Here is a 72089-nt window from a genome sequence, read left to right as displayed (position 1 = left end):
CCAACATAATGCTGCTACATAAAAATGATTATTTTTCTTTTCATTCCCTCCCTCACCAAAGAGCCTCCTCAAAGATCTCCTTGACTCCCCACCCAATTCATCTTATCACTCCTTTTAAATTTCCTTTTTTGTTGTTGTTGTTTTTTTGGTGAGGAAGATTGGCCCTGAGCTAACATCTGTTGCCAATTTTCCTCCTTTTGCTTGAGGAATATTGTTGCTGAGCTAACATCTGTGCCAGTCTTCCTCTATTTTGTATGTGGGACGCCACCGCAGCATGGATAGATGAACAGTGTGTAGGTCTGCACCCAGGATCTAAACCCACAAACCCCAGTCCAGCAAAGCGGAGCGTGTGAACTTAACCATACGTCACCTGGCCGGCCCCCTAAATTTCCTTAAGTAGAATTTAACATATTCTCTATTCAAGCCTTTCTCCCTTCTATCACCTAAACCCAAACCTCTGGCTTTGTTTTTAAAGCTGTGCAGGATATTCTGCTCTCTACCCTTCCCACCCCGTTGTGTCCCCAGGAAAGCTGACTGCACTACCGCAATGGGCTCTCTTGCCCCCTGGCTTCATCCAGTAGGAGGCCCCAGTGGCAGATGGAAGGGTGGGAGGAGAGTGGGGTTTGGTTTCTATTTTCCCAGCTCCCTTCCTGCCTAACCCCAGGTTGGTGGTGGCTGCTGTTCCTCTACTGAAGGCCACAGTTTATGTGGGACAGCCCTCTCTCCATACAGGCACCTTTCCGGGTTTTAATGCCCCCACCTCCCCTGGCCCTTCCGGACTTGAGCTTCTCTTCCTAGTCAGGTGGGAGCCATGGGAGGGAGACCAGGGTGCTTCACCATCCCTTGCTGAAGTGTATTAACTTTGCCCACACCCTTGTAAAGAGTAGCATCATTAACTCTCCTCAATTATCCCAATGAATTATGCCTTCTGTTTTCTTCCAGAATTTGATACTAAAGCTCTCCATAATGACACCTACACTCTAACTCTGTCCCCTGTGGCTGTCCAGAACATCCCCTCTCCAGTTTTCTCTCCCCTCTGCTCTCCTATTTCTTCCTCATCTATATACGTCTTGTCCTCTAGCTTGAAAGGATCCACCTAGATCCCTCAACTCCTTTCTTCACAAAACCTTACCTAAGTATTCTGGCCCTGGTTAATCTCTTTTCAAAAATCTTAGAATCATCTTTCTTTGAATCATACATGCAATCCATCAGTAAGCCCTGAGGAGCTCACCTTCAAAATGTATCTAGAATCTAAGCACTTCTCACCTGGATGAGCACAATCTCCTAAATGTCTTCCTGCTTCCAGCTTCATCCTGTTACCACCTATTCTCCACAGGCAGTCAGAGGGATCCTGTAAAACTGAACTCAGATTTGTCCTCCTCTCTCAGAACCCTCCAGTGGCTCCTATCTGATCCAGAGGAGAAGCCCAAGTCCTACAGGGCCCCCATGAGCTGGCCTCTCTTGTGCTTCTCTGACCTCTTGTCCCACCATTTTCCCCCTCCTCTCACTTGGCTCCAGCCACATTGGCTGCCTTGATGGTCCCTGGATATGCCAGGCATGCTGCTGCCTCAGGGCCTTTGTACTTGCTGTTCCTTCTGCCATGAAGGCTCCTCCCCTAGAAAACCTCATGGCTCAGTCCCTCACCTCCTTCAAGTCTTGGGTCCCATGTTACATTATCAGTGAGATCTTCCATGACTACCCTAAATAAAAGTAAAACCCACCCTCGCTCTGTACCCCCATTTCCCTTTTCTCTTTCCTGCTTCCTTTTTCTCCACAGCCCTTTTGACCTTCTGACCTGCTGTAAAATTTGCTCGTCATTTTTGTTTATTACCTATCTGCTCCCACTCTATGAAGGCAGGCAGAGATTTCTGATACATCTCTAGAGCTACGACGAAGCCTGACATATGGTAGGTACACAATAAATATTTATCGGATGTTTAATGAAAAATTCCTCAACCAGAGAGTCCTTCAAATATGAGATAGTTTCTCTCAACATTCACTCATAAATCTTTTGGATGGGATGGTGGTTTAATCCGAGGACAGCTCACAAAAACCTGTTGGCCCCGTGTGTGTTACAGTGCTACTGTGAATACAAAGCCAGCAGAGATAGAGTTTGGAAGGCCAGGAATGCTTCTCCCGCTCTGGCCCTTTCCCCCCTGGGAAAGGGCCTCCTGGCTTCTCTCAAAGGCTGGAGGAAAGTAGTCAGAGTCTCGAGAGAGGAAGGGCCAGTGGAAAGAGAGGGTGTTCAGGAGCAGGAATGGAGCCTGCTTTAGGGGGAGGCCCAGAGCGCTCTAGGATGGGACATCTTGTCATGCCTGTCCCATGGATGCACCATGGCCTCTGCCCCCTCCCTGGCCACACAGCACCCCTGTGCCGTCCGAGGCCAGCCAGCTTCACCCGACTGCCAGCAGCCTCCATCCTGAGCCCCACACACACCCTTGGCTTCCCCCAGCCTCACCCTCATGCAAGCCCAGCCTTCTCTGGTGTCCTTAGGGCTTCACTGATGGCAAAGATGAGGAGAGAAAACCAGCCCTGCCTGTGAAGTGAGCCTTTGGAGCTGCTGGGCGGGAGGGGAAACCCACAAGCCCAAGAGGAAGTCTGTAAAGACAAACGGACAAAGGATGGAGAGAAATTCTAAGTGGGGGATGGGGACGAAGGGAGCACTCCAAGGTCCCTGGGTCACCTGGCTGGGGAGTATCCCCCTTGTGACTGTTCACGAGATGGCAAAGCATAAGCTGGGTGCCTACAGCAAGGCCTTCCCCTCTTATGGGGTCACACTGGGTACCTGACTGCAGTAAGAACTCCCCTGTTTGCAGCCTGGAAAAAACTTCCTGTTCCTGTTTTTGACTTATGGGCAAGTCTGGCCTAGAGCAGGGTAAAGACACCCACAGTCTAACACAAAATAATCTTAATTTTAAAAAAAGTAAAGCCACCTAGCTTTCCTTAACCAGCCACTTCCTCCCTCAACGTCTCCAAGGAAAGTATACGCATGGAGAACATGGGCTGCGACGGGTACTTTATTAACCCTGAGCCCATCCCCTGGTGATCTAGGCTAGATGGCGTGGAGAGTTATTTGTTCAGACCAGGCGGTCTTGGAAGACCCAGACAAAGCAGCTCAGAAGTGCCAAAGCAGAGCGGGGAACCAAGGTCTCAGTAGCCAGAGTGTGCACCCAAGGCTTGGAGAGGCCCATCCCTGCCAAGGCCAGGACTTCTGGAGCCGCCACTTCTATGTCCAGCAGATCTTTCCAGATACGCGAGAGCAAAAGACTTGATCAACCCTTTTCCCCACAGGACCCAGCCTGTACTCTGGAAGAACTGGGCTTTGCATGGAGTTAGACATGGACTGGTTTATTTCCAATAGGCCTTTAAGACAGCAGAGGCCAGCGTGTTGACCAGCCAGTGTATTCATGCTACTTCTACAGAGGAGATAACAAAATTAACACAATCATAGTTAGTGCAAGAATTATCACAAAGTGGATATGTTCACTGCAAATTTTGTGAGTCGATTCGTTTTCCATAACAACAACAGCTAAAAGATACAATTTCCTACAACAAGCCTGTAAGTCAGGCTATGCCGAAATCTAACCTTCCAAAAGTTACACATTCCAGAGAATTGAATTTTAAAGCCTTTGCAGAGAACAGAATATGACAGGAGAACATCTTACTCTTTTCAGTAAATCATTCAGCAACTCAACTTCATGATGACAAGATATATAAAATATACAGATTTACCTTGAACCAAATCTTGGTTCCACATGGCTAATGCTTTCTAATTAATAACTTTGAAATTACTAGGATATAAGCTCGTCAGCTTTCTCTTTTATCTTTATAAAAAAGAGTAATGAGGGCCTGCCTCGTGGCCCAGTGGTTAAGTTCAGCACGCTCTGCTTCTGCAGCCTGGGTTCAGTTCCCAGGCACGGACCTACACCACTCATCAGCCATGCTGTGGCAGCAACACACATACAAAGTACAGGGAGATTGGCACAGATGTTAGCTCAGGGCAAATCTTCTTCAGCAAAATACATATCTATATAAAAATAAATAAAAAATAAAAAAGATAATGACCAGCCCACTACTTTGAATTCTCTACAATCTTACAACTTTTCAAGGATTCTAATTGCATAGTTGTCTCATTAAGATGGGGATGGATTGACCTGTAGGTATAATGTTTCCTCAATGGCAAAAAACACAGATGTAAACTCTGCCAGTTATATAAAGCAGGAGACATAACCTGTCTGCCTGTTCCCAGTCAAGCATAGCTTTCCAGAGCCTCCTACGTTCTCCACGAGAACCCACAACTGCAGAATATACCACCGACAACCAGCAGATTCCATCAGGTGGAAGAAGCTCTTTTTCTACCATTCTCTTGGGTTTTTTAACTTCCTGACCCTCTTTCCCACCTGACACTTCTAGAGGCTTTATTGTCCTGCCACCAGGTACAAAACACCCCAGTACTTTTCTGAATGCCTCCTATAATGCAGCCGTCTTGGTGCAGCCACTTTAACACACCATTTTGACCCAAGGGACATTATGTCACAGCCAAAAACAAAATAGACCAATACGATTGACCATTTTAAAAATCAACCGAGTCATATACGAAGTATGTCTATTCATCTGATCCCTCAGCCTCATTCCAATACTGAACTTCACCTCGTTGCCAATTCCTGGGGCATAGGGGTGGGGAATAACAGGGAGGCTGGGGACAAGGTTCAGGCTCAGGAACGGGCGGGATGCGGATGGAGCAGGATTGTGTTTCTGCAGTACCTGCTAAAGCTGCATATATGCATATCTCGTGACCCAGCAGTTCCACTTCTCAGGCACACCAACAGAAATGCGTATATGTGTTCATCAGAAGACATGTGCGAGTATGTTCATAGCAGAACTACTTATAATAGCCCCAAACTAGAAACAACCAAATGCCCATCAACTATAGAATAGACAGATAAATTGGAGTTTATTCATAATGATGGTAAACTATACAGAAGTGGGAATGAATGTACAACATAAATGACTCCCATAAACGTAGGGATTGAACCAAAGAAGTCAGACATGAAAGAGTACATACTGTATGTGCAGTTCATTTCTTTTTTTTTTTTTTTCGTGGGGAGGAGCAGCGCTGAGCTAAATAATCTGCCAATCCTCCACTTTTTTTTGCTGAGGAAGACTGGCCCTGGGCTAACATCCATGCCCATCTTCCTCTACTTTATATGGGACGCCGCCACAGCATGGCTCAACAAGCGGTGCATCAGTGCGCGCCCGGGATCCGAACTGGCAAACCCCAGGGCGCAGCAGCGAAGTGCATGCACTTAACTGCTTGCGCCACTGGGCCGGCCCCTGTATGTGCAGTTCAAAACCAGGCAAAACTAGCCCATGGCATTAGACGTTAGAATAGTGGTTACACTTGGTGGGGATAGTGACTGGAGGGACACTTCTGGAGTTCTGGGAATGTTCTGTTTCTTAATCTGGATGTATTTACTTGGTGAAAAATTCATTGAGCCATATGCTTATGACTTATGCACTTTTCTATATTTATATGTTATACTTCAATAAAAAGTTTACATTAAAAGAAAAGAGACAAAAGGAAAAATTCCATGGTGCCTGTGGTAGTCAGAATAATGGCTCCCTAAAGATGTCCATATGCTAACCCCCACAATTTGTGAATATATTATGTTGTAGGACAAAAGGGACTTTGCAGATGTGATTTAGTTAAGGATCTCGAGTTGAGAAGACTGTCCTGGATTATCCCTGTGGGCCCAATGTAATCACAAGGGTCCTTATAAGAGGAAAGCGAGAGTCAGTGTCCGAGGAGATATGGGGAGGGAAGCAGAGGTTGGAGATGCACTTAGATGTTGGAGGAAGGAGCAACAAGCCAAGGAATGTGGGTGGCCTCTAGAAGCTGGAAAAGGCAAGGAAACAGATTCTTTCCTAGAACCTCCAGAGGGAGAACAGCCCTGCCAACGGGGCTTGATTTTGACCCACTGAAACCAATTTTGGACTCTGACTTCCACAACTGTAACAGAGTAAATTTGTGTTAAGACACTAAATTTGTGGTAATCTGTTACAGCAGCAATAGAAACTAATGCAGTGCCAGAAGCAACTTTTAAGATCCTAATAGGGGCCAACCAGGCGTAGTGGTTAAGTTCGCACGCTCCGCTTCAGTGGCCCGGGGTTCACAGGTTCGAATCCCAGGTGTAGACCAACGCACGGCTCATCAAGCCATGCTATGGTGGCATCCCACATACAAAATAGAGGAAGATGGGCAAGGATGTTAGCTCAGGTCCACTCTTCCTCCGCAAAAGAGGAAGATTGACAACTGATGTTAGCTCAGGGCCAACCTTCCTCACTAAAAAAAAAAAAAAAAATCCTAATTATCTATTCCAGTAATTTAATTAATAATTTGCCAAGTTACATGAAACTATTTCATTCATAATTCAAAAATTCGAGACTCTGGAAAAGATACCTCTCTCTTCCCTCTTAGCTTTATTAGATAATTCTCAAAAGTAGGATCAGATGAGACTCCAAGCTGCTTAAATATGAATTATCAGAGTTATTTCCATCTGACCACCTAAATTTTTTTTAAGCTCCGGCTTTTATCAATAATCAGGGTTCAACCACAGAAAGCAGATCACTGGGTCTATGACAAGGATTTGACCTTCTGCAATCGTGGAAGCTGGTTAAACAGTCTCTGTAAGGCTATTGTCTTCCTTTCTGGTGCTGGAGCCTGAAGTCCACAAGGCGGGCAGTTGGGAAGAGAAGATGGATGTAAAGAGAGGGGAGAATGAGGACAGACTGGAACCCACCGAGACTAGAGACATATGGGAGCCAGTGTTGGTGCCTCACCGCCTGCTTCCAACTTTGAGGATGTGGGTGTCCTTCGAGAGAAGGTGGCACCCTTTGTCAAAGAGCTAAATCACACCTGGTCCGGGAGTGGGAGAAGCCTCAGGAGAATCCCAGGAGAGGTAGAGTGGCTCCAGAGAGGCCAGGCCAGCAGGTAAACGATGATGCTCATGACCTCCAACAGCACTTGGATGCCGTGCCTGGGCCTGCTGAGTGTAAGAAACGATACAGCTCTGGCTCCACTCCTGCCTTCCCAATCCGGTGTAAAATGTCTTTCGTAGCCCATTCTAACTGAAACATACAGGGAGGAGAATTCTAGGAAATGCAATTCAGCTCACCAAGATGGCCTATTACAAAGCTACCACATGGCTGTACTCCTATTAGGTGGCGTACCTTGGAGAAAATTTCTTCACTTCATCTGAAAAATGCAAACGATAATAATTACGCATGGATTTTCATAAGAATTAAATGCAATAATATATGTTCTAGGCACCATGCCTAGAAAATAAGACAAATTTTTGTTGAATTAGTTCATTGATCCCATTACTAAGACGCTCAAAGAATGTGCTTTTGGTTTATTTATTTTTTTTTTTTTAAAGATTTTATTTATTCATTTTTTCCCCCCAAAGCCCCAGCAGATAGTTGTATGTCATAGGTTCACATCCTTCTAGTTGCTGTACGTGGGACTCGGCCTCGCGCTGGACGGAGAAGTGGTGCCTTGGGGCGCGCCCGGGATCCGAACCCGGGCCGCCAGCATCAGAGCACACGCACTTAACCGCTAAGCCACAGAGCCGGCCCTGCTTTTGGTTTAAATGTGTCACTCATAAAGATAAGTAGCTCTTTGAAATGGTAAAAGAGAATTATTACATAACTGCAAATTTAAGATTAGTGGTAACATCATAAGTCTTTTATTCCATTTCTGTAGAACAAAAAACCCGATGCCACGAATATGGATACTTAAATTTCATCTCCCCTTATATCGACTGCTTATTTTAAAAAGCAGATTACAAAACAGAATTCAATGTTCGGTTCCTTTTTTGTGGAAAAAAAAAAGTATTTTATACAAATGGCTCTGTGGTCAGACGACATGGATTTGTCTCTGGACTCCACCTCATGCCAGCAGAGTGGGCCAGTTACGTGAACATGGCGACTGTTGTTGGTAAAAGAGGAGAGTAGTAGTTCTTACCTGCCTCACAGGGTCGTCGTATTGACTTAGAAAATGTGGGTACCTGCTTAAAAGAGCACCTGGATCATAGCAAGGGCACAATAAATGTGCTCATCGTCGTCATCATCGTTACTGTGTGGGAAACAGCCTGGAAGCATATCAGACCTAAACGCTAACCTTTGTAGGAGAATGTCGATGGTTTTTTCTTCTTTGTGCTTTTCTTTGTCTTCAAAGTCATGTACAATAAACTCATACGTTCTTTTTGAAACAACTCCCCCCCCATAAAACCCTTTGTCTTTTTTCGCAAACCCTTTCTTTTGACCCCATTCACATGATCCCCATTCTACCTTCGCTCCTCCACGTGTGAATAAATATTCAGAGTTAGATCCTTTCCGTGTTCCCAAGCCCAGGCATGCGTCTCACCCTCTCTATATAGTTTGCTAACATTATCCCCTATTTTGGACTCCTCTTTCTCCTCCCTTCTAGAAGAGTGACCACTTCTGTCCTAACTCCTAACTGTTGGGTAAAGGGTAAACGCATCTTCCGAATAGTTGTCCTGTAAAATTCAAACATGATTAGCATAAGGAGAACATTTTCTTCCAGCCAGTAGGTCAGGCCTACCCTGCCAAAATCAACCCTGCCTTTTCAACATCTGATTCAAAGGGCAAATATTTCTCCATGGCTACCCGGTGATCTAAATTTAGACGCCTCAGCAAAAGTATCCAGATTTTAAAAATATTTATTTCACGGTTCCAAATAAAGGCAATGCCAAGTTTAGCAACGTCAAAGCACAAGTATAACTGTGTTTTATGAACTGAGTGATGTTCTTTTTCTGTTGTGTTGCTTTATCCTCCCCTCAAATTTTTATCTTGAACATTCTCAAGCCTATAGAAAAGTTGAAAGAATGGTACACAGAAATCTTATATATCCTTCATGTGGTTTATCAATTGTTAACTTTTTGCCACATTTGCTTGTTTTTATTTATTTTACTGAACCATTTGAAATTAAGTTGCACACATCATGACTTTTCGCCTCAAATAATTCTATATGTACCCACTAAGAATGAGGACGTTGTCCTACCTGATCACAATACCATGACCACACCCAAGAAAATGAACAATAATCTTTCAAGGTTATCTACTACCAAGGGATTACTATGCAGAATATGTAGAGAACCAAAACTCAACCGCAAAAAACAACCTGATTCAAAAATGAGCACAGAACTGTAATAGACATATCTCCAAAGAGGATATTCAGATGGCGAATACGCACATGAAAAGATGATCAGCATCACCTATCATTAGGGAAATGCAGATCAAAACTACAAATAAGATACTACCTCACACCCATTAGGATGGCTACTATGAAAAAAACAGAAAATAACAAGTGTTAGCAAGGATGTGGAGAAATTGGAACCCTAGATCACTATTCATAGGAATGTAAAATAGTACAGCCACTATGGAAAACAGTATGGGAGTTCTTCAAAAAAATTAAAAATAGGGGCCAGCCCGGTGGCGCAAGTGGTTAAGTGCGCGTGCTCCACTGCAGCGACCCGGGGTTCGCCGGTTCGGATCCCGGACGCACACCGACGCACGGCTTGGCAAGCCATGCTGTGGCGGCGTCCCGTATAAAGTGGAGGAAGATAGGCACGGACGTTAGCCCAGGGCCAGTCTTCCTCAGCAAAAAGAGGAGGATTGGCAGATGTTAGATCAGGGCTGATCTTCCTCACAAAAAAAAAAAAAAAAAAAAGATTAAAAATAGAATCACCATATGATCCGGCAATTCCACTGCTGGGTATATACCCAAAAGAATTGAAAGCAGGGACGTAAACAGATATTTGTATACTCATGTTCATAGCAGCATTATGCACAATAGTCAAAATATAAAAGCAACTCGAGTGTCCATCTACAGATGAATGGATAAACGAAATGTGGTACATACATACAATGAAATATTAGTCAGCCTTAAAAAGGAAGGAAATTCTGACACGTGCTCCAACATGGATGAATCTTGAGGACATTATGCTAAGTGAAATAAGCCAGTTACAAAAAAGACGAATATTGTATGATTCCACTTATATGAGGTACGTAGAGTCGCTGAAATCATCAAGACAGAAAGCAGAACATAATGGTGGTTGCCGAGGGCTGGAAGGAGGGAAAATGGGGAGTTAGTGTTTAACGGGTACAGAGTTTCAGTTTTCCAGGGTGAAAAGAGCTATGGAGGTGGATTGTGCTGGTCGTTGCACAACACTGTGACTGTACTCACTACCACTGAACTGCACACTTAAAAATGGCCAATATAGTAAAATTTATGTTATGTGTATTTTACCACAATAAAAAAAAAAATCCCAGTGGGTTTTTTTGTAGAAATTGACAAATTCACTCCAAAATTTATATATAAAAGCAAAGGAACTAAAATAACAAAAACAATTTGGGGGGGAAAAAAACAAAGTTGGAGGGTTTACATACCTGATCTTAAGACTTCCTATAGTAAATTGCAGTAATTGAGACAGTGTAGTATTGGTGAAAGGATAGACACGTAGATCAAGAAACAGACTAGAAAGTCCAGAAACAGACTTATATAAATATGGCCAATTGATTTTCAACAACAATGTAAAGGAAATTCAATGGAGAAAGGATAGTCTTTAAAAATGGTGCTGCAACAATTGGACATCCATATGCTAAACTACCTCACACCATAAATAAAAACTAACACAAAATGGAGAATAGATCTAAATGTAAAACCTAAAATGATAAAATTTCTAGGAAAAAATCTTTATTCTAGGAAAATCTTGTTCTTCAGTTAGGCAGATTTCATAGATATCAAAAAATTTAAAATAACATGATCCATAAAATAAAAACTCGATAAATCAAACTTTTTGTTAGTTATTTATTGCTGCATAACAAATTATCCCAGAACTAGGTGACTTAAAACAATCCACATTTATTATCTCACAATGTCTGTGGATCAGAAACCCAGGTATGGCTTAGCTGGATCTTCTGTTTCAGAGTCTCTCTCAAGGTTGCAATCAAAGTGTTGGCCAGGGCTGGAGTCTCATCTGAAGGCACAACTGGGGAAGAAGCCATTCCAGGCTCATGTGGTTTTGGGCATAATTCAAGTCCCAGAGGGCTTGTGGTCTGAGGGCTATGGTTCCTAGCTAGCTGTTGGCCAGAGGCTGTCCTCAGTTCTTTGACACATGGGTTTCTCCAACATGGCTGCTTGCTTCATCAAATTGTGAAAGCCAAGAAGGCAACAGCATCTACCAGCAAGATGGAAATTACAATCTTATGTAACATAATCACAAAGTGATACCCCATCACTTTTGCTGTATTCTATTGGTTAGAAGCAAGTACAGATCTTGTCTACTTTCAAGGAGAGGGGATTACACAAGGGCATGAATACCTAGAGACTAGGATCACTGAGGGCCATCTTAAAGTTGCCCTCCTCAGACTTCATAAAAATTCAAAAGCCCTGCTCTTTGAAAGACACTGTTAACCAAATGAAAAGATAAGCCACACACTAAGAGGAAATACTTGTGACACACATGTCTGATACAGGACTTGTAATCTGAATATATAAAGAACTCTTGAAACTCACTAGTAAGTAAACAACTAATTTAAAAAATAGACAAAAGAGTGAGTAGATACTTCACCAAGAATGGCAAAGAAGTGCATAAAAAGATGTTTGACATCACTAATCGTTGGGAAAATTAAAACTAAAACCACAAGGGGATACGACTACACACATATTAGTATGGCTGAAATTTAAAAAAATACTAATTATAACAGATGCTGGCAAGGATGTAAAGCAACTAGAATTCTCATATATTGATGGCTGAAATGCAAAATGGTACAGCCACTTTAAAAAACAGTTTGGCAGTTTTTTATAAAGTTAAACACGCACTTACATTATGTGTGGGAAAGGGTTAAGTCAGCAGGCCTTGGCTGCTCAAACCCTACACATTTCCAGGTCTTCAGGACTGGCCCTTAGTCCAGCTCCTGGGAGATGACCTCTAAGCCCTTGGAGTATCCTGCCTGATAAGAGTGTCTTTGTATGCTTGAGGGCTTGATAGTTTATGCTATCTACACAGCAGTTAGTTTATGCTAATGATGTGATTTATGGTGAACACTCCTTTTTGTGTGCCTGAGCATTTGGGCCACGTTGTAACAACTTGACCTCTCAGGTGGCTGAGGTCTGAGAAGCTGAGTTCAGTCACGTGAGTGCTGCCTGCCTATGTGACTGACTCCCAATAAAAATCCTGGACATCAAGGCTCAAGTGAGCTTCCTGGGTTGGCAACACTTTGCACATGTTGTCACACATCTTTGCTGGGAGAATTAGTGGCTGTCTGTGCGAGTCCACTGAGAGAGCTTGTGCCTGGTTTCCCCCAGACTCCACTCTGTGCACCTTTTCCCTTTGCTGATTTTAATCTGTATCTTTCACTGCAATAAAATAAACCATGAATACAGCAGCTTTTCTGAGTCCTTCTACTGAATCATCAAGCCTGAGGGTCTTGGGGACCCCCAACACACAGCAGGACCCAGCTATTTCACTCCTAGGTGGAAAAACATGAAAATATATCTTCTCAGAGAAACCTATATGTGAATATTTATAAGGGCCTTAGTGATGAAATCATCAAAAACCAGAGACAACCAACCCAAATTTCCCTCAACTCGTGAATGGATAAACAAATTGTGGTACAACCATGGAATGCAAATACTACTCTGGAATAAAAAGAAATGAACTGATGATACACTCAACAACCTGGCTTAATCTCAAAAGCATTATGCTAAGTGAAAGAAGCCAGACTCAACAGGCTACATACTTAACGATTCCAAACATATGACTTTTTGCAAAGGCAAAACTATAAGGACAGAGAACAGATTAGTGGTTGACAGAGGCTGGGGGTGGGAGGAGAGGTTGAGTACAAAGTGGCATGAGGGAAACTTTTGGGGGTGATTGTAATATTCTATATCTTTTTTTCCTGCTGAGGAGGATTCACCCTGAGCTAACATCTGTTACTAATCTTCCTCTTTTTTTTTTTTTTTGCTTGAGGAATATCAGCCCTGAGCTAACATCTGTTCCAGTCTTCCTCTATTTTGTATGTAGGTCGCCACCACAGCATGGCTGACGAGTGGTGTAGGTTAAGGCCCAGGATCCGAACCTGCAAACCTGGGCTGCCAAAGCGGAGCGTGCCAAACTTAACCACTACACCACGGGGCCAGCCTCAAAATATTCTATATCTTGATTGTCATTACATGACTGTGTGTGTTTGTCAAAACTCATCAAACTGTTCACTAAAAAGAGTGAACATTTACTATATGTAAATGATACAATAAACATGATTTTTAAAAAATAGCAATGAGTTGGAAATTTCAGGAAATCAAATAACCTAGACGTTAGTCAATGGATTTTTTCCCCTGCCTCTGGGCTGTACCAAATACCTTATTGCATAACATGTTATAGCACTGATTTCAGTCCTCTGCTTGTGAGATTTTTTCTTTTTCGTATATTTTAGCAGATCTACCCCTTCCCCAAACTTTTTAACTTTTAAATTTGATTCATATAAAAGAATCAAATAGGGGCCGGCCCCACGGCTTAGTGGTTAAGTGCGTGCGATCCGCTACTGGTGGCCCGGGTTCGGATCCTGGGTGTGCACCAACGCACCACTTCTCCGGCCATGCTGAGGCCGAGTCCCACATACAGCAACTAGAAGGATATGCAACTATGACGTACAACTATCTACTGGGGCTTTGGGGAAAAAATTAAAAAATTAAAAAAAAAAAGAATATATGTACTGTAGATGTTATGAAGCCCAATATTTAAATGAACTGCCTTGAACCCACCATCCAACTAAAGAATTAGAACATTATGGACATTGTTGAAGTTACACTCCCAATTTTATTCCCCTGTTGGCTCCCAGAGGCATCCATTGGCCTGAACTGTATGTTTATCAGACATTTGCTTTGCCTTTTATACATAGTTTTACTAGGTATATAGAATTCCTTCAGTAACATGCTGTTTAGTTTCCTTGGTTTTGAGCTTTGTAAAAATGAGATCATACTATATGTAGATCGTATCAGCTGGGATCTCTCCAGAAAATAAATGTCCACTCTTATGGTTCAAATGAAAAGACTGTATTGAAGGAGCTACAAGTTGTGGCCGAAGTTGAGGGAACTGACAAAGGACATCGGGGTTCCCAGAGACTGGCTGCAGTGGAAAGCCATTACCCGCCTAGGGCCCATGGAGCAAGGGACAAACCTGTACCAGATCCAGTGAGAGCCGGGTCACTGGATGATGAGCCGGAGCTGGAGACAGTATCGCAGCCGCTGCCAGACTTCTTCACTAAAAGAAATACTCCAGCTTCTCTCTCCTCTTGCCCTGGTGCCTCTCTTTGGAGGAATCTAGTTGGAACCCAGCTGCAAAAAAGGCTCCAATGTTGCAGTCCATCGGATTCAGCCTCTTGGGACACAGGGCAGAGCAAAGAAGGACAGAGGGTGATCTGGGTGGGCGGGTGGAAGCAAATAGAGGAAAACCCATCTATCTTTTGTCAGTATTTTTTCACTCAATACAGTATTGTTTCTTAGGTTCATCCTTGTGTACGGCTGTGGTTCATTCATTTTTAAGTACTGTTTAATATGCCATTGGGTGGATACACCATCATTTATTAATCCATTCTCTTGTGGATGGATGTCTGGGTGGTTTTTAGTTTTTTACTGTTATGAGCAATGAATGCTGCTGTGAAGATTTCTGGGATAACGGGAGGAGGGCTTTGCTTGCAACCAAAAGTCTCATCAAAGGTGGGAAGAATACTGGGCTCTTTATATCCTTTCCTGGAGCAGAGGTGACCCAATCAGGTCTCCCCACCTCATTCAGAGTGGGATTCATTAGCAGGGCAACTGTTTTTGTTTTTCATTGTGGTAAAGTATACATAACACAAAATTTACCATTTTAACCATTTTTAGTATACAATTCAGTGACATTAAGTGCATCCACAGGGCAACTGATTATTTAAAAGTCGTGAAATTGAACAGCTAACTTGCATAATTTTTAAGCCAAGATTCCTTCCACAAATTTTACATACATAATATGTTTCATTGTCACAATTTCTTGATTTATTTATGAGAAAAGTACACCCAGTTCTGGTGGAATTTACTTGAGAATGAGAGTACAAGTGTTGGGGTTTAAAAACAATCTCTTTTAATAGATTTTATTTTTTTAGAGCAGTTTTAGGTCCACAGCAAAATTGAGGGCAAGGTACAGAGATTTCCCATATCCCCCTGTACCCACACATGCACAGCCTCCCCCATTATCAACATCCCCACCAGATGGTACATTTGTTACAACTGATGAACCCACGGTGACACATCATCATCACCCAAAGTCAATAATTTATCTTAGGGTTCACTCTTGGTGTTGTACAATATATAGGTTTAGACAAATGTATAATGACGTGTATCCATCATTATAGTTCATGCAGAGTGTTTTCACTATCCTAAAAATCCTCTGTGCTCTGCCTGTTCATCCCTCTCTCCCCCCGAAGAGTAAAAGTTTTCATTTTCATGTTTTTTTCCTAAGAGGACCCCAAAACATTAAAGGGGTGGTGAATGTAAAGGAGGTCTTAGGCCTATGGAGCAGGATTTGATGAAGTTAATTTAGCCAATCTGCTATGGAGAGACATTGGGCTCTATCGATTTCTGCCATTATAAACATTTCTGTCATTAACATCTTTGTCTTTCCCTCCCTGTGGTCTCTTGTGTTTCTTTAAGGTAAGTACTGAAAAATGGCATTAGAAATACTACATTTTAATTTAATAAGTACTGCTGAATTCCTCAGTCAATTCTTAAAACCTCTAGAGTGCTTAGATCAGCAGCATAATATAATATCGCAGTCATTTTCCAGAGCCCTGGAGATCTAAAAGCATGTTTGGGCAGGTGTTCCTAAAATATGTAATTTAGGTCATGACTCTCCCAAGCCTGTTGTAACTGGTACGCAAATCTTTCATTTAATTCACTCAACAAGTATTTATTGAATATCTATTATGTGCTGGTGCGGTCCTAAGCTCTGAGGATGAAGAGATGTGAAAAGCAGACAAGTTCCCCTCTTCTAGTCAGGAGGTACACTCAGGATGTTCTGAACAGTACCTGACCTGTACTAAGAACTCAACACGTGTGTGTTCATACTGGGCGTGCCTTGAACAAGATAACCTTTCTTGGTTTACTAGTTGAAACAAATAGTTTTCCTATTAATAAGAGCCAAGTTTTTACCTTTCTAAAAATATATCATCTCCAATTTAGTCCATAATTAGAGAAATTCAGGAAGTCAACGTTGTACCATGTTTATCTGAGAGAAATGAAAACATGTCCACAAAAAACCCTTTGTACCAGAGTATTCACTGCAGCTTTACTCATAATAGCCCAAAAATGGAAACAGCCCAACTGTCCATCAACAGGAAAACAGGTCAACAAATTGTGGTATATTCATACATTGGATTCCTACTCAGCAGTAAAAAGGAATGAACAATGGATGCATATAATAACATGGATGAATCTCAAAAACATTATTCTGAGTGAAAGAAGCTTGACAGGCCGGCCCAGTGGCGCAGCGGTTAACTGTATGTGCTCCACTTCGGCTGCCTGGGGTTCGCAGGTTCGGATCCCGGGCATGCACTGACACACTGCTTGTCACACCATGCTGTGGCGGTGTCCCATATAAAGTAGAGGAAGATGGGCACAGATGTTAGCTCAGGGCCAGTCTTCCTCAGCAAAAAAAGAGGAGGATCGGCACTGGATGTTAGCTTAGGGCTAATCTTCCTCACAAAAAAAAAAAAGAGAAAGAAAGAAAAAGCAAGAAGCTTGGGACAAGGGTACATACCACATGATTCCACTTATATGAAGTCCTGGAATAGGCACAACTAATCTATGGTGTACTGGGTAGGGGTAAGGATGGAGTGAGAAGGGGCTTGAGGGACCTCTGAGGTGATGGTGGTTTTCTATATTTTGATAGGGGTTTGGGTTACACAGGTGTAGCTCATCAATCAGTACAGTTGAGATTTGTATATTTCCTCAGATGCAAATTTTACCTCAAAAGAAAAAAATAGAACCATAAACAAATATTGAACGCTAATTAATAATGTGCATGCTGAAGTATTAGGGGAAAGTGTACTGATGTCTGCAACTTCCTCTGAAATAAATGAGGAAAGTAAGATGAACTGATGCATGGATGGAGGAATGGGTAGCTGGACAGAAAGATATAGAACAAAGCAAGTTTAGTGAAAACATAAATTGTAGAATCTAGTGAGTACACGGGTGTTCTCTATAAAATGTTTCACCTTTTCTATATATTTGAAACGTTCATAATAAAACATTGGAACAAAAACTGTACCACACGGCTGGCCCAGTGGTGTAGTGGTTAAGTTCGCACGCTCTGCTTCGGCAGCCCGGGGTTTGCTGGTTCGGATCCCTGGTGTGGACATATGCACTGCTTATCAATTTTGTGGCAGGCGTCCCACATATAAAATGGAGGAAGATGGGCACAGATGTTAGCTTAGGGCCAATCTTCCTCACAAAAAGAGGAGGATTGGCAGCAGGTATTAGCTCAGGGCTAATCTTCCTCACGAAAAAAACACAACAACAAAAAACTGTACCACAAATGGGGAAACTTAACTAATCTTTTATTGGAAGGTTAAAGTTTAGCCAGACAAAACTGAGTTCAAATTCTAGCTGTGCGACTTTCTAGCTAGTTGCTTAATCTGTGTCCGCAGCAGTTTTCTCATATAATATGGAGACGATTCTTCTTTTGTAAGGTTTTGTGAGAATCAAATTAAATAATATACTTGAAGTATATTAAAGACATAGTAGATGAACAAGAAATGGGAGGTTTTATATTATTATTAGTGACCATAATGTAAGACTTCAAAGAAGATAGCCCTCAGTGTGGACTAGAAAAATCTAAGGAGGCTTCCTAGAGGAGAGGTAATTTTAAAAGAGGAGAATTCAGACTGAGCCAATTGAAGGCATTCCTAATAGGAGAAAAAGCCTGAGGAAAGACCCAGAAACAAGAATGAGTACATGTAAGCAAGTTTGGTGAGGAGAGAAGACCGTGTATTTTGTCTTTTTCAAGATAAAATAAAAACATCTGCATATGTGAATCTCCAGATATAGAAAGACTGTTGTTGAATAATTTACTATGCCCCCGGTGAGCCCTATGAGGGGCAGGGTCTTTAAATCCTAAAGTGAAGACAATTTTCAATTTTGTTGTTTGAGAATAGAGTTTTACTGTCTACTGCTTTACAACTTGAAATAAAATTTCATTCTCTTTATCCTCTTTGCCAAAAGATGCGCTGGTCAATTGGACGCGGCAGGAACTGAAGCTTCCAATGAGTCTTTTCTCTATTGGGGCAAAAACTCCTCCAGGCCAATCTCACCCTAAATGATTGAAGAAGCTTGAGAGGAACAGAGCACTGAGAGGCAGGACCACTCAACACACCCCGAATCTGAGTACTTCTCCCCTGTCACCCCCCACTTTCGCCCTCCAAGGTGCATACCACCTCCTCTCAGAGCGACTATTGCCGTGGCCTCCTGCGCTGCCTCTGGCTTCCACCCTGGTCCTGTGTGGTAGGCAGAATCGTGGCCCCCAAAGGTGTCCACGTTCTAATCCCCAGGAAGCTGTGAATGAGTTACTTTATATGGCAAAATGGGTTTTGCACATGGGATTAAGTTAAGGACTGTGAGGTGGGGAGTCCCCCAAACCAGTCATGAACTAAGTAAAAAGGTAACCCAATCCAAAAATATCTCCCCTACGTCATGCAGCTGCTGATTTAAAAAGAAAAAATTATCTTTGGAGATTCAAATGCCTCGCCTCATCCTCAGCCATGGGAAGCCCCTTCACACCTTTTTGTCAGTCTAAACGGAGGTTGTAGTCCTCTGTGAAAGGGACTTGTTCTTGGAGAGATTTGGGGAAGGGTGAAGGAGGCGTGTAAGAGATAGGAATGGATTCTTTTCAAGTTGCCTACATCTCCTCGCATGCCTCCCAACTCATCCTTGACAACATTTTTGTGGAACCTTGAAGATTTCTTTCCAGAACGTTTCATCCAAAGGGAACTGTGACAGAGCAGACGGTTGAGACATCCATCCGCAAATGCAGACGGCACACTGCGGTTTCATTACAAACCGTTTTGAAGTATACTTTCCTCTTAGCTGCCAAGGCATGGGTCATCAGGGGTTGACTGCAAGATTTTTTTCAGAGACTCTCTCAACTTATTAATAAATGGTTAGTGCTGCTGGAACATGTAACTTCACGTCACCTGTTACTCAGTTCAGTGTTCTGACCCAGGAAGCCTGCTCTCCTCAACCCTCACTGCTTGGACTCTTGGCCAGTTCCGGGTGGGTGATGGTGGGGTGGGTGATGGTGGGGTGGGGAGGGGGGCCTGAAATTACCCCGGAAAGGTCCACAGCTCCGGTTTTGGTCAGGACCCCCAGACCCACTGAGGGGTGAGTCCAATTCGTCCTCAAAGGGGAAACTCAGTCTCTTGACCTTTTCTTTTGAGAATCTTAAGTTCAGCTCCAAACTGAAAAAAACTGGTTGTGACTTGGATTTTGTTTTCTTTCCTTGGTTTCAAAAAATTTTTACAAAATTATTATACACCTATTTTAACAAATTCAAATCATATAGACATATATAAATTTAAAAGTTAAATTTCCTTTCTAACCAATGCTCCCCTCATCTTCGAGTCCCACTACCTTGGGGTAGCCAGGTTAACAGCTTACAAGTGCCCTTATAATACAATAAATATATTTATGACAGGGCAATTATGTTATGTATATTGTTTTGCAACTGGCATTACCTAACCATGTATTCTGCACCTTCATCTATGGCAACACATACTGGTTTATCGTCTTCTTTTCAGTCATGTGCTATTCATAATATGGATCCGTGATGTTGCACTATAATGTATTTTGGATATTTGGACACTATTACAAATTATATTACATGGAATGTTCTTGTACATATATCCTCATGCAATTGTAATTTTCTTATGAGGAGATTCTTAGAAAATAAATTAGTAGGTCAAAGGATGTATTAATCAGGTTCTCCAGAGAAAAAGAATAGGATGTATAATATATAGAGAGAGATTCATTTTAAGGAATTGGCTCATGTGATTTATGGAGGCTGGCAAGTCCAAAATCTGCAGTTCAAGCCCAAAGGCCATCTGCTCCAGAATTCCCTCTTGCTCAGGGGAGGTCAGTCTTTTTGTTCTATCCAGGTCTTCAACTGATTGAATGAGGCCCACCCACATAATGGAAGGCAAGCTCTTTACTCTTACATCTACCTTATTTAAATGTTAATCCCATCCAAAAACACCCTCATAAAAACATCTAGAATAATGTTTGACAACATATATGAGCACCATAGACTAGCCCATATTTGCATATAAAATTAACCATCACAAAGGATATGTTCATTTAAAATTTTGAAAAGTACTACCAACTTGTCCTCTAAAAAGGTCATTCCAATTTACACTTCCACCCAGTAAGTGTATAGGCATGCCCTTTAGCTCACATCATTACCAAAATGAAATATTATTATTCTTTTAAATTTTTACCAACCTAATAGGCAAAAATGGTCTCTCTGTTGTTTTCATTTGCACTCATCCCTAATACAGTTAAAACTATTTTTTACAGAAATAACAAATGTTGACAAAGACGTGGGGAAACTGAGACCCTGGTGCATTGCTGGTGGTAATGTAAAATGGTGCAGCCCACTGTGGAAAATGGTAGGAAAATTCCTCAAAAAATTAAACACAGCATTACCACATAATCCAGCAATTCCGCTGCTGGGTATATACGCAAAAGTATTGAAAGCAGGAATGCGAACAGATATTTGTATACTCGTGTTCATAGCAGCATTACTCACACTAGTCAAAAGATAAAAGCAACTCCAAGTATCCATCCATAGATGAATGGATAAACAAAATATGGTCTATCCATACAATGGAATATTATTCAGCCTTAAAAAGGAAAGGGAGGCTGGCCCGGTGGCATAGTGGTTAAGTTAGCATGCTCCACTTCAGCAGCCTAGGGATCATGGGTTTGGATCTCAAGCGCAGACCTACACACCACTCATCAAGCCATGCTGTGGTGGTGTCCCACATACGAAAAAAAAAAAGAAAAATAGAGGAAGATTGGCACAGATGTTAGCTCAGTGACAATCTTCCTCACCAAGAAAAAAAAAAAAAGGAAGAAATTTTGACACATGCCACAACGTGGATGAACCTTGAAGACATTATGCTAAGTAAAATAAGCCAGTCATAAAAGGACAAATTCTATATGATTTTACTTACGTGAGGCACTTAGAATAGTCAAATGCATAGACACAGAAAGTAGAATGGTGGTTCCAGGGGCTGGGAGGATGGAGGAATGGGGAGTTAGTGTTTAATGGGTATGGACTTTCAGTTGGAGAAGATGAAAAAGTTCTGGAGATGGATGGTGATAGTTGCACAACAATGTGAATGTGCTTACTGCCACAGAACTGTCCATTTAAAAATGATTGAAATAGTAAATTTTATGTTTTACCACAATAAAAAAACAACTAGTTTTAAAATTTATATTTCTTTTGTGAATTGTCTTTTCATACCACTTGCTCCTAGAGCTACTGCGTTTTTTTTTTTCCTATTGACTGTAGGAATTCTTTCTGTACTTTGGAGTTAACCCTTTGTTATAGGTATTGCAAATATTTTCTCCCAATCTGACATTTCTCAGATATTTGTTTAAATAAAACCATGTAAAAGTTATGAAATCAAATATTGAGGGGATTCTGTATTTATTACTTGGCAGAGAAAGGAAAGCTTTCTCCACTTTGTAATTATAAAATGATTCTACACTTTCCTCTGGTATTTTTAGTTTTTCTATATTTGGATTTTTAAATCTATTGGGATTTATCTCTGTGTGGTGCAAGGTAGAGATCTAGTTTATATTTTCCTAAATGGATAGCCAATTGGACTGAAACTCTTTTTCGAATGGTCTCTTCCTCAGTGATTTGAAATGCCACCTTTATGGTATATGTATTAAATGTGTTTTCGCCTGGGCCGGCCTGGTGGCATAACGGTTAAGTTTGGTGTGCTCCACTTCTGTGGCCCGAGTTCGAAGGTTCAGATCCCAGGTGCGGCGGACCTATGCACCACTCATCAAGCCATGCTGTGGTGGCGTCCCACATACAATAGAGGAAAGACTGACACAGATGTTAGCTCAGGGCGAATCTTCCTCAAGCAAAAAGAGGAAGATTGGCAACAGATGTTAGCTCAGGGCCAATCTCCCTCACCAAAAAACAAAAAAAACAAAAACAAACAAACCGAAACAAAACAAAATGTGTTTTGGCCTATTCTGTTTCATGGATCTTTTTGTCTGTTTCTGCTCCAAAATCACATTGCCTTTATGACTGTAGTTTTATAGGACCATTTGATATCTGGTAGGGCAAGGCTCCTCTTATTCATATTCTTTTATCAAAAAACTCTTGGCCAGGAGCCGGCCCGGTGGTGTAGCAGTTAAGTGCACACGCTCTGCTTTGGTGGCCCCGGGTTCGCAGGTTCGGATCTGGGACGCGCACTGACGCACCGCTTGTCAAGCCATGCTGGGGCAGCGTCCCACATAAAGTGAAGGAAGATGGGCACGGATGTTAGCCCAGGGCCAATCTTCCTCAGCAAAAAGAGGAGGATTGGCAACGGATGTTAGCTCAGGGCTAATCTTCCTCACAAAAAAAAAAAAAAATTCTTGGCCAGTCACACAATTTTCTCGTCCTGATGATCTTTAGAATCAGCTTTTCCAATTCCTAATGGAAATTCTACTGGGATTCTGATTGGAATTGCATTACATTTTTAGATAGAAAGAACATTTATAGATCGAAAGAAAGCCCTAAAATATGACTCTCCTTAGGAACATAGTGTTTCTCATTTATCAGTTCTTCTTTTATGTCCTCCGGTCAAGTCTTATATTTTTCTTTGTGGAGAAAAATGCTCATTTTTGATGCTGACCACGACCCATTTCCAGTCCGGGAAGTTCAGAAGAGCAAGTACCCAGGATCCGTTAATCCTGATATCTAAGAACCACTTTATTCATATTAGCTCAATTAAAGTTGTTGAATGTAATATTTAGTTCACTTTGGCTTCAAAGATAAATGAAATAAGGAGAAATGAAGCAAAAAGTGAGAAATCATGCTACGACAGTTAAGACTGTCTTTAAATATACTTCTGAAAACCAAAATCAGCACTAGTAGAAATTATAATCTTGCACATTTCAATATGCTGCCACATCCTTACAGACACATCCAAGCATGCAAGACTTTCAACTTTTCCTCTCTGTGAATCATGCATAACAGATTAGTGTATTTTAAAATTTTCATACATAACCGGAATTTATCATTAGCCTTCATATACAGTTTTCAACTTGAATTTTATATGGGTAACATAAAGTGCTTTCAGAGATAAAGTTTAGTATTAACATAATTTACAGTTATGAATTAAACCTAAGATGCAGAAGTAATCTTTACAGTTAACGATGTAAGGAAACACTGAAGGACTTAACAAATACCACATTCCAGTAAGATTCCACAGCCAGATCTTAGGAGCACAAGTTCTCAACTATAATGTTCAACTTAAAGTTGGTTAGATCGAATGTATTTTCTAAGGCTTTATTCAACAACAAATTGTTGTAAAGGGGGAAAAACCCACCAGAAATCTAGTTATCGTAAGCTCTGAAAATCACTGAGGAATAGCACCATTTATTGGGCACTGTCTTGGCTCCTCAGACCCTCCGAGAAAGGCATTATTTGTCACTTCAGTTAAGCCCTATTTCCTCTCTCGCCCCTTTCATTGTGGGTCACTTTCACCTGCACCGAGAAGGCGGTGAGACGGGAGCAGCAGCTGCTGTGGGGCCGACTCCGACCAGCATTTGCACGCCGTGGAGAGGATGTCTCAAACCCCGCTGCCGTGCTGTCCCTTCTCCCCAGGGCGTTTCCATCACTGATCACATTTCCATGCCCTCAGAAAAATCTCAAAACACCCACCTACTTTTTTTTTTAATCAATGTGGAATCAGCACCTGGAAGGTAGTATGTTGATTCTAAATATGGAACTAGCCATAGTGCGTTTTTTTTTTTTTTGAGGAAGATTGGCCCTGTGCTAACATCTGTTGCCAATCCTTTTTCCTTTTTTCTCCCCAAAGCCCCAGTACATAGTTGTGTATCATAGTTGCAGAGTTGTAGCTCTTCTATATGGGACGCTGCCTCAGCATGGCTTGACGAGTCGTGAGTAGGTCCACGCCCAGGATCCGAACCAGCAAACCCCGGGCTGCCGAAGCGGAACTTGAGAACTCAACTACTATGCCACCGGGTGGCCCCGATAGTGCATTTTTTAAAAACAGCTTCTTATTAAATTGAATCTGCATCCAACTCTGACAAAATGTGTAAAACTTCAAAGACAAATTAACAATTTTTACTATTAATGTAAATATTTGCTTCCCATGCATCTTGTTCACTTTTAATTTCCTATTTATAGATATTATTTTTATTTTTATTTTTTTTTAAATTTTTTATTTATTTTTCCCCCAAAGCCCCAGTAGATAGTTGTATGTCATAGCTGCACATCCTTCTAGTTGCTGTACGTGGGACGCGGCCTCAGCATGGCCAGGCAAGCAGTGCGTCCGTGCGCGCCCAGGATCCGAACCAGGGCCGCCAGTAGCGGAGCGCGAGCACTTAACCGCTAAGCCACGGGGCCGGCCCTAGATATTATTTTTAAAATATTCATTCTTATTTGCTTCAAAATAATATGGATGTGCAGGATTGGCAATGGTTTGATGGCTATTGGGACTGGCGGACCAGCACATGGGGGTTCAATGTACTGTCCTGCTTTGGAGTATAGGTAAAATTATACCTAAAAAAACCCAAACATAATAGCAAAATTACGGCATAGCCACACGATGAACTATTAAGCAAGTATCAAAACATTTTACAAATGAAGAAAAAAGGCCAACATGTATGAAGAAAATTCACCAATATGTCTAAAGTAATTTTTAGCTTCTGGGATTAAATGATTTTACTTTATTTTTCAGGGTTTTTTCTTAACGTAATCCTACACTCTCGTGATCTAAAATCAATTTGTTACTTAGTTACTTCCCATTATCAATTTAAGACTCTTCATCAGCTATTTAAGCCTAATGTTTTGAAACTTTCAACGGTCTTGCCATTAAGTATTTTCACTGCAAACTCATAGAACTGTGGATTGTAATAGGTAGACCCCTCTTTATTACCCGTCTGTAACGATTAGTAGAAATTACCCATATTTTAGTTTCACAATGCTTTAATGGGAAAAATGCCTAAATGTCTGACAAATTATGTTCTCAAAATAAAACACTCCACAGTGCTTACAGATGCGTATATTCATTAACATAGAGTTCACAGTATGAGAAAGATTACAAAATAGGATGTATAATGACATCATTTTTGTAAAATCATATAAACGTAGAAAAGGATCTGAGAAAAATGCTTCTTTAAATAGTTGTCTAGTAAGTGAATTGTTTTTAGCTTGTCTGCATTTCCCGTTTTTCCCCCCAGTATAAACTGCTCCTGTGCTTCCATTACACACACACATTTCCTCTCCCTGCATCTGCCCAATCTCCCTAATTCCTATTTCCACTCCCGAAAATACTTTTGCATACACTTCCTTAACTCTACTACAACAGAGTATCTTTTCCCTGGGGCCCCCCTGATTATCATCAGTCTTGGTACTAGGCGCCAGGTTCTCTGCCTTCAGTCTTGATTAATCCACATTTGAAAAGTCAACTTAAACCTCTGACAAGCCGAGAATGTGGGGTTGTTAGCTGGTGGTTCTAGTTAACAAATTAAAGATTGTCTGATTTGTCTGCATGATTATTAAAAAGCTATCTTCTTGTCTTTTTAGGATGTCTGCATTGAGTCCAGCCAACCACTCTTACCACTCAGTTCTCATTGTTCACAACTAGTTCATAGGGCAGGAGATTAACTTTCTATAAGCACTGACCCAGAAAATACGCCTCAAAGTGTTTTTTTTTTAAAGTAACTGTTTTCCTTTGACAGCTGAAGAGAGCATTCTGTTGAAGGGTCATTTTATCACAAAAAGATAATGCTCAAGGCAAGTAGGATCTGGAAGTACGTCCATTCCAATTTTCTCCAGAGAAGATAATTTTTTAGGTATCAATCTGTAAGTCCAAAAACTGTTACATGATTTTTTAAGGAAAACTAACATCTCTTTATTTATTTGTGAGGAAGATCAGCCCTGAGCAAACATCCATGCTAATCCTCCTCTTTTTGCTGAGGAAGACCGGCTCTGAGCTAACATCTATTGCCAATCCTCCTTTTTATTTTTCCCAAAGCCCCAGTAGATAGTTGTATGTCATAGCTGCACATCCTTCTAGTTGCTGTATGTGGGACGCAGCCTCGGCATGGCTGGAGAAGCGGTGCGTCGCTGCGGGCCGGGATCTGAACCCGGGCCTCCAGTAGCGGAGCGCACGCACTTAACCGCTAAGCCACGGGGCCAGCCCAACACATCTCTTTAAACATGTCACTAGCAAAGAGTTCAGAACAATTGAGAAAATCTGTGACTGTAAACATTTATCACCATTCCCACAAGGGAGAGCGTTGGGTAGTGCAAACAAACGCTGCCAGATAGGTTACAGGGTAAATTTGTTAGCTTTCTTCCCATCAGTTTGTTTTTTAGATATCCCCTTTAGCTGCTACACAGACAGGTGCTTGAGAAATTCGGATACAAGAAAATCATGTAAAGTAGCCACACGCAAGAGAAAATGCTACAGTTCAACGTTTAAATTTACATATCTAAAAACAAACCTATTCTACCTATACTTGGAAATTAAAGGCAAATCTGTTTATGAGTTTCAGGCCCTCCACAGTGTAACGACCACCAAGAACCGGTGAACTTGGCTTCTAGTCCTTTCCCATTCTCCACAGGTTGCCAAAGCCCCGCTTTGGGATGTCAGTTCCTCCCAAGTCAATGTCCTCTTTGCATTTGCTTTTTCTGTAGTCTCACTTTTTAAGATGTCACACCTCACCACTCCCTCTGAACTCTGCTCAAAATGGTCATTCTTGTGGCTACAGGCCTTGTAGAGCTCTGTGGTCCCCTAGGACTCCTGTTTTCAAAGTATTCTTGCCCCCTCCTAATCAGTCCACCTCCATATAACATGTCAAATGTAGAGAGTAGGTTTCTACTTCTTTCCAACGTCTCCTCCCTTTAGCGGTAACCTTGGCAAGGTGCTTTCTCTGGCCCTGTTTTTACATTTGCCAAATCAGCACAGGTGTCCAACACCACCTCTAAAGACTATTCAGATAGCAAAATGGAAGTACAATACACATGAAAGCAAATCTCGAATACAAAAATACAAATCATACTAGATCTTGTTCTAGCTTATTCAGTACCTATAAGCTTACTTCCTATGAAGAGTGAATGATTTCGTATTTACTTTGCTGCAGAGGACACGACTGTTTCCCCATTATTAAACCAATTTAGTCAAACGAACATCTTCAAAGTACATTGCAGATGTTCAAGTATTACAAAAAAATTAAATGTTTCACTTTTTGAAATTTTAAGATAACTTTGGAAGAACAAATGTGGAAATTCTTTAAATAAAATTTAAGCCAGGACTTCAATTCATCTGCTTCAAGAAATCGTTTCATAATTGAGATTTTATTGGTTGTTTTGAGGATCAGTACACAGACATTTCAATCTGTACACAATTCTTAACATACGTACCAAAAATCTAAAAAACCATGTAGTTGTGATTCTTTTCTAAATGGTTATTCCAGTGATTTTCCAGCTTAAAATTTGGAGGCAAATTTCCCTTAACAGGATATCAAGTACCAATATCTTCAAATGTTGACACCTGTTACATCGTAAGTCCCACTAATTCACAATTTAATATCATATACACTACATATCGTAATTTTCAATCTTCTTTCACAGCACATTAACAAAGTTACTAGGAAAACTGGACTACCACGACCAAAGATGTTATAGAGTGCACAAAATTCTGACAGGGAGAGGCAAGATCAAGGAGTGGTTTTCGTTAGGAAACACTTCTACCAAAAATAACATGGGAATAGAAGTAATTAAAAATGTTCAAGACATATTAAATGCATGACCGACTCCAAATTGCCATTTAGTATGCTTTGTATTATAGGATATAAAAACTACCCCCATCTATGGAATGTTAAGCTGACACCCAAGACAATCAAAGCCTCCCATATTCAATATCCCACTATTTTCTGGTTGTACCAAAAAATAAACAACCAGCAAATGATTTCACCTCTTAAAAAAAAGCATTTACACTTAAAAAATGGGATGAGGCGGGATTCCCTCCTTCTTAAAAATGTTTCTAGAGCTACTAAAAAACTTGCATTTACAAAATAGTTGATAAAAATATTCCTCTGGATTGTACAAGAAGGGAGACAGGGACCACTGATAAGACATGGTATATGACATTAATCAGACTTGGCTTCTTTCTCTCCTGCTTCATCAGAGGCTGCACTCTGCAAATCAAAGAAAAAATAACCATCAAACATTTGATTTGTGTCATCGCTATGATCTTTGAGATCTTTAGCCTTTAACAATGTAAGCTTTACTTTATACAACTATTAGGTCTTAAAATTAGTTGATCCTCATTATTTGTAGAGTCTGTATTTGTAAATTCACCTACTTGCTAAAATTTGTAACCCCCACATCAATACTCATGGCACTTCCCAAGGTACCATGCAGACAGAGCAGCAAAAAATGTGAACGGCCCACCATGCACATTCCCAGCTGAGGTGGTTCTGCCTTCTTGTTTCAGTTCTAACACTGTGCACAAGCATCCTCGTTGCAGTCTATTTAGTGCCACACATTTCACGTTTTTTTGTTATGACGTTGACTAGACAAATGCAGTGTTGTCTAGTATTGCTAAGCGCAAGGTTGTGAAATGCCTTATAGAGAAAATACGTACGTTGGATAGCTTCATTTAGGCACGAGTTACAGTGCTGTTTCTGTTGGCCCTGAGTTCAATGCTAATGTATCAACAACATATATTAAACAGGAACACACGTAAAATAAGTTAATGTATTGATCAGTTGATGGAAATGTTGTCATCAGAATGATGTAGGAATCTAACCCTGGATTTCTCCTATGTGCAATTATTCAGGCAACCCTAGAGAACACTAACCATCAGCAACACTGAGCATCAACTGTAGTTTGATAACATGTATTAGAAGGTCAAATTCTTCCCTTATAACTGGGTTAGTAATGTCATCTTAATATCACATGATATTTAATGTGTGGTTAGAACTAGGAATTAAAAGACAATTGTGGGGCCGGCCCCGTGGCTTAGCGGTTAAGTGCGCGCACTCCGCTGCTGGCGACCCGGGTTCGGATCCCGGGCGCGCACCGACGCACCGCTTCTCCGGCCATGCTGAGGCCACGTCCCACATACAGCAACTAGAAGGATGTGCAACTATGATGTACAACTATCTACTGGAGCTTTGGGGGAAAAAATAAATAAAAAAAAAAAAAAAAAAAAAGACAATTGTGAGGGGCCGGCCCCGTGGCGTAGCGGTTAAGTGCACGAACTCCGCTGCTGGCGGCCGGGGTTCAGATCCCAGGCACGCACTGATGCACCACTTGTCAAGCCATGCTGTGGTGGTGTCCCATATAAAGTGGAGGAAGATGGGCACAGGTGTTAGCCCAGGACCAGCCGTCCTCAGCAAATTAGGAGGATTGGCATGAATGTTAGCTCAGGGCTGATCTTCCTCACAAAAAAAAAAAGGAAAAAATGAGACTATAATATTTGTTTAAACAAAGTCCCAAGGTCATGTGAAAGAAAAAAGAAAGGTTATACCATTTGCTAAATCAAATCTTTTAAAAAATCCACACCAGAATTATATTAACGAACCCTTGGTGGATCTGCTACTGATGAAATTCTAAATATATTAAAATTTCTTGTTCACTCACTTAAAAAAGAACCATTTACATATATATTTTCAAGTATGATCTAATTCATAAAATCTGTCTATTCACTTAGGGTTACTGTACAAAACTGTTCAACACTATCAACACTGTCTTATCTGCTACATTAAAGACATACAATTTATTATCTACTGTGCAGAGTCAAAATCAGCAACACACACACACTCCTGACCTCCTCGTTTTTAGTTTCTCCGTTTTCTGCAGGTAATTCTTCTTTAGTCTCCTGGTTAGTCACTTCGGCCTGTTTTCCCTTTGCTCCCCTTTTCCCTTTTGTTTGCACTTTTTTGTCTGAAGATTTATCCTATGACAGAGTAAGAGTATATTTTAAGTATAACCTTCACTTACTAACATTTTCTGACTTGCTATCGAGACAGCATCCACATAGTTGCAACGTTAATGCTATGTCACACGTCAGCCTGAGTTACGTGACACATCTGTACACGAGACACCTTAAGGTCCGCCCCCAGTGATCAGGACAACCAAGTATGCTCAGGAGAACTGTGACAGTCCTTGCCTGTCAACCCTCATTAGACTTATGACGACTGCACCTAAAGCCTGAGCCATACTACTTCTCCATCACCCACTATTCTCCAAAGTTCCACGTGACAACAAATGAGGTGAAGAACAGTTGGAGGAATCTCTTCCCACTGTAACCCCACCCACTCCCACTTCTTTTAAGCATGAACAATAATCAAAATGTCAAATAACCACTCTCCTGACGAGACGTTTCCCCTCACAATAAGACCATTCACCTGGACAAAGCACCATGTTGTATGGTCAGGTTGACTATTCTGCTACAGTTAATCCCTTGATATCATATAATGAGTAGCTAAAAGGATCAATTTTGAGTTTATCGTTTTCATTTAGGTGTTTGAAGAATCTGAAAAGCACAGGTATTAGTATGACGATAAAAGAGGTTCAAAACTCAAGCCACTTTAATGCAATATAAAACAACATTTTTGGATACCGTCCATTAATGGGAAAGCAGAAGCCTAACAAATATTTCATGTTTATACCCTGTAAATAAAGAATGTAACAACAGCTAAATAAGTTTATAGTTGTGAGCTGTACAAAGACCCCTATCAGTACTGACCGCTACCTGAATTAAACGGCGATGAAGACGTGCAGGTGATCTCACAACTTCAATGCTAAGGGGGGAAAAATCAGTGCAATGTATTCTGTACCAACGGTGGCATTCCACACACAAAGACAGTATGACCACTACTAATAATTCAATAACTTTAAGATAAGTTATGTAAATAAACATATTTGGGACAACATTGTTACACATATTGCTACTATGAAGTGTCACAATCACCTCTGTACTTAAAAACTGTTCGTTTGTAATCTGATTTCTTTAGATTTCTCACTGATTTCATAAGCACTATCACAATAACAAAAACACGTAAAATTTTAAAAGTGAAAACAATATGCAATAATAACCTGGACTGAAATAATACAAATTTAATAGCTGGAGAGCTAGATGAAACCAATCAACATGTTTTCCTGATCTATGTTTCAACCTTCAAAATATTTACTTCTAAGGAAATTATACAACTCAGAAGCACACACTTGGGTATACATGCTTTGAAAACAGTGTTTCTATCTTGTAGATGGTAATCAATACACCAAAGGCTTTACCTTCTGTTTAAGGCTTTAAAATGGATCAAGTATGAAGACAAAGGTATATTAGACAAACTCAAGGGAAAAAAAAGCACCCTCCCCTCCCCCAATCATTTTTCCTTTGGGAAAACTCAACTGACAGGTTTGTTCCTCAAGGAACAATGACCTGAAGACTTACCTGTTGGCCTCTCACTGAGGAAGAAAAATGTTGATTACACCTGATGTCCCAAACCCAACTGGAGATAAAATTTGAACCGTTTTCAAGGGAAAAAAAAAAAAAAAAAAAAATTTTAGGGCAGATCAAAACCAAGACAGAGGTACACACCAAAAAGAAGAAAAATTCCAAAAGGCAATAGCCATAATATTTCAGCCAACCTATTTATTAAGAAAAGTAAAAAATAAAAGAAGATAGATAATAGTACACTGTTCAAGCCAACATTTTGCAACAAGATCAGCTAATTTTTTGGGGCTTCATCAAGTTTCTGGAGTACTCTACTTTTTGGACAGAGAATTACTGCATTATCTCCTGCGGTGAGAAATTCTGGGGCCGGCCCTGTGCGAAGTGGTCAAGTTCTCGCCCTCTGCTTCTGCCTCCGGGGGGTTCACAGGTATAGATCTGGGACGAAGACCTAGCGCCACTTATCAAGCCATGCTGTGGTGGCGTCCCACGTATAAAATAGAGGTAGATGGGCACGCATGTTAGCCCAGGGCTAATCTTCCTCAAAAAGAAGAAAGAAAGTCTAAGCTGCTGTACCTATGCTGACATCTTCCTTGAACACTTTTTTTTAAAAAAAAGACCACAAAACAAAAATTCCTATTAAAGAAACTTAACATTTTTACGCTCAGCTCTGTACACTGTTTAAATAAATAAACGGAAAAAAACCCCCAACTTTGATTATGCAGTGCTAGGCTTCCACCTACACTTTTAGGAAAGAGATGACGGTGTTCATCATTGTTTTTGGAGGAGACTTCAAATAGCAAACTCTTAAGTTTTGAATTAACAGAAATTAATCACACCATGAATTTAGCACAAAGAACATGGAGCGCTCAACAGAGAGTAGTTTCAATGCTAGACCCCAAAACAAAGTTACAAATGATTTCCATTTATTTTGCTTTTCCAACTTAAGTTTTCACACGTACACATACCCAAGACTTTCATCCCAAAGACCTGTAACGCCAATAACGCAACCATAAATCTATTCCACAGCAACCAACACCACGCTATTTACGATTCACTCGAAATCTGTTAGGATAAACTGGTTTAGTGAACTCCTTTACACATAATTGCAAGTAAATGCTTTTAGAATAGCTGGTTACGTTCTCAGAGAACACAACTCTAGATGTACCCCCACACATAAGATATGACCCCTTACCTTGGCTTGCGGACTTGACCCGCCCAAGCTTGCACATACCCCTTTCCTCCTGGCCTCAGTCCTAGCTTTGCGGTTATTGTCAAAAGACAATGTGCAAGCATACAATGACACAACGAGCCGAGCAGCACAACCACAACGTACCCAACGCAAAGAATGGGTCTCCTTTGTAAGGTCAAGTTATTAACCTTTCTAGTCGTCTTAAGTTTCCTAAATTCTGCAGCAGCATTAACGTCTTACATTATATTCCCCTAAGCCAGGATGGCTATATCCATTATACTTCACCCAAATCACAAAAGAAACTGTTCACTTAAGTTATTAAGATATGAAACTTAAATATGTAAATAAGCAAATATGTAAAGAAGGCAGTCTCGACTTTTCAAGAGTCTTATGGCGTGACACCTAACTATTGATTGAGAGATTCAAAGTCAAGATCTTAGTCACTGAGCATGTCACACGATCTCAGTCGCTGGCCACAGCTTTTGATGAGGGATAGTCACGCGTTAAGTGGCTCTGCAGCACTGGAGGACACCTCGGCCTCTGCAGGTAAGTCTGAAACCCACCTTTCCCGCCGCCTTTTTGGGCTTCGCTTCCACTTTTGCAGGAGCGGGTTTCTGAAAGGCAAAGGCGGCACTGAGTTTCTTCCCGGGGGCCGATCGCGCGGAAAACACGGGTTACGGGGCGCGTTTACTTACAGCGGACAACCTGGCCGATCTCCTCTTGGGCTTTAGGAGAGAAAAGGAAAACGAGCGAGTGAGGGGTGCAGTCCCGAGCGGACCCACCCCGGGGAGAGGCGCGGGCTCTTACCTCCTCCCTGGCCGCGCCCTCGGCGGAGCTGACCTGCAAAAGGAAGCACACGGCCGAATGGGCGCCGCCCGCAGACAAAGTGCCCGCGCGCCCCGCGCCCGCCCGCCCGCGAGAACAATGCCCGGCCGCGTGACGTCAGCGGCTTCCCGCCGCCGCGTTCGAATCTCCCACCCGACTCCTCCGGCCGCCGAACGTTCCAGAACACAGCGCTCACACCGCCGTGCGCGCGGCCCGCCGGCCCGCCCGCCGCAGGTCCCGGGGCGCCTCCCGGGCCCAGCGCCACCACGGGCGCGGCGAGGCCTGGGCCTCGCGGGGCGCCGCGGCAGGCCGGGGCGGCGGAAGGGGCGTGTGCCGGCCGCGGGCGCCGCTCACCTTCCTCTTGGGCATCGTGGCGGCGGGGCGGGCGCGTGCCGGGTGCCTGCGGGCCGCCGCGCGCCGAGAGCCTTCGCGAAGCTGGGCTGCCTGGCCACTACCGCTCCTCCCGCCGCCCGAGCTGCTGGGACCCGCGGCGGGGGCGGTGGGAGAACCGGATGGAACCGGATTGGAAGCCCGCCCCCTCCTCCCCCCGCGTCCCCCGGCCGCGGGCCCCCCCCTCTCCGCCGGCCGGGCCGCCCCCCGCCCCCGCCCATTGGCTGCGGGGCCCACCCCGCCGCGGCCCGCGCCCGGAATAGGTGAGGCGGGCCGTCACTCGACCACTACGCCCCGCCCCCGCTCTCGACGCCCCCACCCCCTCCCGCCGTCTCGCGGGGCCCCTGACCCAGGCGAGGGGGGCGGGGCCCCAGAGGCCGCTCTCGCCTCACGGTAGTTTGTTTGAAGCCGAGCCGCAAAGTGCGGTCTGTGGGCCGATTGGCGGAGGCCCGCCACGTGACCCCACCCACAACCCTCCTGGACAGCTGGGCGTCTGCCAGCGCCCTTAAAGCCAAAAGGATTGAATCCCTGCACTCTAGGGTGACTTGGCAAGGAGCATTTATAGTTAGTCTCGTAGACTGAGAAGGGACAGACAGTGGATTGAAGTACAAGGCAATTTCTCCCACCTCAGTCGACAAGACAGGCTATTTAAGGTCCCCGCTTTCGCAGGCCTCCGAGCCGTGGGCCCTAGTGCGCAGGCGCTGGAGGGGAGGGCGTGGGAAGGAAAGCGGGCAAGGGGTGCCACTGCGCAGGCGCGGGGCTGTGCGACGGCCCTGGATTGGTGGCTGGGTAGCGGCCGTGCTTGTCTGCTGGGTTGCTCCGGGTGTGCTCCTTTTGTGTAGCTTTCTTTAGGTCTTCGGTTCTTTGAGGGGCCAAGGGTGCAGGCAGGTCTCAGGAGCCTGGTGGGTTCTTGACTCCCGTCGCCTACCGTCCCCAGGACGTGTCCATTTGCAGACCCCCGGGGCGGCGATCCCTCCTGCTCTGAAGTGAAGCGGGAAGCATGCCCGCCCAGGTCCTGCCCGTTTTTGACCAGTTGCTCACCTAAGCACCTTTTTAAAGTGGAAGAAGGCTGGGAGTCAGAGCTGGGAAGCCCGGAACCAGTGAGATCGCATGTCACCCTGTTTCTTTAACGAAGAAGAGAATTACGTTTAATTTAAAAGGCCGAATTGAGTTGAATTGCTATACAAAAAATTTTTCATTGGAAAGTCGTCAGCTGGAATTCTTGGAGAGGAAGAGACGCTGGAGTGCTTTGAGTCCAAAAGATTGGAAACAGACCAAACGTCCATCATTTGAGAGACCCGGATAAACTATGGTACTTCCACATAGTGGAATACTGAGCTCCTGCAAAAAAATGAGGCAGCTCTTTACCCAGGAAGTGAATTTTGAAAATCACTAGTCAGACTATGTAACTCTTGATTAATAATTCCAGTGCCTTCCCTTCTCACTCAAGAAAGTCTGAAGTCTTTAGAGTGGCTTATAAAGCCCTCTGCATTATAACCACTTCAACTATTTTCACCGCCGCTCACCGTTTCACCTTACCAACCTCTAACCGTTTCACCTTACCAACCTCTAACCGCCGGGGACCCCTGCCTCAGGGGCTTGTCACCTACTGTTCCCTCTGCCTGGAATGTGCTACCTAGACCAGTGCTGCCTTTTCCCTCACCACCTTCAGGCCTTTTCACAAATGTCATCGTCGCAATGAGGCCTTTCCTGACCTTTCCATTTAAAATTGCAACCCCCCATCTCCATTCTCTGCCTCATTTCCTCCATAACATCTAGTGAATATATAGTTATATTGAGTATAAAGGTATACATTCATTGTATATCTCAGGAAGAATACACAAAAAAGTGGTACCAGTGGTTGCTTCTGGGGAGAGCAATTGGGGGAAGCAGGGTAATATTAAAATTTATCCTTTTTTCCCCCTCTTATCTGCAATAAAAAAAACAAAAACCATCAGAGAGTGGCCAAGTTTGTGGCACAAACCTGTACTGAGTGCCTATCCTGTGCCAGGCATTATGATAGGCCCTGGGGTAGAGAGACTGCGGCCAGGGCAAGTATCCCAAAGACTCGGGGTGGTAGTTTAGTGAGGAGAGAACGTATACAAATTGGCCTGGGAAGGGGAAGGGGAAGCCACAGGCAGGGGCCCACACATTCCAAGGCCTGCAGACTTAGAAGGTGACAGCCCTCTAGCGCCTTCAAAGGGGCAGGGATGGAGACATACAGAATGGACAATGAGGATTAGAGAAAAGAGGCAGAAAAAAGAGGAAGGGCAGCGTGCAAAAGGCATTTGATGCCAGGCTAAAGAGTTTGGCCATTTTCCAAGGAATGGGAGACATTGCAAGGTCTTCATCAAGGGAATGACATGCTGAGATCTGAGCTTACCTCATAAAGATCTTTCTCCCATGAGAACTAAAGATGCACTAGGCCAGAAGTGACAAGCTGGTGGCATACAGATTTTTTTTTTTTTAAGTTGCTAACACAAGCACGTGGAGCAACCGGAACTCAGTAGGGAAAACTGGCAGTGTCTTTTAAAGCTCAACAGACACTTAACTCTATGACTCAGTAATTCCACTCCTAGAAATATACCCAACAAAAATGCTTACATCTGTTCACCAGAAGACATGAAGGAGAATATTTATAGCTGAACTATTTTTATAGGCCCAAACTGAGAGCAACTTTAAATGAAGCTCACAAGCACAATGTTGAGAGAAAGATGCCAAACCCAAACGATACGTACTGTGTGATTCCATTCATACGATGTACAAAGTCACGCAAAGTGAATCTAGTCTGTTAGAAGTCAGGATAGTGGTTCCTGGTTAGGGGTGGGGTGGGGAGCTGGTGACTGGAAGAGAGCAATGAGGACTTTAGGGAGCTGGTCACATTCTGTTTCCTGATCTGGGTGTTGATTGCGCTGTCGTGTTCACTTTGTGAATATTAATTGAGCTGTGCACTTATGCATACATTTCTGGATACATATCATCAATAAAATTTTAAAGATCTTTTTTTTTTTGCCAACATGTCAAAATCGGAGGATTTCACATACAAATTCATCTCTTCAACTTCTCCTGGCCTCCTTTGTGCGTGCATTCCACGGGCTGCAAGTGACCTTGTAACTTGTAAGGAGGCATCCTTTCTCCAGTTTGCCTGGGTGCCAGCCCTGCTGATTTATCTCACCTGCGTTTTCTGCCTGGCCTCTAAAGGCATTTGTTTGTGGTGCTGTGTGTAAGCGTGGCTAGTTATAGACACTACCTTTTATGTTTCTGTTTATTTTTTGCAAGAAATATTTATGTGGTTCAAAATTCCAAAGGTACAAAATGATTTCCAGAGAAGGCTCCATCCCACTTCTGTCGCGCCAGGTATCTAGTTCTCCTAAGGAGAAACCAATGCTACTGCTTCTTGTGTACCCTTCCAGAGATATTTTATGCGTATATAAGCAAATATATATATATATAGCATATACAAGCCAATATATATATATATACACACACATATACATATATATACTTTCTTTCCCTCTTATTTTTCATGCCATTTGGCACTTTGCAGTTTTCCACTAATGGAGATTGTTTCCTTCTAGTACTTTTAAGATTCCTCCTTTTTATTGCTGCGTTGTATTCCACTGTATAGATGTACCAAACATTTTTAAACCAATTCGCTATTGATTGGACATTCAAATTGTGTCCAATCGTTTGCTCCTACAAAGGATGCTGTAGTGAATAACATGTACGTGTCATCTGGCACATTTTCCCCCCCATTTTTGTATTTTATTTTATAATCTTTTATGGCTGATATACAGAAATAAAATAGATTTGTATATATTCTTGTTGTTTTAGCAAACTTGCAAAATTCATTTAGTATTTCTACTAATTTCTCTCTAGATTATTATGACCATTTTAAATTCAACTTTTTTTTTTTTAAAGATTTTATTTATTTATTTTTCCCCCAACGCCCCAGTAGATAGTTGTCTGTCATAGCTGCACATCCTTCCAGTTGCTGTACGTGGGACGCGGCCTCAGCATGGCCGGAGAAGCGGTGCGTCGGTGCGATCCCGGGATCCGAACCTGGGCCGCCAGCAGCAGAGCGCACGCACTTAACCGCCAAGCCACGGGGCCGGCCCTAAATTCAACTTTTAATTGTTGGTTTCTTTTAACAGGTCACAGATGTTGTAGTTCACTCTTTGTGCTTAGTTGACTCAAGAGCTTTTGGCCAAACTAGTTAAATTGATTTTTGTGACAGCTTGTGTTATAGCCAAAACTTGGTTAAGGAACTTTAACAATTTAAGTTGAACAATACATTACATTTCTGTGAATATGTCCTTATCTTTAATTTTTATTTTATTTTTTATTGAGGTAACATTGGTTTATAAAATTATATAAATTTCGGGTGTACATTGTTATATTTCGATTTCTGTGTAGATTACACGGTGTTCGTCACCCAAAGACTAATTACCATCCATCACCACACACATGTGCCTCATCACCCCTTTCACCCTCCTGGCACATTGTTTCAAACAACAAAATGCCCTTGCAGGCCCCAGTGTTGACTTAAGTTATTATTTTTTTGTTTGTTTTTTCTTCTTTTTCTTTTGGTGAGGAAGATTCGCCCTGAGCTAACATCTGTTGCCAACCTTCCTCTTTTTTTGCCTGAGGAAGATTATTCCTGAGCTAACATCCATGCCAATCCTCCTCTATTTGGTATGTGGGACACCGCCACAGCATGGCTGATGAGTGGTGTAGGTCTGCACCCGGGATCGGAAACCCGGGCCGCCAAAGTGAAGCACGCCTACTATAGAATGTTCTGGACTTGGGGATTCAGCAGCTTAATGTGTTATCACAGTCTCAGGTTCTTTTCTCCCTTTTGTTGTGCCTCTTTCCAAGTTGGCTTCATCCTCAGTCTGGAAGTGAAATTCTAGGTGTCACATCTGGATTTATAGCATCCGGAGAAAGAACGTGTCTTTCCCCAGAATCCCTCAGTCGACTGCCTTTACTTATTGGTTAGAACTGGGTCATATACAAGAGGAATACACCACTTAGACCAAATCAAGCCCACCTCTGGATGGTGGATGCCTAAACAAAATAAGAGCTTTGTTAGGAAGGACAAGAGAAGAAGATGTGGGCTGATAATCATCTGTGTCCACTAAGCTGCGTGGATCAGGAGCCATTCACCCAGTTAGGGATACAGGGAGCTTGAGGGGAAGCATAGTGTGTTTGAAATGCTCGGGGAACATCCAGTGTCCAGCAGGCACTTGGATCTACAGACCTGGAGCTTCAGGGAAGGATGTAGGTGAAAGAAGAGATGTGTGGGTGAGGGCTGAAACCACAAGCAAGTTGATAGGTCATATAGGGAATGTAAAGTGCCTACTGCATTGACAACTAAGGATATCCCCCAATGTCCTGAGGGAGCAGTGTCAGTGAGTGGTTGGGTGGAAACCAGACTGAAGTTAGGGAGCAGAAGGGAAAGGATGACGTGGAAACAGTTCCAGACCCCTCTGTGCTGTGCTGTACCGGACTGTGTCTCAAGAAGCCCAAGTCGCTGGACCAGTTTGTTCATGGGTGAAGATGGAAGATAAACTAGGGTGGGTATGTGACAAGCCTGTGAGCAACAGAAGGTGTGAGGGGAGGCGATGGTCAGAACACTTGAATGACCACTGTTCACCACTCTGTTGCACATCCAAGCTGCTACAGAAGGATGAGATGAAAGGGACGCAGATGAGAGCAAAAATACAGGCTCCAATACAGGAGCTCTCCGTGATGAGAGCAAAAATACAGGCTCCGATACAGGAGCTCTGTGATGAATGAGTTGGCCAGAAACACCAGAACACAAAGAAGGAGCCGAAAGATCACTGAATGATGTAGAACTCGGCAGGCAGTATATGTTTCTAGCTTGTTTACAAACTTTATGGATACACGACTGTGTACTTAATTGTTATTGGATAAGATCATTGGAGGAGTTATTATTGCAACATTTCCCTTCCAGCAGTCCATAGTACTGATTGTTATTTTAATTTTATTTATTTTTATTTTTTTCCCCCAAAGCCCCAGTGGATAGTGTACGTCATAGTTGCACATCCTTCTAGTTGCTGTATGTGGGACGGCCTCAGCATGGCTGGAGAAGTGGTGCGTCAGTGCGCGCCTGGGATCTGAACCCAGGCCGCCAGCAGCGGAGCGCGCGCACTTAACCGCTAAGCCACGGGGCCGGCCCAGTGATTGTTATTTTAGAAAGAATTCTAAGCCAGCTAGAAATTGGTCACATTATTGTTTCCTGTTCACAAGTTAAGCCTGGCTTTTCAAATATGGAAAGGAAGTGTTTTAGTCTGTTCGGGCTGCTATAACAAAAATACCATAGACTGTGTGGCTTATAAACAAGAGAAATTTATTTCTCACAGTTCTGGAGGCTGGGAAGTCCAAGATCAAGGCGGTGGCAGGTTCAGTGTCTGGTGAGAACCAACTTCCTGGTTCACAAAAGGCTGACTTTTTGCTGTGTCCTTATGTGGAGGAAGGGGGAAGGCAGCTCTCTGGGGTCTCTTTTATAAGGGTACTAATCTCATTCAAGAGGGCTCCACCCCTAAGACCTAATCACCTCCCAAAGGCCCCACCTCCAAATACCATCACTTTGGGAGTTAGGTTTCAACTTTTGAATTTCAGGGGAACACAGACATTCAGTCTACAGCAGGAACACTTCCCTGCATCTCTTCCAGCTCACTCTGCTTCTGTGGCTTCAGAAGAGAATACCCCCTCAAATGGGCAGCCACTTCATAATATTCCAGACTCGAGCAAAAACATTCTACTGCAGTGTTAAGGGCACTTGTTCTACCTGGCTCTTGAAATCACATGAAGGACTTTAAGGTTTCCCTGGCTTGTGTGAATTTTAGAAGCAGAGGCAATGGTATAAACATGTTCAGCTGGCATGGTTTGAGGGACGCCCCATTCATAAACGGGAGGAAGCTATCTCAAGTCTGGTTAGATGTTGCTCCACCTCTGTGGTTAGGAGGGTTGGTCAGAAAAACAAAAGCAGAAAAAAATGTTCTCCTAATGCTACTTTTACATTAAAAAAAAAAAAGATTTTGTGGGGCTGGAAGGAAGATGGGCACGGATGTTAGCTCAGGGCTAATCTTCCTCAGCAAATAAATAAATAAATAAATAAAAATAAAAAATAGATTTCTTTCTGAATTCTTTATCAGAAGGATTGTAGTTGATGAAGAGTTCACTTTGGTGTAATTTTCATTGAGAAGAAAGGGAACATAAGGTGACATTTCATTATAGTTAAATGATATAAAATGTTATTTCCATCTGAATGACTTATTTCAGAAAGAAATCTTTTTATTTTTATTTATTTATTTATTTAAAAAGAAAAGCTAATGAAAGGTTTATTTAGAGATAAATTTCTGGACATAGAACAAAGCCTGTGAAAATTTGAGGTTTAAATGAAGTCTACTGTACTAATAACAATAAGATTAATTTTTAACCTACTGAATTTTGCATATTCAGAAGGGCTTCACATAACAAAGAGGCTAGAATAAAAACATTTTAAAGGTTATTTGGTTCTGGCAATATATATATTTTTAATTGAGGTGAAATTCACATAACATGCAATTAACCTTTTTTTTTTTTTTTTTTGTGAGAAAGATCAGCCCTGAGCTAACATCTGTCACCAATCCTCCTCTTTTTGCTGAGGAAGACTGGCCCTGGGCTAACATCCATGCTCATCTTCCTCTGCTTTATATAGGATGCTGCCACAGCATGGCTTGATAAGCGGTGTGTCAGTGCGCGCCCAGGATCCGAACCCCGGGACTCCACAGTGGAGCATGCACACTTAATTGCTACCCCACCAGGCTGGCCCTGCAATTAACCATTTTACAGTGTACAATTCAATGGCATTTAGTATATTCACAATATTGTACAACCACCATCTAGCAATATTAACAGTACTGCCTTTAAGGATAATTTAACATTTGCATTTTAAAATTTTGCACAAATGCTTTCTTTTTAAAACAAGTTAAAAAAAACAGCAAAAGATCTGAAATTATAATGTTATATTTTTCTTTCTAGGTAGCTCCTCACACACACCTACATACACACATGCACACGTGTGTGTGCACACATACAAGAATGCTTGAATATTCAGCCATACGAAAATGCAATATTTCAAGAGATCCTAATACTTCGTTCATTGTTAGCTATCTTGAATCTTAAAACAGGCTGCCAACATATAGAAGTCCAGGCCTCTGACAGCCACTGAGTACTACCATGGCTATAAAATTTGTGCATGGGAGGTAACGGCCTTCGCTTAGTTTGTGCCAGTCAGTTACTGAAACAAACACTGCAGATTTTACTTAATTCATTCTGAATAGTGATGTACCCCTAGTTCCCAGTGGAAAGATTGTCAGTCTGCTCTTTGATTCAACCCTGTATGTGATCACCACCATCATCATTTTCATTTAGTAAAACCAAGTGGGAAAAGCTTAGACTAGGTAAATTAAGTTCCCATTAAACTGTTTCTTCTCTTTATCCCCTCTGTTTTCACTGTTTTGGGAATAGTTGAGGCAATCTCATTTTCATCTTGCATTTCAGTGCTGCCTTCTGGGTGTGACTGTCTTGAGAGGAATCCACCTTGTTTTGGCCATCCTCAGTAACCGGTCCTGTCACTCATTTCTGAGCACAGCTCTGGTTATTAGATCTAGACTGATTCATACTGGGATGTCTTGGCTTGCATATTTTCTTTCCATATGTTAGTAGAATAATTCAGTCTTCAACGGTTAGTGCTCTTTTTGAGAGCTGCCCAAATGAAGCAATAGGAGAGAGCTGAGTTATTCAAACTGGGTTGCCTCTGAAGGCTGGGTACTGCTGGTCATCTCCCATCACTGCTGCACAGTCAAGGACATTCTCCGGTGTTGTTTTTCAAATTCATGCCTCACCAGGAATTGTAGATCCTCATCCTGGTGGTATGTGGCAGTGCGGTGGGGTGTCGTAGGAGTGGGGAACAGCTGAATCTCTCCTCTTCAGCCTGAAAGGCAGAGACTGGGCGCGGGGGAAGAGAGGCAGGAGAAGCTGCCATCACTTTTCACAGGTGGTTTCTCCCTTCTTCTAAATCCCTAGTGAGTAGAGGAGCCAGTAGCCTGCCTGAAGATTTGGATGGTCCAATGGGAGGCGAAGGCTATGGAGGAAAGGCAGGCTCCAAGCCTGTCTTTTGTTTTGGTGAGTTCAGCAGCACCTTCCAGCCAAGACATACTTCACTAGAAGTAATAGAAATAATTCACTCCACCGCTATTGAATAGCTTTGCTTCACGTTTTCTTGAAACAGAAATTTGTAGAACCACAGGTCCTTGATTCATTTTGATTAGGAATTTGTTCTCAGACTCCAACAGTGGCAGAAGAGGCAGCTAAACATCTTTTGCTTTACTTACTATATATCTTCACGTAAATGTAGGTTAATTATTTTATTACAGGCTGAGTAAACTTACTTCATCCTCTCTTTTTCCCATAAAAACCCTGAGCCCCTCTCTTGTAATTGGGACACTATTTGGGTTTTTACCTGAATCTGTGCTCCCTGAATTGCAATTCTTTGATCCCAAAATAAATGCCTCTCTGCCTCTCATTTTGGCTCTTTATTTTTAGATCAACAGATTAATACTTGTTTTTTTGGTATGCAGTTTAGTAAATTGTTCAGATTTGTCGATGCAAATAATTCATAATCAATCTATAAATCAAAATTGGGGTGATTTATTATGATCCAATTTGAGGACTATAGCCGGGGAGTCCTTCCACCAAGGAAGGAAGCTCTCTGAAGGAGTGAGCTGTACAGAGTGGTTATATACCATCTTGGAACAAAGAGCATACATCACATATGACAGGAATATCTCTCTTATTACAGTCATGAGACGCTTTGCTAGCACAGCAGGTCAGAGGTCACAAGGTGAGTATAGCAGGTCAGTGGTCACTAGATGAGTTAATGTAGGTCAGTAATTAATCCTTAGTGTCAGGGAAGAAATGCTTAAAGAAATGCTGATATGGGGGAGGAAACATCCCTATCTTAGAAGGCATCATTCTTGGCTTTGACACATTGTAAATGTTTAAAGCAGATGTACAATGCATCCTCAACAGGTCACATGAAGCCTTTCTCCCAAACAAGGTCAAGCCAAATTAGTTTTAAACCAAGTGGCTTCCTCAAATACTCCAATATATCCTATTGCTTTTCATTTACTCATCAGATTTATTACAGTGTTTAGTTTTGAAATGTAAACAAGATATTTTACATATAATTACTTACAAAACTTTTTTTTACTGTTGCTACCATAATTACAGTAGTTGTCTATTTATGGAAACGTCTATTTTAACATAAATTTAAGAATAAAAGTGAGTCAATTTAAAAAACGCATTAATTACACAATAACACAAGTGGTTGATATAACAAATCAGATATAACAAAACTAGACCCACGCTGGCGACTGAACCACACGCGTTTGGAATAAACGCCGCGTGCGGTAGGGCGCCCCGCGAAGAAAGCTACGGAAAGCGGGAAAGCCAAGGAGGAGGCTGGAAGGCGCTCCCCATGGCCTGGCGGAAAGACGGCCCCGCCTCCCCGAGAGTGCGGCGCAGTGCGCAAGCGCGGCAGCGCGCCTCTGCGGGGCGCTGGGCCCTACTGCGCAGGCGCGGGCCTCGGCGTGGTCCCCATGGAGCTGGCGTAGTGGAGTAGCTGCCGTGGCTTGGCCGGCGCCGCGGGAGCGTCCGGGATGAGTGCGGCCGAGGCTGACCGCTGGGCGTGGCTGCTGGTGCTCAGCTTCGTGTTTGGGTGCAATGTCCTCAGGATTCTCCTCCCGTCCTTTTCCTCCTTCGTAAGTGCTGCCTGGCCTTTCAGGGGCCGGTGGGTTGCCGCTCAGTCCCCGGCGAGCCTGGCGTAGACAGAGGGGTCTCAAACTGGCCGCGTGATCGGCCCGCTGAAGCGTCTTGGTTGGGCCGTCCTGTGTTTAATATTTTTTTGAGCTAGTTGCTAGCGTCTAAAAGCTGCAAAGTCTTACCCCCAAATGTGTATTTCTGGATTCTCGGGGAGGGTAAAAAAAGAAATACGTGGCGACACTTGGTCACGTTTTCACGTGGCAGCAGCCCTCAGGCTGGGAGTTCTCGGTGTCCCTCTGCCAGCCGCCCTCACTTCGTTGTTCCCTGGACTCTGGAGTGGTCGAGCAGCCCTCGGCTGCTGGGGGACGGTGCCTGGTGCTGCACGGCGTGCAGTTTGCCGGAGGCCTCGTCTTCTTCGCACGCAGTGCCAGCTGTGCCAGCTCCGGGAGAGACGGATCTCTGTGTGCAGGAGTCCCCATTCTTGGGGTGATGGGCTGGGAGGCAGTGTGGACAGAGAATCTCGGTTCTGTGTGATGCTTCCTGTGTCCAAGGAAGCGACAGCCGCTGGGGAGCATTCTCTCTCTGCAGGGCGTTTGCCCAGACATAAGTATATTACCTCGTGTCCAGTTGTTATCGCTGCTGTGGGTGGTGAATGTCACCCCATCTTCCTTTACCTCCCAGAGGAGTCTGACTCAAGAGGGTCTAGTAGTTGCACTGTCATCCAGTTAGTGACTGTTGGGGTGGATCTCCTAGTTCTGCCCCTCTGCCTATTGGAGCATGCATAGGGGTTTGGTGGTGAATTTGATGGGTGTGTGTGTGTGTGTGTGTGTGTGTGCAAGAGAGAGCTGTGTCCGGGAGTCGGGCGCCCTCTGCCCACAGCGGGAGTGACGCGGTCTCTGACTCACACTTCAAAGATTGAGTGCACGTGTTATAGTATTATCTTGGGAAACTCAGTCCTCTCTGCTTTTCTCTCCTGATAGGAGTTGCTGGTGGTGGTGGTGGTGGGATATTTAAGATTGGGCAGAATTTCGACTTGTTTCTTTTATTCTACCAGTATTCATTGAGTCTAGGAGGAAGGACCTGGCCACCCACTTCTGAAAAAATTGGCCATGAAAACCTCATGAATAGCTTCAAGTGTTGTCTGATACAGCACCAGAAGGTGACAGGATGGAGCAAAAAGACCCGGCAGGGTTTTTCTCTGCTGGATACAGGGTTGCTAGGAATTGGAATCAACTCCACAGCAATAACACTCATGGAGTGTCTGTTTTCTGTAAAGCTCTATTTTAGGGCTTTCCTACTCCTGTTGTTCTGAGGCATACTGACTTCCCTCTTAATTCCCATCCCCCGATTTAGAATCTTTCCTGATGTCACTTAGTCTTTTTTTTTTGTGAGGAAGATTAGCCCTGAGCTAACATCCGATGCCAATCCTCCTCTTTTTTGCAGAGGAAGATTGGCCCTGGGCTAACATCTGTGCCCATCTTCCTCTACTTTATATGGGACGCCGCCACAGCATGGCTTGACAAGTGGTGCGTCAGTGTGCGCCCGGGATCTGAACCTGCGAACTGCGGGCCACCATAACTTGATGTGCCAAGTCCTTAGCATTGGATAAAAGACCCTTGAAGAGCTGACCCTTGCCCATCTTTCTGTCTTCTTTTTAAAAATTGTAGTAAAATATACATAATATTTACCGTCTTAACCATTTTTAAGTGTACAGTTCAGTGGCATTAAGTACACATTATTGTGCAGCTATCACCACCATCCATCTCCAGAACTTTTTCATCGTCCTAAACTGAAACTCTGTACCCATTAAAACAATAACTCCCCATTCCCCCTCTCCCTGGCACTCACCATTCTACTTTCTATCTTTATGAATTTGACTACTCTAGGTATCTCATATAAGTGGAATCATACAATATTTGTCTTTTTATGTCTGGCTTATTTCACTCAGCATAATGTCTTTGGGGGTTCATCCTTATTGTAGTGTGTGTTAGGATTTCATTCCTTTTTAAGGCTGAATAATATTCCAGTGTATGTATATACCACATTTTGTTTATCCATTCATCCTTTGATGGACATTTGGGCTGTTTCCACCTTGTGACTGTTGTAAACAATGCTGCTAGAACATTGGTGTACAAATATCTGGTCAAGTCTCTTGTTTTCAGTTTTTTGGGGTAAATACCCAGAAGTAGAACTGCTGAATCATATGGTAAGTCTACATTTCATTTTTTTGAGAAACTGCCATATTATTTTCCACAGCGGCTGCACCATTTTACATTCTTACTAGCAAAGCAAAACAGTTGCAATTTCTCCACATTCTCCAACACTTGTCATTTTATTTATAAAATTAGATAATAGCCATCCCGATAGGTGCAAAATGGTATCTCATGGTGGTTGTGATTTGCATTTTCCTAAAGATTAGTGATGTTGAACATCTTTTCATGTGCTTATTGGCCATCTCTGTATCTTCTTTGGAGAAATGTCTATTGCAGTCCTTTGCCCCTTTTTTAATTGGGCATCAGGAGCTGTCCCTTGGAGAAGGGCGCCCTCTGTAGGCCCACAGCGGGAGTGAGGGGCTGTTTGTTTTTTTGTTGAGTTAGGCGTTCTTTGTATATTCTAGATATCACCTCCTTATCAGATAGATGATTTGCAAATATTTTCTCCCTTTCTGTAGGTTGACTGTCCGTCTTTCTTGCAATATCATCTCCATTTTCCTATGTACCCCATCCCATTGCACCTCATGTTGGAGCCACACGCAACTAATCTCCTTTGCTCAAAGAGGCTGTGTTGGTTTTATATTCCTCTTTGAATTGTTCATAATTTCTCATTAGCTGAGGGGGAAGGAGGAGTGAGTGAGTGAGTGGGTATAAATAAGACCTGTCACCATCTCAGGCTGCTTCACCAAGCCCGTGCTCTGCAGCTAGTCCACTGTCAGAAGAGGTTATTGCTGCAGTCTAGACATGAATGAGGCTTGCGCCCTATAAGGCTGGCTGTTCATCATTTGGATGAAGGAGGCCTGGGTTTGTCCTTGGACTTGTGTCACATCCTGTGCTGCTTCCTACAGGCTGTGTAGCCTGTCTAACCTCAAACCAGTTAGCTTTCTTAAACCTTAAAGCTTTCCACTTGATTGTACATAACATTGTTTGTCGAGGTTGTTAGCCAGGTTCAAAAGGATAACATAATTATTTTAGCAGAATGCAGCCCACATTGTTAGTGTTCAAAACAAGGCACGTAATGAGATCTGTCCTGCCTGGTCCCTGGGTTTGGGGTGAGAGTCAATGAAAAGCTGTAAGGAACACAATGGTCCTGTGTAGGATAAAATGCTGTTCCTTCACAACCATTAGAGCCTGCCCTATCACAGGCCCTGAGTTGAGGACACAAGTGGGAAAGACTCTCCACGAGAAACAGAAAGCTTGATTGGGAATGGGCCATGCCCCTACACTTCAGATTATAACTTTCCCTACAGGGTTTATGATGCTTCCTCCGTCCAGCCAGAAGCAAGGGAGGGGTGCACCATCCCATTAGGCAGGCCGCTGGTCCTCTGGCCTGAGGCCCTTGAAGAAGTCTCTGAAGTAGCAGAAGTCCTCGGCCCAGCAAAGCCTTGCAAGGTCCTGGGAAGAGATCTCAGCTGAATACTGGGTTGTGGTGGGTGCCTGGATAAGGACACCCCAGTCCCTGCTGCTGACTTGGTCGGAATTTTCCTGAGAGTTCGTTCTTTCTTCCCTACAAGCTGGTCACAGGACGCACGGATGAAAGAACCTAGTTCATTCAGTACACGACCCAGGACTTTCTTCTGCCAAAGCCGGAGGAGGAGGGGGATGAGCAAGCCCCTCAGGGAACGCCCGCTCTGCGCGGGGTGCACGCAGGCGCACTGCGCAGGCGCCCCAGGACAGGCGCGGCGGAGGGCGGGGTGAGGGTCCCGGCGAGCCGCGCATGCTGCGCAGGCGCCAGCGGCACCGCTCTCGCAGACCTCCGCTTTGCAGACCCTGGGGGAGGGCAGGCTGCAGGCTGCCCTGCGGGGCTTGGTTTGTGGGGCTGAGCGGCATTTTCATAGTGGACGATTTCGAAATTATCTTAATTTTCTGCTCTAAAAAGTGGCCCTCTCCCTTTCCTCTAGGGGCCCGGGCCACTGAGCCGAGGTGTGGACGCTGCAGGACCTGCCACTGTGGGCGTCTTCCTGAGCCCCTCCCTCTTTCCAGGGAACGCTGTCGCCTAGTGATTTCCTGCTCTGGACCAGGCATAGAATGGCCCCCAAGTATTAGTTTAGGGGGTGACAGGTTTAGGGGGTGACAGGGGGCGATGGGGCTTCAGTGCGCGCGTGCAGGTGAGGCCTTGCGGATGGGGCTGTGCACGTGCGGGGGCCAGTGCCACGAGGAGGGGTCCCCACTGGGCGGCCCGGGCCTGAACCTGGCATGTGGGGCTTTTCTGGGACCGCAGCTTCGCAGGGGCCTTGGTCCTATCCTGGGGTGAGGTCCGTCCCTGGCGTTAGGGACCCACCCGAACGAGCGGCCGAGCCATCACTCCTGGGGTGCTCGCTGTGTTCCAGGAGCACGGGCTGTAAACGTCATCAGGCATTGATTTTCAGATGAGTCTGGTCCGGAGAGGTGCCAGCCCCTGAGTGGCGGAGTGGGGAGTTGAATCTCCCCAGTGTGACCCCAAGGTCAAGCCCTGGCATTTTGTCTGTTGGCAAAGGCGTGTCGGAGTTGGACAGAATCCGAGGGTGACCGCTGGGAGGACACTGAGCTCACACAGGCCGGCGGCCAGCGTCTGGAGACACGGTGACAAGAAGGATCGCTTCTGTCCCTGTGTTCTCCCACTGTCCCAGTCATTGTGATAAGATTTTTTAAAAACTCATTTTCTGCTTCAGAATTGTTTGTGGACCCATCTTCGGGACCTTGAATAGCTGTACTCAGCACAGCTTATCTGTTTCTATCAGGTGGAAGGTTTAAAGTCGTGGAAGGTAATTTTGAGTCCATAAAGACTTGAGAGATTTATTTTGGTTTTGAAAATTAATATTTTAATTACTATATTTAAATTCAGTCTCATTAAATCTCACAATTCAGTTTATACTTCTAGCACATTTTAACGCTTAGAAGGAGATTTTGGATTAATGTTGGTACCTATTTGCAAATTTAAACACTTCCAAACATTTTTAGTGTGCTTATAGATGTGATATATATTCTTTTTTGGGGAGCATTACAGTTGTCTGATTTAACCACAGTACTCCTCAGTTCCCTCACCCACCTTTCACTTCTGAGTAATCAATTTTGGCCTTTTCAGTTTTTAATTGTTTTTGTATATTCTCTATGAAGCTAAATAATGTGCTTGCACTTCCGTTTCTTTTTAAAATCTAGTTTTAAAAGTCAGGTTTATTGAAGTGTAATTTGCATTCAGTGAAATTCACTCCTTCCAGGTGGGCGGTTTGGTGAGTTCTGGCACACTTATTCAGTATGGTAACCACCAGCACCTTCAAGATAAAGGACATCTCTATCACCTCAAAGGTCCTGTCCCCCACCGTGCACCTGTTTCTTGATGTACCGAGTTTAAGCAGCACCTATAGACTCCTTGCTCCTGAAAGACGCTTCTGTAATTAAGAGAATTTGGCCCATCCCTATTTTCTTCTCCGGCGTGGGTCAGGCTGGAGCATACGTCCTTTATTTAGAGTGTTGGGTAGAGGTCAGGGCATAGGGGACGAAGACGGAACTGGGTTTGAGGACCCCCTGCCCGGGCTCAAGGCCTGCAGGACGCTGCGCAGTGGCAAACGCACTGCACTACTGCGCAGGCGCCTTCGGGAGACCAGCCAGCCCCGCCCCCACGCTAACGGCCTCGTTGCGCAGGCGCCAGAGGGGGGCCTGCGCAGGCATCCCGGGAATCTGCGCACGCGCCCCTGGGACCCCCAAGACGGGGGGCTTCCGGCCGGAACTGGAGTCGCCGTCCGGTGCGCCGCACAGAGCGGTCCGGGAGCTGGAGGGGCAAACTCGTTTACTGTGCCCTTGCTACGGGTCAGTACACGTCAACACGTTATCCCCTTTCATCTTTTTCGATTTACATTTAAAATTTCGCCACAAACACAAACGCGTAGAGAAGTTATGCATACAGTACAAAGAAGTGGTTTTGTTTCCTGAGCCCCTCACTCCCCGATACCTGAGTGTGTAAGCGGTGGCCTCGGCCACAACGCAGCCGTCACGTGGTATCCCTCCTCTCCGGTTCAGGGGGTTTCCCTCGTCCAGCGATGGCCTTGGTAGCAAAGGGCCCCGTCAGCACTGCATTGCACATGTTGCCATGTCTCTTCAGTCTGGAAGGGTTCTCGGTCTTTCCTTGACTTGCTTGGCTGGCATTTCCGAATATGGCAGGGCAGTGATTCTGCAGAGTGGCCCCCTGTGGACATCTTTGTCCGGTGTTTGGCGCCATGTCACAGAAGGGATGCTGCGTTCTCACTGCGTCTCCTCGGGCCATGGGCGTCAATTTGGGGATGTTCACTCCTCAATCGGGGCCGGTCCCTGCAGGCGCCTCCCGAGGCTGCCCGTGGACCTCGCAGTCCGGGGACCCAGGACCGTCCTGGCCCGTCGCCGGGCGCCGCCTGGCGGCCACTGCGGTCTCGTCCCTGTGCTCCCGGCAGCGGGCGGGAGTCCGGGCAGGTGTGTGTGTAGCGAGGGAGAGTTGGGGGGTGCAGCACACGTGGGTCCCGTCTGCAGGCTTCCTGGAGGGCGCCTGGGCCGCCCAAGTTCCCTGTGGGGTCTGGCTGTCAGAGGCGCCTCTTTACAAACGTTTACGTTTATATTTCTGTCTTTGTGCCTGGGGAAAACCGCTAGTTCACAGCCATATCTCCAATTCTAATCCAACACTACAGGACTCATTCTAGTTTCCCCCCACTCCGCATTTCTCACTTCCTTTTCTATAATTTTATTTATTTATTTATTTTTTTCCCAGAGCCCCAGTAGATAGTTGTATGTCATAGCTCCATATCCTTCTAGTTGCTGTATGTGGGGCGCAGCCTCAGCATGGCCGGAGAAGCGGTGCATCGGGGCCAGCCCGGGATCGGAACCCGGGCCGCCAGCAGCGGAGCGCGCGCACTTAACTGCTAAGCCACAGGGCCGGCCCACACTCCCTTTTCTGACAGTGAGAAAACTGGCTCCCACTGTCTTCAATATGTTTACTTTATTTGGTCAGTCCTTTATAACTAACCACCCATCTCCTCCACTGCCCCTTCCCCAGTGTGGTTCCCTGCCCCACTGCCCTACTTGGGCTCTGACACCAGTTTGGCTGGGTGCCTTCCTTTTGTCATGTATGCCCCCCTCACCCTGCTCCGGGTCTGACTCCCATGCAGGCTGCCCTTTCTTGGAGACCTCCATATCACTGTGCTTGGCTCTGACCCCCCTTACCAGGGTGCCCCTCTGCGGGAATGCCCTCCTCCCTGTTCTTGGGCTCTGAGTTCCGGCACTGGGCCACCACCTCATCACTGGAACCCTGCACCCCCACCTTGCTCTGTCCACCTAATTCACGACTGAATTCTTTTTTTTTTTTTTTAAAGATTTTATTTATTTATTTTTTCCCCCTAAAGCCCTAGTAGATAGTTGTATGTCATAGCTGCACATCCTTCTAGTTGCTGTATGTGGGATGCAGCCTCAGCATGGCTGGAGAAGCAGTATGATGGTTCGCACCCGGGATCCGAACCCGGGCTGCCAGCAGCGGAGCACGCGCACTTAACCACTAAGCCACGGGGCCGGCCCTACGACTGAATTCTAAAGGAAGGAAGAGAATGTGTGGTCCTTGTCACCTGAATGACAGCTCTGGAGATGGAATCAGTTTTCATTTTAAAATTACAATTTTACAGTTATAGTGAAAGACATACTTTGTACCATAGTAATCCATGGGCATGTCTGCAAAAGGAAAAATATATATGAATGGCAATTCAAATTGGAGGGAGTTTTTGTTTTTGTGGTGGTTGTAGGGAGCAGGACCAGGAAGCAGAGGCTGGCTGTGTAGGGAAGGATGGCTTGCCCAGTGGACAAAGTGAGCAGATAGGATGGTGGAGGAGGTGGGGGAGAATGTGTACCCCACGTGGAAAGGCACTGATCCCAGCTGTCCACTCCGCCAGATGTCCAGGGTGCTGCAGAAGGATGCAGAGCAGGAGTCGCAGATGAGAGCAGAGATCCAGGACATGAAGCAAGAGCTCTCCACTGTCAACATGATGGACGAGTTCGCCAGATACGCCAGACTGGAGAGAAAGATCAACAAGATGACAGATAAGCTCAAAACTCATGGTACTATTTTCAGTTGCAGTGTGGAAAGCTTCCTAAGAGCCGATTAATAGAGAAATCTTTATATAAAGATTCATAGAATATATGCTTTGATTCTTGGATGTTTTAGATGTTGATATAAACTTTTAAGTTGTCTAGAAGAAACCCAATAATAATTATTACTTTCTTATTTGCTGGTGAACCTTTTCATTCTAAACACAGAAACATCCAGGATCCTCTTAGATTTTCTTCAGAGCCAACTTGTTAGTATAGGTTGTCATTTTTCAAATTCAACACTTTTCTGAGAGAAGCCTAGAAAAAATCTCCTAGTGGATTCCCAGGGGCTTTTGTGAACACTCTCTAGAAAACTCCCAGCAGTGTCTGTATCCGAGTGTAGACTGCAGGGTGGGGATCAGGCTTATTTATCTGTACGTTTGCCACTGTGCCTGACAGTCTCCTGTGATGAAGAGCATTTTCTCAGGGCCGCCTGTGCGCTGGGAGTGAGCACAGTGAGAGAGCTATCTCCACGGGTGGTCAAACAGACAGAGGGGCCTGCCCAGCCCGAGACAAACTAGACTCCCACTTCCGGATTAGGGTACTGTGTAGACTGCGAAGTCAGGGAAGGAAGTTTAGTCCTGTTGGTAAGTGCATTGTAAAAAGAATCTCTGATTTAGATGAATAGTTTCAAGGGTTTTCAAAGTGAAAGTGTCAAATCTCACAATCTGTGTGTCTCTATTTTAAATAATGGCGTAGAGGGTGATTTTTAAAAAGGTCTAGTTTATATTTTCTAAGTATGTTGAGCAAATGTTACATATATAATTAGAAAATATTTTCTGGGAGGAAATAGCATTTCTGTGTACTTGAGTATTTTCTTCATTTTTCAGGACTGAGATAATTATTTCACCCTGTTTTTCCTTTCAGTGAAAGCACGGACAGCTCAACTGGCCAAGATAAAATGGGTTATAAGTGTTGCTTTCTACATATTGCAGGTAAGTGTCCTATTGTGTCACCTGGGGTCACTCAAGTTGATAATGGACTCTCCTCCAGGACCGTGTGGCCTCTGGAAGCCAGGTCTGGGAATTCAGGCTTTTCCACTTTCAGCTGCTGTGCTGCGTCGTCCTGCCAGCATGTGACTCTGAACACTCTGGATTTATAAATTAGACTAAAAGAAAGCCTTTCTCTTGACTACAGTTGTTAAATATTGGGATTTTTTAGCGATGAATGTTGAAGTGAGTTCTTTCATACTGCCTTTGTTCCAGGGCAATTTTGGGAGCCTAGGGGGCTCAGGTGAGAGAAGCTTAGTTCAACATTGTATTTTCTAAGATGGTCGGTAATTCTGGCCATTGCTCGTTCCGTGGTGTGCAGACGTGTCTGTCTACTCTCAGGTAGGAGACCCATTATTCTCATTTGGCCCATACCACTGATTCCCAACTTTCTTTTTTTTTTTTTTTTTTTGTGAGGACGATCAGCTCTGAGCTAACATCCATGCCAATCTTCCTCTTTTTGCTGAGGAAGACTGGCCCTGGGCTAACATCCGTGCCCATCATCCTCCACTTTATGTGGGACGCCGCCACAGCATGGCCTGACAAGCGGTGCGTCGGTGTGCACCCGGGATCCGAACCCTGGGCCGCCAGCAGCAGATCGTGCGCACTTAAGCGCTATGCCACGGGGCCGGCCCCTCCACTTTCTTATCTGGGAGGTTGTTACTTGTTTCTTTCCCGGTGGAATTACTGGTCTTGACCCTGAGGTGGTGGATATGCTGCGTACACACTTCAGTGGCTGCTTTAAATGATCTCTGAGTTTTAGTACTGTGTCTGAGCTTTTCTGGGGTAAAGGATTTGAGCCAACCCCCAAAGCCCTGGTTGTTCGGGTATATTTAAGTGCACTGATCCTGAGGCCCTGTCACTCTGATCCGAGGTAGGTTTCACAGGGACAGGAATGAAGCTGGATGCTCTCTTTTAGGTCTGCTCATTCGAGTGGCATGTTCAAGGCCACAAAGGTGACAGAAGACAACTGAAAGAGTGCTGTGGGGAAGGAGAAAAGAGAAAGCATTGCTCCTCCGCCCACCACTTCAGCTTGCAGAGGGCTCACCCCTGCATGCGGATGCCAGTGCTCCTGTGTGGATGCGAGAATTAACTAGTTTTTCAAGGATCTTAGAGGCATACAGTCGCTTTTGTCACTAATAAGGTGTTTTTAGCATAGTCTGGCTACTTAAAGGAGATACTCAATGAGAAAAGAACACTTGTGTTATGGGGGACCTTGGTTAATTTATCCATTAATTTAATAGTGTGTATGTGTTATTGGTGACGGGATTGATAGGGCTTGAGGTCATCGATTTGGAGAGTTTCTCTGGTTTGTTGTCACGTTTCCCCCTCTTTCTGTGGTGGTTGGTTGTGTGACTGGCAGGTTGTTTCCATTCACCGGTAGTGTCTTTCTTTGCAGGCTGCCCTGATGGTGTCACTCATCTGGAAGTATTACTCTGTCCCTGTGGCCGTGGTGCCGAGCAAATGGATAACTCCACTAGACCGCCTGGTCGCATTTCCTACTAAAGTAGCAGGTAAGAGTTTTCTGGAAAACATAGTGGAAGAGTGTGGATGGGCTTATGTAGAGGTATGTGGTGGAAGATGAAGTCATCCTGATGTCCTCCTCGTGGTGCATGTCACCAGTGCTCCCAGCCCCGCACAGGATCGCAGTGAAGAAACTGAGGTCTAGAGAAGTGACTTCACCTGTCCAGTGTCACCAGAATACTAACAAGCAGAGCTAGAATTTAACCCACATCTGTTTCCGGAATCCAAGCCCAGTACATGGAGTCTGATACCCTGTTTATTGAAACACCACCTCTAGTTCACAAGTTCTGTGACCTCTTTTCAATTCTTATTATGCTCGGCCTCTCTGCAGCACTTACTGCTATCGGCCATTCTTTTTTTTTGAAAGATAATTTCTTTTGGATGTTAACAGTGTAGTACATGTCATTGTAGAATGATCAGAAATGTAAGCACAATTTTTAAAAAATCTCATTAGCTATGGATAACCCCTGTTAACATTGGGGTATATTTTTTCCAGTCTTTTTTTCTATATATTCCTATATAGTTAAGGTCATCTGGCACATAAAATATTTTACCCCTTTTTACTTTATATTGTAAGCCTTTTCCTATATCAGTAAACATTTTTATTAAGGAATTTTGGATAGCTGTTGGATGTGTCATAATTTACTAATTTCCCTGTTACAGGATATATATTTAGGACCTAATTTTTTGCTATCAAGAATAATACTGCAGCACACATCCTTGTCAGCCAGTCTTTGGTTGTGATTTGTGATGGTGCTGGAGGTGAATTACTAAGTCAAAAGGAACGACTGTGTCAAGGATTTCCAATTTAGCCACACCCCCTTCCCCCCACCCCACCCCTTATCCCAACACAGCGTGAGGGCACTGCTGGTGGGTTCTCAGTGTTGCCCAGCAGAGGAGCAAGAGCCACCCTTCCAGGCATCCAGCGGGCTCTTGCAGCCTGTCTTCCTGTCTCAGTTATCAGTGGGGAAGAAAGCTGTGGGTGGTAAACATTGCTTCATTGATAATGCTTTTTTGAGAGGGGAGAAACAGATAGACCCACAGGGTGGTCTTACAGTCTACTGATAACATAAATAAATAATGCACATCTCTCTGGCAGGAACAGAAATTCAAATCAGGGCCCATTCTGAGTAATTCCTTCTTAGTAAAGGCAGTCCTGTGACTCAATAGAAAGTCTGATGAATTTGAACCCACAAAACACAAACTCAGTCTTTCTTAGCCCAGCACTGCTCAATAAGAATGGAAATGCAAGTTAAAGGTAGCAGGGGCAGGCACTGGGGGCAGACTTCTTGGCGTGCTCGCTTAGGTTGAATTTCTTTATTTTTAGGTGGTGTTGGAATTACCTGTTGGATTTTAGTCTGTAACAAAGTTGTGGCTATTGTGCTTCACCCTTTCAGCTGAAAAAGAAGATGACAAGTATGACGCTTTTAAGAACGGATTTTCACGTAGCAGGTTAAAAATCTGATTTATACTGTTTTATTTTAAGAAACAAAAGCGCACAGGTTAGTTTTTTTGTTGAACATGTTTTGTTCTTGGACTTGATGTAAGATTCTTCTAAGAATCACAATTTTATACACTTGTCATTGAGCCAGAAAGGTCAGGCTGTCTTGTGTGTGTATGGGCCAGCAGAGTGCCAGATTTATTATAAGAAACGTGTGACATTATGGGCGTCTACACGTTGTTACTTACGATTTGCACTCTTGGCATATTTTAAAGGTCACGTTGACAACTAGAAAGTCAAAATATTCTCATAATTTAAGTACTTTAAGGACTTTGTGCTATTTTTAATCCAGATTGGAAAACTACTTAATACCACTACTAGAATTTGAAACTTTGTTTTTTAATCTCATGCAGTACTACTAAAAGAATAACACTAATTGAAGTTGTACTTTTTTCTTTCTCTGTTTAAAATGTCATTTGTTGGGCAAGCCTTTGTGTAGTATTAGCTACTTATTTGAAGCCATTAATTTTTCATGACTTGGTTTTGTAAATGTATTCATGAGACCATAATGCATTGTTTTGTGCTTGAATTGTGTGAGTTGTATTTAAATCATTTCATATGAAGTGTATTTTATAAGCATTTAATATTTATGCTCTGTAGAATGGAACAAAGTTAAAAAACAAATTAGGGAGCCTGAATAAATTAATTTGAATGGATACATGTTTGGCCCATAAAGTATAATCCTGCTAAATATTTTTTTAAAACACTTTTTTCTAATTAAATTTTTTGCAAGTGCTTGTGTGTCTTCCTTCCTTATAGCTACTTATTGGCTATGACCAATCTGTAACTGTGACAAGTGGCAGAGGGCTTTAACCGTTAACTAAGTGAGCCACAGCACTTTAAAGCTACATTCCATGACTAGTTTTTAAAAGATCGTATTGGTATTCTTGTGTTCCCTAAGGATCTAACAAGTAGCTCATGGTGATTTCTGCTCCTTGTCCTGTGAAAGGACGAAGTGCTGTGCGACTGTAGTGTATCGTCACCAGAGTCTCATCACTCAGACTTACCTGGCACCAAGTTAACTTAGCTTAAGAAAGGATGCAGAACAGGGAACACAGCTGTATTGATAGCAAACAGCATCATGGAGGACTCGGACACCAGCTTCCAGTGTCTCAGTCACACCCAGGGTACGTTTTGGCCACAAAGGATGAGAAACCAACTTGAGGAGGAGTTGTAGCAGCACAAGGGAGCCGTGGGGGCTGGGGTCCTTTAGAGGCCGCATGCATGGCGCCCATTTCTCGTGAGCTGCAGGCATACGTGGCGGGTTAGACAGTCAGCGGTCGGGCAGCCGGGTACGGCATGCCCAGGGACATCCTTGGATCACTAACCAGTGTAACGTCTCCCCGACGAGACTCTTCCTTATCTCCTAAGGATAGATTCTTTCAGTTAATACTGCAAGGATCTTGACAAATCTCCCTGAGGCTAGAAGAAAAGACTTACGGGTCACAGCAGTTCATTCTTTCCACATACGTTAATAGTTGGTGAAGATTAAATAGGGGAAATTTAAATGTCTGTCATGTTTCGCATCATTGTGGTTTTTTAAAACGGTATTTGTTTTTAAATCGATAATAAACCTGGTACAGGCATACTTTGAACATATTGTGTATTTGGTTCTAGACCACTACAATAAAGTGAATATCACAATAAAGTGAGTCACACAAATTTTTTGGTTTCCTCGTGCATATAAAAGTTATGTCTACACTATACTATAGTCTAGTATATAAGTAATACTTGTATATACTATTAAGTGTGCAATAGCATTATGTCTAAAAAAACAATGTGCATACCTTAATTAAAAAATACTTTATTGCTAAAAAATGCTAACCATCATCTGAGCCTTCAGTGAGTCATAACCTTTTTGCTGGTGGAGGGTCTTGCCTCAGTGTTGATGGCCGCTGACTGATCAGGGTGGTGGGTGCTGAAGGTTGGGGGGTTGTGGCAATTTCTTAAAATAAGCCAACAATGAAGTTTGCGGCATTGATTGACTCTCCTTTCACGAATGATTTCTCTGTAGCATGTGATGCTGTTTGATGGCATTTTCTGTACAGTAGAACTTCTTTCAAAATTGGAGTTAATTCTCTCAAACCCTGCCACTGCTTTATCAACTAAGGTTATGTAATATTCTAAATCCTTTGTTGTCATTTCAACAATCTTCACAGCATCTTCAGCAGGAGTAGATTCCATCTCAAGAAACCACTTTCTTTGCTCATCCATAAGAAGCAACTCCTCGTGTGTTCAAGTTTTATCATGAGATTGCAGCAATTCAGTCCCATCTTCAGACTCCGCTTCTAATTCTAGTTCTCTTGCTATTTCCACCACATCTGCAGTTACTTCCTCCACTGAAGTCTTGACCCCTCCAAGTCATCCATGAGGGTTGGAATCAACTTCTTCCAAACTCCTGTTAATGTTGATATTTTGACCTCTTGCCAGAATCACGAGTGTTTTTAATGGCATCTAGAATGGTGAATCCTTTCCAGAGGGTTTTCAATTAACTTTGCCCAGCTCCATCAGAGGAATCACTATCAATGGCAGCTCTAGCCTTATGAAATGTATTTCTTAGATAAGACCTGAAAGTCGAAATGGCTCTGTGATCCATGGGCTACAGAATGGATGTTGTGTTAGCAGGCCTGAAAACAACATTAGTCTCGTTGTACATCTGCATCAGAGCTCTTGGGGGACCAGGTGCATTGCCAATGAGCAGTAATGTTTTGAAAGGAATTTTTTTTTCTGAGCAGTGGGTCTCAACAGTGGGCTTAAAATATTCAGTGAACCATATTGTAAGCAGATGTGTTGTCATCTAGGCTTTGTTGTTCCATTTATAGAGCACAGGCAGAGTAGATTTAGCATAATTCTTAAGGGCCCTAGGATTTTCAGAATGATAAATGAGTAATGGCTTTGACTTAAAGTCACCAGCTGCATTAGCCCCTAACAAGAGAGTCATCCTGTCCTGTGAAGCTTTGAAGCCAGACATTGGCTTCTCCTCTCTAGCTATGGAAGTCCTAGATGGCGTCTTCTTCCAATATAAGGCTGTTTCATTTACATTGAAAATCTGTTGTTTAGTGTAGCCACCTTCATTAATTATCTCAGCTAGATCATCTGGCTGCAGCTTCTACATCAGCACTTGCCTCTTCCCCTTGTACTTTTGTGTTAGGGAGACAGCTTCTTTCCTTAAACCTCATAAATCAACCTTTGTTAGCTTTAAACATTTCTTCTGCAGCTTCTTCACCTCTCTCAGCCTTCACAGAATTGAAGAGTTAGGGCCGTGCTCTGGGTTAGGCTTTGACTTAAGGGAATATTGAGGCTGGTTTGATCTTCTATCCAGACCGCTAAAACTTTCTCCATATCAGCAATAAGGCTGTTTCACTTTCTTATCATTCATGTGTCCACTGGAGTAGCACTTTTAATTTCCTTCAAGAACTTTACCTTTACATTCACAACTTGGCTAACTGGCCCAAGAGGCCTAGCTTTTGGCCTGTTATAGCTTTTGACTTGCCTTCCTCACTAAGATTAATCATTTCTAGCTTTTGGTTTAAAATAAGAGACATATGACTATTCCTTTCATTTGAACACTTAGAGGCCACTGTAGGGTTATTAATTGGCCTAATTTCAAGATTGCTGTGTCTCAGGGAATAAGGAGGCCTGAGGAGAGGGAGAGAGATGGGGGAATGGCCGGTCAGTGGAGCAGACAGAACACATTTATCAATTTAAGTTTGCCTTAGATGGGCGCAGTTTATGGCATCCCAAGACAATTATAATAGTAACATCAAAGATGATGATCACAGATCACTATAACAAATACAGTAATGAAAAAGTTTGAAATATTGTGAGAATTATCAAAATGTGACACAGTGACACATGAGCAAATGCTGTTGGGAAAATGGTGCTGATAGACTTGCTCGACAAGGGTTGCCACAAACCTTGAATTTGTAAAAAACAGTATCTGCGAAGCACGATAAAGCAAAGCGCAATAAAACAAGGTATGCATGTACTGAATTCAAAACATCCAGGGCTCCAATGAAAAGTATATATTCTGACCCTCTACTGTCATGCCAACCAATTTTCCGAAGTGTTCCATTGTTACCAGTTCCTTATGATTCTTCCAATAATATTCCATACATTTATGAATATTGATATGTGTGCTTTTAAAATAAAATTTTTTACATTATAAAAGTAATATCAAAAAAAAAAACGCTGTTGTTTTTATTTTTATTTTTTTAAAATTTATTTATTTTTTCCCCCAAAGCCCCAGTAGATAGTTGTACATCATAGTTGCACATCCTTCCAGTTGCTGTATGTGGGACGCGGCCTCAGCATGGCCGGAGAAGCGGCACGTTGGTGCTCGCCCGGGATCTGAACCCGGGCCGCCAGTAGCAGAGTGCGCGCACTTAACCGCCAAGCCACGGGGCCGGCCCATGTTGTTGTTTTTAAATCCTACTTGGAAAGTACAGAAAAGTAGCAAGGAAGCGAAGTCTCCCATGATTCCACAGAACTGGGATTACTGGTGTTGACATTTGTTTTTTCCTTTTTTTCTCTATATTTATGGATAGCTATAGGTTTTGTGTTTCTATTAAAAGGTACTAGATATAGTTTATAGCTTTACATGAAAATAGACATCTGTTTGATTTAAAATACATCTAAAGCTGTTTTCATGCCAGTTTTGTTTGCTTTATATTTATGGTAAGTCAAGCAGGGAAATCTTTTTATATGCAAATCCACAGTCATTTTTGTATGGGGTTAATAAAAGGTTCCTGTTGCCTGCCCAAGTGGGTGGAATGCTCGTCAAACTAATTTACTCTCCCCTGACTGGCCGGGTTCTCTGGCCTGCCATGGTTTTTCTTACACATACACAGCTCTCCGTGGGGGCAATGTGTGTGTGTGTCTGTGTGTGCGTGTCTGTGTCTGTGTGCATGTGCCCGCATGCACTGATTCTCCTTTCCGATCTCTCTATATTTTACCAGACCTTTGAGATTGTTTATAAGGCCTTCCCTGACCACTTTAGATGACAGTGATGTTTTTCTTTCCCTCACATCTGAACATCTTAAGTAATATCTATATGACTGATTTGTCAACTAATTTTGTACTGACTTATGGTGTCTACTGTTGAGTGGTTTTGTTCCTAATGTCTTAGATACTTTCTTTTGTGATAAATAGTTTTTTCTCCAGTGATGCTGCATGTGCCTTTAGGGCCGGAGACTGTTCCTTAGGCTTTTATTTTATATTCCTCCCAGGATATCTTCAGTCAATACCATGGAATATTTAACTTAAAAAAAAATCACAGGGAGAGAAGTCAAGATGGCAGCATAGGCGGACTCTGAACCCACCTCCTCCCATGGACACAGCGGACTTACAACTACTCTTGGAAAAATTACCCCTGAGCGAGAACTGAAAACTGCATAAGAGGAACCACTGCAATAAACAACAATCTTTTTTTTTTTCTTTTTGAGAAATGGTTGTACAACAAACAACAATCTTGACTGAGGTGGAAGAGGCAGAAATTCCCTTCTGGAGAGAAAAAACGTCACCTTCACAATCTGCAGCACTTCACAACTGCCCAGGAGCAATCCAAAGGTACGTAGCCCTCCTTGGAGGAGTGGGGACCCTGAGCTGGGGAGGGTTGCCACTATAAGCAATGTTTGGACCCCACACAACTGAGATGAGTGTCATGATATCTGGCTTTGCTGGCTACTAACAACAACGGGGAATCCCCCCCACCCCCGAAAGCTGGGACATAAAGAAATTAAAGCCTGCTCTTAAAGGGCCCATGCACAAATTCACCCATTTTGGAAAGCAACCTAAAATCACCAGAAAGAAAGGTGTACAGTCCTTTGGTGAAAAGAGACTCACCTGATAGGCCCTGGGTGAATCTTGGTGAGAGGTGAGACCTCTCCAGGGACTGGGACATTGGCAGTGGCCATTGTTGTGACCTAGTGTGGGCGTGCTGACACAGACGCTGGCAGACACCATTGGAATTCTCCCTGTGGCCTGCTAGCCTAGGGTCTGCCCCACCCACTAGAGCATCGATTTAATGCAGCTCAGCCAAGGAAAGCAGCCCACCCTAGGGCCTGGCCCCACCCAACAACAAGCCCTCGGGCAACTTGTGGGCCTGTATAGGCTATGTGCCTGGACTCTACAGCCTGGTGAGTGGGTCCACCTCTGTGGGGCAGGGCGTATCTGAGGAGTAGGTAGCGTGTGTGGGGCATTGGTGGAGCGTGTGGGGCCTCTGCTGTGGGGTGACTGAGTCTGCTTCAGGGGGTCGGGGCTCACACACAGGGCAGGAATGTGTTGATGACATGTGGCTCTGTGGGTGGCAGGGCGTGTCAGCTGCAGAAGACTTGTGCTTCTCAAACAGCCACATAGGGGATTGGCCCCATCTTCCAAAGCCTGAAACAATTGGGTGCTCTTGTGCCTGGGGCCAGCCCCACACAGCTGCAGTCCTCAGAGAGCTAACAAGAGCCTTATAAGCCAGAGGCCTACAGCAATTATAAGCCCCTGAGCCTAACAACTGGCCACACTGGGAGCCTACTCACTTAACAGAAAAACTGCAATAGGAATGTGCTATTAGACCCTGCAGCCAACTGTGCTGGGGCTCCCCACACCTGATAAAGAGACTGAAGGGTCCACAACAACCACACACAGCTGAACATTACATTCAGCCGGCCAGTGGGACAACTCCGCCTCCCTGGGCATCTATGGTAAGAGCAACCCTACCACAACAGAAGGACACATGTAGCCCACACGGGGGGTCACTCCTGGAACATTTGGAACTGGTGATAAGAGAGAAACACACTGCTGGACCTCATAAGGCATCACTTACATAAGGTCACCTCTCCAAGATCAGGAGATGTAGCTGACCTACCTAAAACACAGATACAAGCACAGAGAAAGTGGGAAAATGAGGAGGCAAAGGAATACTTTTCAAGTAAGGGAACATGACAAAACCCCAGAAAGGAACTAAATGAAACAGAAATGAGCAATCTACCTGACAATTCAAACAAAGTGTCATAAGGATGCTCGTTGATCTTAGGACAAGAATGGATGAACTCAGTGAGAACATCAACAAAGAAATGGAAGATATAAAAAAGAACCAATCAGAAATGAAGAATACAATACTGGAAATGAAAAATTCACTAGAGAGACTAAAAAGCAGAGTAGAGGATACAGAAGAACAGATCTGTGAGCTGGACGAAAGACTAGAAGAAATCACCCAAGCTGAACAGATACAAGAAAAAAGAATTAAAAAGAGTGAGGACAGTCTAAGGGACTTTTGGGACAACAACAAGTGCACTAACATCTGTGTTATAGGTGTCCCAGAAGGATAAGAGTGAGACAAAGGGGCAGAGAATCTATTTGAAGAAATAATAGCTGAAAACTTCCCTAACCTAAGGAAGGAAGGAGACATCCAGGTATAGGAAGCACAGAGAGAACCAAAAAATATGAACACAAAGAGGCCCACACCAAGACACATCATAATTAAAATGTCCAGAATTAAAAATAATGAGAGAATCCTAAAAGCCACAAGAGAAAGGCAACTAGTTACATACAAAGGAAACCCCATAAGGCTGTCAGCTGACTTCTCAGCAGAAACCTTACAGGCTACAAGTGAGTGGCATGATATATTTAAAGTGCTGAAAGGAAAAAACCTACAGCCCAGAATACTCTACCTGGCAACGTTATCATTCAGAATGGAGGGAGAGATAAAGAGTTTCCCAGACAAGCAAAAATTAAAGGAGTTTATCACCAAGAAACTTGTCATACAAGAAATGCTAAAGGGACTTATTTAAGGGGGAAAGAGAAGACCACAAATAGGAAAAAATTATGTATTTCCATGATAAGAGGGTAATGGACACAAATGCACCAAAAAAAGGTTAGATATGATATCAAAAACATAACGTGTGTGGAGGGGAGTAAAAGAGTAGTGCTTTTAGAAAGAGGTCAAACTAAAGAGACCATCAACTTAATATAGATTGCTATATACGTAGGTTATTATATATGAACATCACGGTAATCACAAACCAGAAACCTATAATAAATACACAAAAAACTAAGAGAAAGGAACCCAAACATAATACTAAAGAAAGCCATCAAACCACAAAGGAAGAGAGCAAGAGAAAAAAGGAACAGAGAAGAACTACTAAAACACCCAGAAAAAAAGTAAAAAAATGGCAGTAAGTACATACTTATCAATAGATACTTTAAATGTCAGTGGACTGAATGCTCCACTGAAAAAGCATAGCATGGCTGATTGCATAAAAAAACAAGACCCATATGTATGCTGCATACAAGAGACACACTTCAGACCTAAAGACACTCATAAACTGAAAGTGAAGGGATGGAAAAAGATACTCCATGCAAATGGCAATGAAAAGAATGCTGGGGTAGCAATGCTTATATCAGACAAAATAGACTTTAAAACAAAAACTGTAACAGGAGACAAAGAAGGCCACTACATAATGATCAATCCAACAAGAGGATATAACACTGGTAAATATCTATGCACCCAAGGTAGGAGCACCTAAATATATAAAGCAATTATTAACAGACATAAAAGGAGAAATAGTAACACAATAATAGTAGGGGACTTGAACACTCCACTTACACCATTGGATAGATTATCAAAACAGAAGATCAATAAGAAAACATTGGCCTTAAACGACACAGTAGACCAGATGGCCTTAGTAGATGTATACAGAACATTCCATTCAAAAACTGAAGAATACACATTCTTTTCAAATGCACATGAAACAATCTCCAGGATTGATCACATATTAGGCCACAAAACAAGTCTCCATAAATATAAGATTGAAATAATACCACGCATCTTTCCTGACGACAACAGTATGAAACTAGAAATCAACTATAGGAAGAAAATCAGAAAAGCCCCAAATATGTGGAGATTAAACAAAATGCTACTGAACAACAATTCAGTCAAGGAAGAAATCAAAGGAGAAATCAAAAAATACCTGGAGACAAATGAAAATGAAAATACGACATGCCACAATTTACGAGATACAGCAAAAGCGGTTCTATGAGGGAAGTTTATAGCAATACAGTCCTATCTCAACAAACAAGAAAAATATCAAATAATCTAATAGTGCACCTAATGGAACTGGAAAAAAGAACAAACAAAGCCCAAAATCAGTAGAAGGAGGGAAATAATAAAAATCAGAGCATAAGTAAATGAAATAGAGACTTAAAAAAAAAAAAAAGAAAAAAATCAATGAAACCAAGAGCTGGTTCTTTGAAAAGAAACTAAATTGACAAACCTTTAGCTACACTCACCAAGAAAAAAAGAGAGAAGGCTCAAATAAGTAAAATCAGAAATGAAAGAGGAGAAATTACAACGGACACCTCAGAAATACAAAAGATTATAAGAGAATACTATGAAAAGCTATATGCCAATGAATTGGATAATCTAGAAGAAATGGGTAAATTCTTAGAATCATACAACCTTCCAAAACTGAATCAAGAAGAAATAGAGAATTTGAGTAGACCAATCACCAGTAAGGAGATCGAAATAGTAATCAAAAAACCTCCCCCACAATAAAAGTCCAGGACCAGATGGCTACCCTGGTGAATTCTACCAAACATTGAAAGAAGACTTAATACCTATCTTTCTCAAACTCTTCCAAAAAGTTGAAGAGGAGGGGAAGCTTCTTAACTCATTCTATGAAGCCAACATTACCCTGATACCAAAACCAGACAAGGACAACACAACAAAAGATAATTACAAGCCAATATCACTGATGAACATTGATGCAAAAATCCTCAACAAAACACTAGCAAATAGAATACAACAATACATTAAAAAGATCACACACCATGATCAAGTGGGATTTATTCCAGGGATGCAGGGATGGTTCAACATCCGCAAATCAATCATGGTGATACACCACGTTAACAAAATGAAGAATAAAAATCACATGATCATCTCAATAGATGCAGAGAAAGCTTTAGCATCTATTTATGATAAAAACTCTGAATAAAATGGGCATACAAGGAAAGTACCTCAACATAATAAAGGCCATATATGACAAACCCATAGCTAATATCATCCTCAATGGTGAAAAACTGAAAGCTCTAAGAACAGGATCTAGACAAGGATGCTCACTCTCACCACTCCTATTTAACATAGTATTAGAAGTCCTAGCCAGAGCAATCAGGCAAGAAAAAGAAATAAAAGGGATTCAAATTGGAAAGGAAGAAATGAAACTGTCACTATTTGCAGATGACATGATTTTAGGTATAGAAAACCCTAAAGAATCCACCAAAAAACATTTAGAAATAATAAATGAATACAGTAAAGTGGCAGGATACAAAAATCAACATACAAAAATCAGTTGCGTTTCTATACACTAACAACGAAGTAGCAGAAAGAGAAATTAAGAATACAATCCCATTTATAATTGCTCGAAAAGAATAAAATACCTAGGAATAAAATTAACCAAAGAGTTGAAAGATCTGTAGGCTGAAAACTATACAACATTGTTCAAAGATATCGAAGAAGACACAAAGAAATGGAAAGATATTCCACGCTCTTGGATTGGAAGAATTAACACAGTTAAAATGTCCATACTTCCTAAAGCAATCTATAGATTCAATGCAATCCCTGTCAAAGTTCCAACAACATTTTTCACAGAAATAGAACAAAGAATCCTAAAATCTATACAGAAGAACAAAAGACCCTGAATAGCCAAAGGAATCCTGAGGAAAAAGAACAAAGCTGGAGGTATCACACTCCCTGATTTCAAAATATACTACAAAGCCATAGTAACCAAAACAGCATGGTACTGGCACAAAAACAGACACACAGATCAATGGAACAGAATTGAGAGCCCAGAAATAAACCCACACATCTATGGACAGCTAATTTTTGACAACGGAGCCAAGAACATACAATGGAGAAAGGAAAGTCTGTTCAATAAATGGTGTTGGGAAAACTGGACAGCCACATGCAAAAAAAAAATGCAAGTAGACCATTATCTTACACCATACACAAAAGGTAACTCAAAATAGATTAAAGACTTGAATGTAAGACCTGAAACCATGAAAATTCTAGAAGAAAATATAGGCAGTACGCTCTTCAACATCAGTCTTAGCAACATATTTTCAAGTACCGGGTCTGACCTGGCAAGGGAAACAATAGAAAAAAATAAACAAATGGTACTACATCAAAGTAAAAAGCTTCTGGGGCCAGCCCCGTGGCTTAGTGGTTAAGTGCTCGCGCTCCGCTGCTGGCGGCCCGGGTTCGGATCTCGGGTGCGCACCGACGCACCACTTCTCTGGCCATGCTGAGGCCGTGTCCCACACACAGCAACTAGAAGGCTGTGCAACTATGACATACAACTATCTACTGGGGCTTTGGGGGAAAAAATAAATAAATAAAAATTAAAAAAAAAAAGTAAAAAGCTTCTGCACAGCAGAAGAAATCATCAACAAAATGAAAAGACAACTTAACAATTGGGAGAAGATATTTACAAACCATATATCTGATAAGGAGTTAATCTCCAAAATATATAAAGAACTCATTTCAACAACAAAAAAACTAACAACCCAATTAAAAGATGGGCAAAAGACCTGAACAGACATTTCTCCAAAGAAGATATACAGATTGTCAACAGGCACATGAAAAGATGTTCAGCATCATTAACTATCAGGGAAATGCAAATCAAAACTACAATGAAATATCACCTCATGCCTGTCATAATGGCTATAATTAACAACACAGGAAACAAGTGTTGGAGAGGATGTGGAGAGAAGGGAACTCTCATCCACTGCTGGTGGGAGTGCAAACTGGTGCAGCAACTGTGGAAAACAGTATGGAGATTCCTCAAAAAATTATGAATAGGACTACCATACAATCCAGCTATCCCAGTGCTGGGTATTTATCCAAAGAACATGAAAACACCAATGCGTAAAGACACGTGCACCCCTGTGTTCATTGCAGCATTATTCACAATAGCCAAGACTTGGAAGCAACCTAAGGGCCCATTAAGGGATGAATGGATAAAGAAGATGTGGTATACATACACAATGGAATACTACTCAGCCATAAGAAATGATGAAATCCAGCCATTTGTGACAACATGGCTGGACACTAAGGGTATTATGCTAAGCGAAATAAGTCAGAGGGAGAAGGTCAAATACTGTATGATCTCACTGATAAGTAGAAGATAAAAACAACAAACAAACATATAGAGACAGAGATTGGATTGGTGGTTACAGAGGGGAAGTGATGAGGGTGAAAGGGATGATTAGGCACATGTGTGTGGTGATGGATTGTAATTAGTCTTTGGGTGGTGAACATGAGGTAATCTATGCAGAAATAGAAGTATAATGATGTACACCTGAAATTTATGTAATGTTATAAGCCAATGTTACTGCAATTAAAAAAAAAATCACATAATGGTTTTCTGCTTGGACCATGTATGCCTTTCACAAGGATTGTATTTTCTTCATAATGGAGGTGTTACCAATCAACAGTTATCAGGAGAATTTTCTAGGGTGCTGTTCTCTTACGAGTCCTTCAGGTCAGATCCTTTTGGTGGCATCGCCAGATTCAAAGCTGCATGTGTGGTTGGTTTGTACACCAGGTGGATCCCAGGGCAGGCGGTTCATCCTTTCTCTGGGCTCACTGTTCTTGTTTGTGTGAGTCAGCTTTTCTGCCTTCGTATTTGGAATGTAAAGTGTATGCCTCCCTCTTTCAACACTCAGAGTACTGATTCTTTCTTGCCAGTGAGTTCAATCTTAAGTTGAATGAATATTGTGTAGCTTTTGGCAATATTTTTGTGTTGCTTCTGCTTTTGGTGTCAGATCTAGGAATCCATTGCCAAATCCAAGGTCACAAAGATTTACACCTATGTTTTCTTCTAAGAGTTTTATATTTTTAGCTCTTACATTTAGGTCTTTGATCTATTTTGAGTTAATTTTTATATATAGAGTGAGGTAAGAATTCAACTTTATTCTTTTCTGTGTGAATATCCAGTTGTTCAAACACCATTTGTTGAAAAGACATTCCCTGTTGAGTGGTCTTGACAACCTTGTCAAAAACCAATTGACTATAGATATATGGATTTATTTCTGGACTTTCAATTCTATTCCATCCATCTACATGTCTGTCCTTACACCAATACCACAATGTTTTGATTACTGTTGCTTTGTGGTAAGTTTTGAAACTGGGAAGTGTGAATTCTCCAATTTTGTTCTTTTTAAAGATTGTTTTGGCTATTCTAGGTTCCTTGCAATTCTATATGAATTTTAGAATCAGCTTTCTACAGGTAATTTCTACAAAGAAGTTACCTGAGATTCTAATAGGGATTGTGCTGAATCTGTCAGTTTGGGGAGTATTGCCATCTTAACAATATTAAGTCTTCAATCCATGAACATGGGCTGTCTTTCCATTTATTTAGATCTTTAATTTCTTTCAACAATGTTCTACAGTTTTCAGATGATAAGTTTTGCACTTCTTTTGTTAAATTTATTCATAAATATTTTATTCTTTTTCATGCTATTATAAATGGAATTATTTTTTTAAAATTTCATTTCAGATTATTTGTTACAATTGTATAGACATTGATTTTTGTACATTGATCTCGTATTCTGCAACCTTGCAGAACTCATTTATCAATTTGAATAGTTTTTAGTGGCTTCCTTAGGATTTTCTACATACAAGATCATGTCACCTGTGAATAGAGATAGTTTTATTTCTTCCTTTCCAATCAATGCCTTCTATTTCATTTTTGCCTAATTGCTCTGGTTAGAGCCTCCAATCCAATGTTGAGTAGGAGTGATGAGTGTGGAAATTATTGTCTTTTTACTCATCTGATTTTGGTATCAAGGTTATGCAAGCCTCATAAAAAAGAGTTGGAGAGTGTGCCTTTTTTTCTGTATTCTAGACCAAGTGGTTTAAGATCTGAATTTTTTAATTCTTTGAATATATGATGAACTTACTGGTAAAAACTGGGTTTTCTCTTATTTTTATTGGAAGATTTCAATTTCTTTAATGATTATAGGGTTTTCAGTTTTACATTTCTTCGAGTCATATTAGGCATTTTCATTTTTTTTTTGTGAGGAAGATCGGCCCTGGGCTAACATCCGTGCCCATCTTCCTCTACTTTATATGGGATGCCGACACAGCATGGCTTGACAAGCAGTGTGTCGGTGCGCGCCTGGGATCCGAACCAGTGAACCACTTGCACCACCGGGCCGGCCCCATATTAGGCATTTTAGTGTGAGGATTTATCCATTTCTTCTCAACTTTCAAATATATTAGGATAAAAATTTTTTAAATGTCAATATGTGATAGAAAATCTAAGTTTTGAAGTCGTTGGGCGTGGTCTTTTGTATATGTCCATTAGGTCAAAGTTGCCAGTAGTCTTTTTCATCTTTACTTGTGTTATTTTATGTGCTGAGCTATCCATTACCGAGAAGGGTATGTAAAGATCTCCCACTATGGTGTCGACTTGTAGTTCTGTCAATTTTTGCTTTATGTTTTCAAGTTATTGTTAAGTGCATATATGTTTAGAACTCTTATATCTTCCTGGTGGATTGAACTCTTTATTGCCTTATAGTAACCTGCGTTATCTCTAGTAATAAGTTTTGCCTTGAGGTCTGTTTTTTTTACAGATACTTATAGAGTGACACCAACTTTCATTTGGATAGTATTTGCCCAGCATTACCTTTCCTCACTCATTAGCTTTCTGTATCTCAGTGGC

At 42.8% G+C, this 72089-nt stretch overlaps 2 protein-coding genes across 4 annotated transcripts; one reads left to right on the top strand and one right to left on the bottom strand.

Moving 5' to 3' along the window:
• Nucleotides 1-27706: 27706 nt before the first annotated feature.
• On the bottom strand, nucleotides 27707-34363 carry HMGN1 (high mobility group nucleosome binding domain 1). Of its 2 annotated transcripts, XM_087418071.1 has the most exons (6): nucleotides 34205-34363; nucleotides 33833-33865; nucleotides 33721-33750; nucleotides 33589-33639; nucleotides 30205-30333; nucleotides 27707-28567 (listed from the first exon to the last, which is right to left on the bottom strand). In XM_087418071.1, exons 1-6 carry the CDS (start codon nucleotides 34217-34219, stop codon nucleotides 28520-28522), a joined length of 306 nt encoding a protein of 101 aa, XP_087274197.1. In that variant the 5' UTR covers nucleotides 34220-34363; the 3' UTR covers nucleotides 27707-28519. The 2 variants fall into 2 exon arrangements, with proteins under 2 accessions (XP_087274197.1, XP_087274198.1); XM_087418072.1 differs by lacking the exon at nucleotides 33589-33639.
• A 10541-nt stretch (nucleotides 34364-44904) lies between these two features.
• GET1 (guided entry of tail-anchored proteins factor 1) lies at nucleotides 44905-58113 on the top strand. 2 transcript variants are annotated; one of them, XM_087418070.1, is made up of 5 exons: nucleotides 44905-45072; nucleotides 53169-53334; nucleotides 54232-54299; nucleotides 55753-55867; nucleotides 57275-58113. In XM_087418070.1, exons 1-5 carry the CDS (start codon nucleotides 44971-44973, stop codon nucleotides 57340-57342), a joined length of 519 nt encoding a protein of 172 aa, XP_087274196.1. In that variant the 5' UTR covers nucleotides 44905-44970; the 3' UTR covers nucleotides 57343-58113. The 2 variants fall into 2 exon arrangements, with proteins under 2 accessions (XP_087274196.1, XP_004429670.1); XM_004429613.3 differs by having other exon boundaries at nucleotides 44907-45072; nucleotides 57205-58113.
• The last annotated feature ends 13976 nt before the right edge of the window (nucleotides 58114-72089 follow it).

The sequence above is a fragment of the Ceratotherium simum genome, chromosome 27 (genome assembly GCF_057802395.1).
Source record: "Ceratotherium simum simum isolate JZ-2026a chromosome 27, ASM5780239v1, whole genome shotgun sequence".
Classification (NCBI taxonomy): Eukaryota; Metazoa; Chordata; class Mammalia; order Perissodactyla; family Rhinocerotidae; genus Ceratotherium; species Ceratotherium simum.
Note: the sequence above shows the minus strand (reverse complement) of the source record. Positions and strands in the feature narration are given on the sequence as shown.

What these genes read in the sequence shown, in the direction of transcription:
- GET1 (XM_004429613.3), top strand. Translation starts at nt 44,971, where the DNA reads ATGAGTGCGGCCGAGGCTGACCGCTGGGCGTGGCTGCTGGTGCTCAGC. An exon ending in TTGCTTTCTACATATTGCAG is followed by an intron (nt 54,300 to 55,752) that starts GTAAGTGTCCTA and finishes CTTTCTTTGCAG; the next exon opens with GCTGCCCTGATGGTGTCACT. An exon ending in ATTTCCTACTAAAGTAGCAG is followed by an intron (nt 55,868 to 57,204) that starts GTAAGAGTTTTC and finishes CTTTATTTTTAG; the next exon opens with GTGGTGTTGGAATTACCTGT.
- HMGN1 (XM_087418071.1), bottom strand. An exon ending in GATCGGCCAGGTTGTCCGCT is followed by an intron (nt 33,640 to 33,720) that starts GTAAGTAAACGC and finishes TTTGCCTTTCAG; the next exon opens with AAACCCGCTCCTGCAAAAGT. An exon ending in GAGAAACTAAAAACGAGGAG is followed by an intron (nt 28,568 to 30,204) that starts GTCAGGAGTGTG and finishes TTTGATTTGCAG; the next exon opens with AGTGCAGCCTCTGATGAAGC.